The sequence below is a fragment of the Zosterops lateralis genome (genome assembly GCF_965231275.1).
Source record: "Zosterops lateralis genome assembly, chromosome: 3".
In the NCBI taxonomy this organism is placed as follows: domain Eukaryota; kingdom Metazoa; phylum Chordata; class Aves; order Passeriformes; family Zosteropidae; genus Zosterops; species Zosterops lateralis.
Window position 1 is genome coordinate 112,705,550 of NC_139764.1, and position 59,599 is coordinate 112,765,148.

General features: G+C 41.6%; 2 protein-coding genes across 2 annotated transcripts; one reads left to right on the forward strand and one right to left on the reverse strand.

Annotated features, from left to right (window-relative positions):
- Nucleotides 1-21,273: 21,273 nt before the first annotated feature.
- On the forward strand, nucleotides 21,274-22,271 carry POMC (proopiomelanocortin; the record flags this gene model as incomplete). Its single annotated transcript, XM_083857660.1, has 1 exon — nucleotides 21,274-22,271. A coding segment is annotated over one exon (624 nt), but the record flags the coding sequence as incomplete, so codon positions are not given.
- A 2,226-nt stretch (nucleotides 22,272-24,497) lies between these two features.
- Nucleotides 24,498-54,860, reverse strand: ADCY3 (adenylate cyclase 3; the record flags this gene model as incomplete). The annotated part of the gene is made up of 19 exons (XM_083857661.1): nucleotides 24,498-24,897; nucleotides 27,249-27,584; nucleotides 29,057-29,170; nucleotides 29,883-30,029; nucleotides 32,276-32,434; nucleotides 33,965-34,046; nucleotides 34,131-34,390; nucleotides 35,343-35,459; nucleotides 35,541-35,628; nucleotides 35,711-35,872; nucleotides 38,139-38,281; nucleotides 40,170-40,310; nucleotides 41,522-41,690; nucleotides 41,768-41,926; nucleotides 44,333-44,460; nucleotides 44,697-44,808; nucleotides 45,525-45,655; nucleotides 46,895-47,044; nucleotides 54,150-54,860. 19 exons carry the CDS (start codon nucleotides 54,858-54,860, stop codon nucleotides 24,718-24,720), a joined length of 3,489 nt encoding a protein of 1,162 aa, XP_083713787.1. The 3' UTR covers nucleotides 24,498-24,717.
- Between the last annotated feature and the right edge of the window lie 4,739 nt (nucleotides 54,861-59,599).

Genomic DNA, 59,599 nt, shown 5'->3' on the forward strand with positions numbered 1-59,599 from the left:
ATTTTAATTTTTTTTATTTTATTTTTTAAAAAATTTTATTTTCATTTCTATTTTTATTTGTATTTTTATTTGTATTTGTATTTCTATTTTTATTTTCATTTATATTTCTATTTCTATTTATTTTTATTTTCATTTCTATTTTCATTTTTATTTCTATTTCCATTTTATTTCTATTTTCATTTTTATTTCTATTTCTATTTCTACTTTTATCTTTATTTTTATTCTTATTTTTATTTTTATTTCTATTCTCATTTTTATTCTTATATTTTAATTTTAATTTCTATTTTTATTTTCATTTTATTTTTATTTTTATTTCTATTTCCATTTTATTTCTATTTTTATTTTTATTTCTATTTCTATTTTTATTTCTATTTCTACTTTATTTTTATTTTCATTTTCATTTTCATTTTCATTTTTAACTATTTTAATTTTAATTTTAATTTTTATTTTTATTTTAATTTTTATTACTTATTTCTCTTTTTATTTTTAATTTTATTTTTATTTCTATTTTTATTTTTATTATTTTTTCTGCAAACCGATGGATTTTCTGTCCCCTCTCCATCCCCATTTCCACTCTCTGTGTTCTGCCATTATTGACATTTCTATTTCCCATTTATTTCCATTTCTCCCCATTGATTTATTTCCCTTTTTTCTCCATTATTTTCCCATTTTTCCATCTCCATTGGGGTTTTTGTTCCGGAGGTTTTGATGTTTTTTTCCCGGGGCACAAATGGACCCGGCCTTGGATCCAAATGGGCATTTTTAGTATTTTTATTTTTTTAAATTCACTTTTGAGTGGTTTTTTTTTTTCTTCTAATGGGTTTTTTTGTTCTGGGAGATAATGGGAATTAAAGATAAAATCTGAGATATAGAATAGAAAATAGAAGATATAAGAGATGGAATATAAAATATAAAATGTAGAATGTAAAATGTAAAATATAAAATGTAAAATGTAAAATATAAAATATAAAATGTAAAATATAAAATGTAAAATATAAAATATAAAATATAAAATATAAAATATAAAATGTAAAATATAAAATGTAAAATATAAAATATAAAATGTAAAATATAAAATGTAAAATGTAAAATATAAAATGTAAAATATAGAATATAAAATATAAAATGTAAAATGTAAAATATAGAATGTAAAATATAAAATGTAAAATGTAAAATATAAAATGTAAAATGTAAAATATAAAATATAAAATGTAAAATATAAAATGTAAAATATAAAATATAAAATATAAAATGTAAAATGTAAAATATAAAATATAAAACGTGAAATGTAAAATATAAAATGTAAAATGTAAAATATAAAATGTAAAATATAGAATATAAAATGTAAAATGTAAAATGTAAAATGTAAAATGTAAAATATAAAATGTAAAATGTAAAATATAAAATATAGAATATAAAATGTAAAATATAAAATATAGAATATAAAATGTGAAATGTAAAATATAAAATATAAAATATAAAATGTAAAATATAAAATATAGAATATAAAATATAAAATATAAAATATAGAATGTAAAATGTAAAATATAAAATGTAAAATGTAAAATGTGAAACGTCAAAAATGAAAAATAAAATATAAATATAGAATATGAAATAGAAAATATAATAATATAAAATTAAAATAAAATATAGAATATAAGGATGTAAAATTTAAAATAAATATAAAATATAAAATATAAAATTTAAAATATAAAATATAGAATATAAGATATAGAATATAAATATAATAATATAGAATAGAAAATAGAAAATGTAATAATATAAAACAAAAAGAAAATATAAAATATTAAAAATATAAAAATATAAAATATAAAATATTAATATATAAAAATATAAAAAATTATAAAAAATAATAGAAAAAAACCCCCTAACATATAAAATAAAATATAGAATGCAAAATTTGAAATAGAAAATATATAAAGGTATAAAAATATAAAATGTAAAACATAAAATATAAAAGATGAAGCATAAAATATAAAACATGCAAAAATGTAGAATACAAAAAAAAATAAAAACCAAAAATATAAAAATATAAAATATATAAAAATAAATATAAAATAAATAAAATAAATAAAATAAATATAAAAAGTCAAATATTAAAATATAAAAATCTAAAAATATTAAAGTATAAAATACAAGAATATAAACTATAAAGTATAAAAATATAAAAATATAAAATATATAAAGTAAATATTAAAATATTAAAATATTAAAAATAAATATTAATAAACCCCCAAAATAGAATAAATATATAATATATAAAAGATATGAATTAAATATAGAAATATAAAAATAATAAAAATAAAATATATATAATATATAACATATAAAAAGTGAATATTAAAATATTAAAATCTGAAAATATAAATTTTAAAAATATGAAATATATTAAAAAATAAATATAAAAAATAAAGATAAGTAGTAAACATAAAATATAAAAAACATAACAAAATCTAAAAATCTATAAAAATATAGAATATAAAAAGAGAAAAACGTAAAAATATAAAAACCATAAAATGTAAAAATATAAAAGATATTAAAATGTAAAAATCTAAAAAATATAAAATGTGAAAATATAAAAAACATGAAATGTAAAAATATAAAAAATATAAAAATATAAAATATAAAATCCTCTCCAGGATCCATTTTGAGCTTCTTTTTTTTTTTTTTTTTTTTTTTTTTAATTTAATCCCTTTGATATTTTTATTTTCCGTTCCCCCTTTTCTTCTCAGGAACAATAAAACCAAATAAAAAATAAAAATATAAAAATCAAACTAAACCGGATCCATCTGGAGCTTTTGGCGTCACCGGCGGGAAACGGAGGAAAAATAAAAATCCATTAAAAATCAGAATAAAAATTGGGAAAATGGGAGTTTTTTGTGGATAAACAGAGTTGAGATTTGGGGGGGAAAAAGGGGGTTTTTGGGGGGAAAAAAAAGGAATTTTTTTTGGAAAAAAAGGGAATTTTGGGGGGATAAAAAAGGGAATTTTGGGGGAAAAAAGGGGGAAATTTGGGGGGGAAAAAAGGGAATTTTGGGGGGGGAAAAAAGGGAATTTTGGGGGAAAAAAGGGGGAAATTTGGGGGGGAAAAAGGGAATTTTGGGGGGGGATTTGTGGAGAAAATTTGGGGAATTTTGGGGGAAAAAAAGGGAATTTTTGGGGGGGAAAAAAGGGAATTTTGGGGGGGATTTGAGGGGGAAAAAAAGGGAATTTTGGGGGAAAAAAGGGAATTTTAGGGGGGATTTGAGTAGGAAATTTGGGAGAAATTCTGGGGTTTGGGGGGAAAAAGGGAATTTTTTGAGGGATTTGGGGGAAAAAAGAGAATTTTGGGGGGAATTTGGGGGGGAAAGAAAAGGGAGTTTTTGGGGAAAAAAAGGGAATTTTAGGAGGGAAAAAAAGGGAATTTTGGGGGGGAAAAAGGGAATTTTAGGGGGGGAAAAAAGGGAATTTTTGGGGGGGAAAAAGGGAATTTTAGGGGGGGAAAAAAGGGAATTTTTGGGGGGATTTGTGGGGAAAATTTGGGGAATTTTGTGGGAAAAAAAATGGAATTTTGGGGGGAAAAAGGGAATTTGGGGGATTTGAGGAAGAAAAAAGGGGGATTTGGGGGGAAAAAAGGGAAATTTGGAGGAATTGAGGAGAGAAAAAAAAGAGAATTTTGGGGGGATTTGGGGGGAAAGAAAAGGGAATTTTGGGGAAAAAAGAGAGGGAAATTTGGGGGGGGATAAAGGGAAATTTGGGGGGATTTGAGGAGGAAATTTGGGAGAAATTCTGGAGTTTGGGGGGAAAAAAAGGGGAATTTGGGGGGGGGAAAAAGGGAATTTTGGGGGGGATTTCAGGAAAGAAAAGGGAATTTTGGGGGGGAAAAAAAGGGGAGTTTGGGGGGATTTGGGGGGGAAAAAAAGGGAATTTGGGGGGAATTTGAGGAGAAAAATTGGGGAATTTTGGGGGAGATTTGGGGGAAAAAAAAGGGAATTTTGGGGTGATTTAAGGAGGAAATTTGGGAAAAATTCTGTGATTTTTGGGGTGGGTTTTTTTGGGAATATTTGGACAAAAAAAGGGATTTTCCAGGGGAAATTTTGGATGCTGGAGGAGATTTGGGATTTGGGAATGGAATTCCCAATGGGAAAAGGGGGGAGAATTTTTGGGAAGAAATTCCCTAAAATTGGGAGTGGCAAAGGAAAAGTTGGGAAATTCCAGAATTTTGGGGTTGGGATTAAATGGGATTTAAAATCCATTAACCCCGTCCCAAAGAATTCCAGGATTTTGGGATCGAGGACCCTTAGGATCCATCCTGAGAAATTTTTATGGAATTTGGGGATGGAAAACCCTTCCTGGAGTCCCCAATTCCCAGAGAATTCCCCAAATTCCTTCCCAGAGAAAAGTTGGGATGGGGCTGGATCCAATCCCGGGCTGGGAATGGAGAGAATTCCTTGGGAAAAATGGGAAAAAATGGGATTTGGGAAGGAATTCCTGGCTGGGCTGGAATTCCCAGAGAATTTCCTGGGAGTGGCCAAAGAAAAGTTGGGAAATTCCAGAATTTTGTTGGAATTAAATGGGATTTAAAATCCATGAATCCCATCCCAAAGAATTCTGGGATTTTGGGATCAAGGACACTCAGGATCCATCCCAAAATATTTTTATGGAATTCAGGGATGGAAAAGGGAAGGGAGACCCTTCCTGGAGTCCCAAATTCCCAGGGAATTCCCAAAATTCCTTCCTGGATGGGGCTGGATCCAATCCCAGGCTGGGAATGGAGGGAATTCCCTGGGAAATGGAAGAAAAAAATGGAATTTGGGAAGGAATTCCCAGAGAATTCCCAAGGGAGTGGCCAAGGAAAAGTTCGAAAATTCCAGAATTTTGGGATCGGGATGGGATGAGATTGAAGATCCAAAAAGAATTCCGGGATTTTGGGATCGAAGACACTCAGGATCCATCCAGAGAAATTTTTATGGGATTTGGGGATGGAAAACCCTTCCTGGAATCCTAAATTCCCAAGGAATTCCCAAAATTCCTTCCCAGAAAAGGGTTGGGATGGGGCTGGATCCAACCCCAGGCTGGGAATGGAGGGAATTCCTTGGGAAAAGAGGGAAAAAATGGGATTTGGGAAGGAATTTTGGGCTGGAATTCCCAGAGAATTCCCAGGGAGTGGCCAAGGAAAGGTTGGGAAATTCCAGAATTTTGTTGGAATTAAATGGGATTTAAAATCTGTGGATCCCAAAGAATTCCGGGATTTTGGGATCGAGGACACTCAGGATCCATCCCGAGGGGTTTTTATGGAATTTGGGGATGGAAAAGGGAATTTTTCCGTTCCTGGAGTCCCCAATTCCCCGGGAATTCCCAAAATTAATTTGTGGATTGATTAAAATTGGGAATTGATTAAAATTGGGAATTGTCAATTGATTAAAATCGGGAAATTGTGGATTAATTAAAATCGAGAATTGATTAAAATTGGAAATCAATTGATTAAAATTGGGAATTGATTAAAATTGGGAATTGATGAAAACTGGGAATTGTGGATTGATTGAAATTGGGAATTGATTGAAACTGGGAATTGCTTAAAACTGGAAATCATGGATTGATTGAAATTGGGAATTGATTGAAATTGGGAATTGATTAAAATTGAAATCATCAATTGATTAAAACTGGGAATTGTGGATTAATTAAAATTGGGAATTGATTAAAATTGGGAATCGTTAATTGATTAAAACTGGGAATTGTGAATTGATTAATATTGAGAATTGATTAAAATTGGGAATCATGGATTGATTGAAATTGGAAATCGATTAAAATTGAGAATTGTGGATTGAGTAAAATTGGGAATTGTGCATTGATTAGCATTGGGAATTGATTAAAATTTGGAATCATCAATTGATTAAAATTGGAAATTTAAAACTGAGATTCATCAATTGATTAAAACTGGGAATTGAGGTTTGATTGAAACTGGAAATTGATTAAAACTGGGAATTGAATAAAATTGGGAATTGTGGATTGATTAAAACTGGGAATTTATTAAAATTGGAAATTGTCAATTAATTAAAATTGGGAATCATGGATTGATTAAAACTGGGAATTGTGGATTAAAATTGGAAATTTAAAACTGAGAATCATCAATTGATTAAAATTGGGAATTGAGGGTTTGATTAAAATCAGGAATTGATGAAAACTGAGAATTGTCAATTAATTAAATCGGGAAATATGGATTGAATAAAATTGGGAATTGATGAAAATTTGGAATCGTTAATTGATTAAAACTGGGAATTGTGAATTGATTAAAAGTGAGATTTGATTAAAATTGCGTATTGTGGATTGATTAAAACTGGGAATTCTGGATTGATTAAAATTGGGAATTGATTAAAATTAGGAAATGGGAATTGATTAAAACTGGGAATTGATTAAACTTGGGAATCATCAATTGATAAAACTGGAAATTGGGAATTGATGAAAATTGGAAATTGATTAAAACTGGGAATCATCAATTGATTAAAACTGGGAATTGAATAAAATTGGGAATCGTCAATTGATTAAAATTGGGAAATCTGGATTGATTGAAATTGGGAATTGATTAAAATTGGGGATCATCAATTGATTAAAACTGGGAATTGAGGATTGATTGAAACTGGGAATTGATTGAAACTGGGAATTGTGGATTAAAATTGGAAATTTAAAACTGAGAATCATCAATTGATTAAAATTGGGAATTGATGAAAATTGGAAATCATGGATTGATTAAAATTGGGAATTGGATTGATTAAAACTGGGAATTGGGAATTGATTAAAACTGGGACTTGATTAAAATCGGGAATTGTGGATTGATTGAAACTGGGAATTGCTTAAAACTGGAATTCATGGATTGATTAAAATTGGGAATTGATTAAAACTGGGAATTATGGATTGATTGATTGATTGATTGATTGATTAAAATTGGGGATTGTTTAAAACTGGGAATCATCAATTGATTAAAATTGAGAATTAATTAAAACTGGGAATTGTGGATTGATTAAAATTGGGAATTGAGGTTTGATTGAAACTGGAAATTGATTAAAATTAGGAATTGATTAAAACTGGGAATTGGGAATTGATTAAAACTGGGAATCGTCAATTGATTAAAATTGGGAATTGATTAAAATTGGGAATTGGGAATTGATTAAAACCGGGAATTGTGGATTAATTAAAATTGGGAATTGATGAAAACTGGGAATTGATTAAAAATGGAAATTGTGGATTGATTAAAATTGGGAATCGTTAATTGATTAAAATTGGGAATTGATTAAATCTGGGAATCACCAATTGATTAAAATTGGGAATTGTGGATTGAATGAAACTGGAAATTGATTAAAACTGAGAATCATCAATTGATTAAAACTGTGAATTGTGAATTAATTAAAATTGTGAATTATTAAAATTGGGAATTAATTAAAATTGGGAAATATGGATTAAATAAAACTGAGAATTGATTAAAACTGAAAACCACCAATTAATTAAAACTGAGAATCGATTAAAACCTGAAATAATCAATTAACTAAAACCATAAATCAATTAAAACTGAAAATCACAAACTGATTAAAACCTCAAATCATAACTTTAAATCCATAAAAAAACCTTTTGTAAACCCTCAAATTTCACCTTTAAATCCCCCCCAAAAAACTCAATTTTTATTTTTATTTTGTCCTTTTCTTTTTTTCCAGGTGGGATTTGACCCTTTTTGTGATTTTTCCCCTCCAGGTGCCAATTTTCCAATTTCACAAAAACAAGGAAAGGTCAGAAATGACGCAGGAAAAAAAATAAGATCCAATTTCCAGGAGACGGAAACAAAAAATGGGGAAAAAATAATGAAAAAAATATTAAAATTCACTTTATTTTTCAACTGGAGGAGTTGGAAAAAAATCCGGTTTTTTTCCACCTGAAAAATCACTTTTTTTTTCCCCCCAAATTTGATTCCTTAAAAAAATAATTGATGGTTTGAGGGAAAAAAAAAATTCAATTTAATGGAACTTTATCCTGATTTTTAATATTTTTTTCACCATTTTTTCTCATTTTTTTCCCATTTTTTCACCATTTTTTCCTCTTTTTTTTCTGTATTTTCCCTGGTTTTTTCCCATTTTTTCTCATTTTCTCTGGTTTTTTTTTTCCATTTTCTCCTCCTTTTCCCCCCATTTTTTTTCTTCCATTTAATGGAACTTTGTCCTGATTTTTAATATTTTTTCCCAATTTTTTCTCATTTTTTCATAATTTTTCCCATTTTTCCCCCATTTTTTCCTCTTTTTTTCTGTATTTTTCTGTATTTTTCCCATTTTTTTCTCATTTTCTCTGTTTTTTGGTTTTTTTTTCCATTTTCTCCCCTTTTTCCCCCCATTTCTTTTCTTCCATTTAATGGAACTTTGTCCTGATTTTTAATATTTTTTTCACCATTTTTTCACAATTTTTTCCCATTTTTTCACCATTTTTTCCTCCTTTTTTTCTGTATTTTCCCTGTTTTTTTCCCATTTTTTTCTCATTTTCTCTGGTTTTTTTTTTTTCCATTTTCTCCTCCTTTTCCCCCCATTTTTTTTCTTCCATTTAATTGAACTTTGTCCTGATTTTTAATATTTTTTTCACCATTTTTTCTCATTCTTTTCACAATTTTTTCCCATTTTTTTCCCATTTTTTTCCTCTTTATTTCTGTATTTTCCCATTTTTTCCCATTTTTTTCTCATTTTCTCTGTTTTTTTTTTTCCATTTTCTCCCCCTTTTCCCCCCGTTTTTTTTCTTCCATTTAATGGAACTTTGTCCTGATTTTTAATATTTTTTCCCAATTTTTTCTCATTTTTTCACCATTTTTTCCTCTTTTTTTTCTGTATTTTTCCCATTTTTTCCCATTTTTTTCTCATTTTCTCTGGTTTTTTTTTTTTTTCCCATTTTCTCCCCTTTTTCCCCCCATTTTTTTTTTTTTCCATTTAATGGAACTTTGTCCTGATTTTTAATATTTTTTTCACCATTTTTTCTCATTTTTTCACAATTTTTTCCCATTTTTTCACCATTTTTTCCTCTTTTTTTTCTGTATTTTTCCCTTTTTTTCCCATTTTTTTCTCATTTTCTCTGTTTTTTTTTTTCCATTTTCTCCTCCTTTTCCCCCCATTTCTTTTCTTCCATTTAATGGAACTTTGTCCTGATTTTTAATATTTTTTTCCCCATTTTTTCTCATTTTTTCACAATTTTTTCTCATTTTTTCACCATTTTTTCCTCTTTATTTCTGTATTTTCCCTGTTTTTTCCCATTTTTTTCTCATTTTCTCTGTTGTTTTTTTTTTTTTTCCATTTTCTCCCCCTTTTCCCCCCATTTTTTTTCTTCCATTTAATGGAACTTTGTCCTGATTTTTAATATTTTTTTCACCATTTTTTCTCATTTTTTCACAATTTTTTCCCATTTTTTCACCATTTTTTCCTCTTTTTTTTCTGTATTTTTCCCTTTTTTTCCCATTTTTTTCTCATTTTCTCTGTTTTTTTTTTTCCATTTTCTCCTCCTTTTCCCCCCATTTCTTTTCTTCCATTTAATGGAACTTTGTCCTGATTTTTAATAATTTTTTTCACCATTTTTTCTCATTTTTTTCACAATTTTTTCCCATTTTTTCCCATTTTTTTCCTCTTTATTTCTGTATTTTCCCCATTTTTTCCTGGTTGTTTTCTCATTTTATATTTTTTCCCCATTTTCTCCTCTTTCCCCCATTTTTTCCCTTTTTTTTCTGGGTTTTCGGTTTTCCCCCCATTTCGCCCCATTTTTTACTAATTTTCCCCATTTCCCCCCATTTTTCCTGTTTATTTTCCCCATTTTTTCCCAAATTTTCCCCATTTTTTCCCCATTTTTCCGGTTTTTTTCCCATTTTTTTCCCCAAATTTTCCCTTTTTTTTCATTTTCCCCCCATTTTTCCTGTTTTTTTTTTCCCATTTTCTCCCATTTTTCTTCCATTTTTTCCATTTCCCCCATTTATTTCCTCTTTATTTCTGTATTTTCCCCATTTCCCCAGTTTTTCCCCAAATATTCCCATTTTTTCCCTATTTTTTCCCATTTTCTCCCCATTTTCCTGTTTTTTCCCCATTTTCTCCAAATTTTTCACATTTCCCCCCATCTTTTCCTGTTTTTTTCCCCCATTTTTCTCCAATCTTTTGCCATTTCCCCCATTTATTCCAAAATTTTTCCATTTTCCTGTTTTTTTCCCATTTTCTCCCAATTTTTCCCCATTTTTTTCCTGTTTTTCTCCATTTTATCCCATTAATTCCGGTATTTTTCCATATTTTCCCCATTTTTCCTGTTTTTTCCATTTTTTCTTTTTTTTAAACCCATTTCCTCCCATTTTTTTCTGTTTTCTCCCATTTTTTCCCTGTTTTTCCCATTTCCCCCCCTTTTTTTTTTCAATTTTCCTGGTTTTTTTTTTCCTTTTTTACTCTTTTTTATTCCCATTTTCTCCCATTTTCCCTCATTCTTTCCTGATTTTCCCTTTTTTTTTCTTCCCTCTTTTATTCCCATTTTTTCTCATTTTCCCCCTTTTCTCCTGTTGCATTTTTTCCCATTTTTTCCCATTTTTTCCTGTTTTTTCCCCATTTTTCCCTTTTTTTTTTTTTTTTTTTTTTTTTTTTTTTTTTTTTTTTTTTTTCCCAATTTTCTCCTGGTTTTCCATTTTTTTCCCATTTTCTTCCCATTTTTTCTTGGGGTTTTTTTTTTCTCATTTTCTCCTCTTTTTTTTTTTTTTTTCCATTTTTCCCTTTGTTTTTTGCCCATTTTTTTCCTCATTTTTCTTGGTTTTTTTTCCCTATTTTTTCTCATTTTTCCCCTTTTCTCCTGTTTTTCTCATTTTTTCCCATTTTTTCCTGTTTTTCTCCTGTTTTTCCTGGGGTTTTTTTCCCCCATTTTTCCCATTTTCTCCTATTTTTCCCCCCTTTTCCCTCCTTTTATTTTTTTCCCTGTTTTTCCTGCATTTTTTTCTTGTTTTCTTCCCCTTTTTCCTCATTTTTTCCCATTTTTTCCTGTTTTATCCCCATTTTTTCTTGGGTTTTTTCCCCCATTTTTCCCTTTTTTTTTTTTTTTTTTTTTTTTTTTTTTTTTTTTTTTTTTTTTTTTAATTTAATTTAATTTATTTTTATTTTATTTTATTTCCCATTTTGGGAATTTTTTTGGGGCGAGGATTCAACCCTTGGATTTCCCAAATCCCAAAGACTTTTCCCCAACCTTAAAAAAAACAAAACTCCCAAAAATTCCCAAATTTTCACCATTTTTTGAGATTAAAAAAAAAAAACCAAAAAAAACCCCAAAAAAATTCCAGAAAAAAAAAAAGGGTTGGAAAAATTTTGGGTTTTTCCTCATCCCTTTCCCTCCCTTATGGGATTTCCTGTGACCTCCATAAAATCCCAATAAATCCCAATAAAATCCAATAAAATCCCCATAAACCCCAATAAAATCCCAATAAAACCCCAATAAATCCCAATAAATTCCAATAAAATCAAATAAATCCCAATAAAATCCCAATAAAAGTCAGGATGAAGAAGGACGAGGGTTTGGATTGGGATTTATGGCCCCGGGAGGAGCCGTAAAAATCCTAAAAATAAAAATACGGGAACGGAAAAATCCCAAAATGGGAAAAAGGGGGAGAGAAAAAGGTTTGGGATTTTTGGGGTTTGGGGGATTTGGGGTTTGGGGGATTTGGGGGATTTGGGATTTGGGGTTTGGGGTTTGGGGGATTTGGGGTTTGGGGTTTGGGGGATTTGGGGTTTGGGGTTTGGGGTTTGGGGTTTGGGGGATTTGGGGTTTGGAGTTTGGGGTTTGGGGTTTGGGGTTTGGGGTTTGAGGTTTGGGGGATTTGGGGTTTGGGGTTTGGGGTTTGGGGTTTGGGGGATTTGGGGTTTGGGGTTTGGGGTTTGGGGGATTTGGGGTTTGGGGTTTGGGGGATTTGGGGTTTGGGGTTTGGGGGATTTGGGGTTTGGGGTTTGGGGGATTTGGGGTTTGGGGTTTGGGGTTTGGGGTTTGGGGTTTGGGGGATTTGGGGTTTGGGGGATTTGGGGTTTGGGGTTTGGGGGATTTGGGGTTTGGGATTTGGGGGATTTGGGGTTTGGGGTTTGGGATTTGGGGTTTGGGGGATTTGGGGGATTTGGGGTTTGGGGTTTGGGGGATTTGGGGTTTGGGGTTTGGGATTTGGGGTTTGGGGGATTTGGGGTTTGGGGGATTTGGGGTTTGGGGTTTGGGGGATTTGGGGTTTGGGGTTTGGGGTTTGGGGTTTGGGGGATTTGGGGTTTGGGGTTTGGGGGATTTGGGGGTTTGGGGGGTTTGGGGTTTGGGGGATTTGGGGTTTGGGGTTTGGGGTTTGGGGGATTTGGGGTTTGGGGTTTGGGGGATTTGGGGTTTGGGGTTTGGGATTTGGGGTTTGGGGGATTTGGGGTTTGGGGTTTGGGGTTTGGGGTTTGGGGGATTTGGGGTTTGGGGGATTTGGGGTTTGGGGTTTGGGGTTTGGGGTTTGGGGTTTGGGGTTTGGGGGATTTTGGGTTTGGGGTTTGGGGTTTGGGGTTTGGGATTTGGGGGATTTGGGATTTGGGGTTTGGGGGATTTGGGGTTTGGGGTTTGGGGGATTTGGGATTTGGGGTTTGGGGGATTTGGGGTTTGGGGGATTTTGGGTTTGGGGTTTGGGGTTTGGGATTTGGGGTTTGGGGGATTTGGGGTTTGGGGTTTGGGGTTTGGGGTTTGGGGTTTGGGGTTTGGGGTTTGGGGTTTGGGGTTTGGGGTGGGGATTTTGGGTTTGGGGTTTGGGGTTTGGGGGATTTGGGGTTTGGGGTTTGGGGTTTGGGGTTTGGGGTTTGGGGTTTGGGGTTTGGGGTTTGAGTTTAAAACACCCCAAAAATCCCCCTAAAAAACCCCCTTTAAATCCCAAAAACCCCTTTGAAATCCCCCCAATCCCTGGGAATATTTTCATTTTTATTTCTCTTTCTATTTTTAATTTTTATTTTTATATTTTCATATTTATATTTTTATTTTCATTTTCATTTCTATTTTAATTATACTTTTTATTTTCATTTTTTTCTTATTTTCATTTTTATTTATTATAATGATTTTAATTATTATTTTAATTATTATTTTTATTTTCATTCATATTTTTTATTATTATTTGATTTTTTATTTGATTTATTTTTATTCTTATATTTTTATTTTTATTTTATTTTTATATTTTTCTTTTTCCTTTATTTTTATTATCTTTTTATTATATATTTTTATTATTTTAATTTTAATGTTAATTTTTATCTGTTTTTATTTTAATTTTTCTTTTATTATTATTATAATTCTTATTTTACTTCTTATTTTATCTTTATTTTATTATCATTGTTACTATTATAATTCTTATTTTATTTTAATTCTTATATTTCTTTTTTATTCTTTTTTAAATCTTATAATTTTTATATTATTTTAATTTATTTTATTTAATCTTTTTTAATTTTTATTTCCATTTTTTCCCCATAAAAAACCCCCCTCAGGGGCCCCTTTTCCCATCTCAATCCCGGATTTATTTTTATTTTTATTTTATTTATTTATTTCTATTTTTATTTATTTATTTTTTGATTTATTTTTATATTTATTTCCCTTTTGGCTCCTCCTTTTCCTCGCGGGGATAAAAATCCCGGGACGCTCCAAACGGCGCCACAAAATCCCGGAAAAATCTCCGGGAAACCCCAAAAATCCCAAAAAAACCCCCAAAAAATCCCCAAAAATTCCCAAAAAAATCCTAAAAAAATTTACAAAAAATCCCAAAAAAATCCCCAAAAAAATCCTAAAAAAATTCCAAAAAAAATCCCTAAAAAAGCCAAAAAAAATCTTTAAAAATTCTCAAAAAATCCCCCCAAAAATCCCCCCAAAAATCCTTAAAAAAATTCCCAAAAATATCCTAAAAAATTCCCCAAAAATCCCCTAAAAAAAATTCCCTAAAAAATCCCAAAAAAATCTCAAAAAATCCCTAAAAAATTCCCAAAAAAATCCCAAAAAATCCCAAAAAAATCCCCCAAAATTCCCAAAAAAATCCCCAAAAAATCCCAAAAAATTCCTTAAAAAAATCCCAAAAAATTCCCAAAAAAATCCCCAAAAATCCCCAAAATCCAGGAAGGAAAAGTCGAGGGACCATCCTCAGGTAAGTAAAAAATAATTTAATTTTTTTTATCTTAAAATTCTGGGTTTTTTTTATAGTGGAGGGGAAAAAATTGGAGTTTTTTTAGAGTTTTTTTGTTAAGGAAATTGAATTTATTTTTTCTCTCTTTTTAATCCTTTTTTTAAAATTTTATTTATTTTATTTTATATTTTATTTTATTTTATTTCACTTTATTTGATTTGTTCTGTTTTATTTTTCATTTATTTTACTTAATTTAATTTAATTCATTTTAATTTAATTTTATTTCACTTTATTTTACTTTATTTTAATTCATTTATTCTATTTTATTTCTCATTTATTTTACTTTATTTTACTGAATTTCATTTCATTTTTATTTATTTAATTTCATTTTATTTCATACTTATTTTATTTTCATTGATTTTATTCTCTTAATTTTTATTTATTTTCTTTTATTTCATTTCCTTTCATTTAATTTTTATTCATTTTAATTTTTTTAATACTTATTTTATTTTATTTTAATTTATTCTGTTTTATTTATATTTTATTTTATTTTATTTTATTTTATTTTATTTTTATTTATTATTTTTTCCCATTTTTTCCCCTTTTTCCCGTTTGTGGTTTTTATTTTATTTTATTTTATTTTATTTTATTTTATTTTATTTTATATTACTTTATTTTATTTTATTTTTATTTTATTTTTAGGATTTCCCTTTCCTGTGCCTCAGTTTCCCCTCTGGAAAAATCCTCATTTTCCACAATTTTTAAATTATTTTTTCCATTAAAAATCCCATTTTTTTGCCCCCAAATTTGAGGATTTTCCTCCTTTATTTTATTTTATTTTATTTTATTTTATTTTATTTTATTTTATGGAAAATGAGGATTTTTCCAGAGGGAAACTGAGGCACAGGAAAGGAAAATCCTAAAAATAAAATAAAATAAATAAAATAAAATAAAATAAAGTAAAATAAAATAAAGTAAAATAAAATAAAATAAAGTAAAATAAAGTAAAATAAAATAAAATAAAATAAAATAAAATAAAATAAAATAAAGAGGAAAAAACACGAATTTGGGGGAAAAAATGGGATTTTTAATGGGAAAATAATGAAAAAATTGTGGAAAATGAGGATTTTTCTAGAGGGAAACTGAGGCACAGGAAAGGGAAACCCTAAAAATAAAATAAAATAAAATAAAATACAATAAAATAAAATAAAAATTAAATAAAATAAAATACAATAAAATAAAATAAAAATTAAATAAAATAAAGTAAAATAAAATAAAATGGAAAAATCTTCAAATTTGGGGGAAAAAATTGGAATTTTTAATGAGAATAATTTAAAAATTGTGGAAAATGAGGATTTTTCCAGAGGGGAAACTGAGATAAAATAAAATAAAATAAAATAAAATAAAATAAAATGGAAAATCCTCAAATTTGGGGGTAAAAATTGAGATTTTTAATGAGAAAATAATTAAAAAATTGTGGAAAATGAGGATTTTTCCAGAGGGGAAACTGAGGCACAAAAAATGGGAAAAATCTTAATTTTGGGGGCAAAAAATGGGATTTTTTATGGAAAAATAATGGAAAAATTATGGAAAATGAGGGAAACTGAGGCACAAACCCCCCCCCCCCCCCAAAAAAAAAAAAAAAAAAAAATTCCTGAATTTTCCATTTATTTTTTTGAATTTATTTTGGATTTTTTTCCCCCCAGGATGGGAATTTTTCCTGTTTTGCTCCTCCTGATGGTCTGGAAACTGAGACACAGAAAAAATCCTAAAAATAAAATAAAATAAAATAAAATGAAATGAAATAAAATAAAATAAAATAAGATAAAATAAAATAAAATAAGATAAAATAAAGTAAAATAAAATAAAATAAAATAAAATAAAATAAAAATAAAATAAAAATAAAATAAAAATAAAATAAAATTGAAAAATCCTCGAATTTTGGGGCAAAAAAAGGGATTTTTAATGGGAAAATAATGAAAAAATTGTGGAAAATGAGGATTTTTCCAGAGGGGAAACTGAGGCACAGGAAAGGGAAATACTAAAATAAAATAAAATAAAATAAAATAAAATAAAAATTAAATAAAATAAAGTAAAATAAATAAAATAAAATGAAGTAAAATAATATAAAATAAAATAAAATAAAATAAAATAAAATAAAATAAAATAAAATGGAAAAATTCTCAAATTTGGGGGCAAAAATTGGGATTTTTAATGTAAAAATAATGAAAAATTGTGGAAAATGAGGATTTTTCCAGAGGGGAAACTGAGATAAAATAAAATAAAATAAAACAAAATAAAATAAAATGGAAAAATCCTCAAATTTGGGGTAAAAATTGGGATTTTTAATGGGAAAATAAATAAAAAATTCTGGAAAATGAGGATTTTTCCAGAGGGGAAACTGAGGCACAAAAAATGGGAAAAATCTTAATTTTGGGGGCAAAAAATGGGATTTTTTATGGAAAAATAACGGAAAAATTATGGAAAATGAGGATTTTTCCAGAGGGGAAACTGAGGCACAGGAAAGGGAAATACTAAAATAAAATAAAATAAAATAAAATAAAATAAAATAAAACAAAATAAAATAAAACAAAATAAAATAAAGGGGAAAAATCCTCAAAATTTGAGGTAAAAAATGGGGTTTTAAATGAGAAAATAATAAAATAAAATATAAAATAAAATAAAATAAAATAAATGAAATGAAATGAAATGAAATAAAATAAAATGGAAAAATCCTCAAATTTGGGGGTAAAAAAATGGGATTTTTAATGGGAAAAAATAATTTTAAAAATTGTGGAAAATGAGGATTTTTCCAGAGGGGAAACTGAGGCACAGAAAAAAATCCTAAAAATAAAATAAAATAAAACAAAATAAAGGGAAAAATCCTCGAATTTGGGGCAAAAAAAGGGGATTTTTAATGGAAAAAAATTTAAAAATTATGGAAAATGGGGATTTTTCCAGAGGGAAACTGAGGCACAGATTGAAAAAAAAAAATTCCTGAATTTTCCATTTATTTTTTTGAATTTATTTTGTATTTTTTTCCCCCCAGGATGGGAATTTTTCGTGTTCTGCTCCTCCTGATCCTCTGGAAACTGAGACACAGAAAAAATCCTAAAAATAAAATAAAATAAAATAAAATAAAATGGAAAAATTCTCAAATTTGGGGGCAAAAATTGGGATTTTTAATGTAAAAATAATGAAAAATTGTGGAAAATGAGGATTTTTCCAGAGGGGAAACTGAGATAAAATAAAATAAAATAAAATAAAATAAAATAAAATAAAATAAAATAAAATAAAATGGAAAAATCCTCAAATTTGGGGTAAAAATTGGGATTTTTAATGGGAAAATAAATAAAAAATTCTGGAAAATGAGGATTTTTCCAGAGGGGAAACTGAGGCACAAAAAATGGGAAAAATCTTAATTTTGGGGGCAAAAAATGGGATTTTTAATGGAAAAATAATGGAAAAATTATGGAAAATGAGGGAAACTGAGGCACAAACCCCCCCCCCCCCCCAAAAAAAAAAAAAAAAAAAAAAAAAATCCTGAATTTTCCATTTATTTTTTTGAATTTATTTTGGATTTTTTTCCCCCAGGATGGGAATTTTTCCTGTTTTGCTCCTCCTGATGGTCTGGAAACTGAGACACAGAAAAAATCCTAAAAATAAAATAAAATAAAATAAAATGAAATAAAATAAAATAAAATAAAAATAAAATAAAAATAAAAAAAAATAAAATAAAATAAAATTGAAAAATCCTCGAATTTGGGGGCAAAGAAATGGGATTTTTAATGGAAAAATAATTTTAAAATTGTGGAAAATGAGGATTTTTCCAGAGGGGAAACTGAGGCACAAAAAATGGGAAAAATCTTCAAATTTTGGGGCAAAAAAAGGGATTTTTAATGGGAAAATAATGAAAAAATTGTGGAAAATGAGGATTTTTCCAGAGGGGAAACTGAGGCACAGGAAAGGGAAATACTAAAATAAAATAAAATAAAATAAAATAAAATAAAACAAAATAAAGGGGAAAAATCCTCAAAATTTGAGGTAAAAAATGGGGTTTTAAATGAGAAAATAATAAAATAAAATATAAAATAAAATAAAATAAAATAAAATAAAATAAAATGGAAAAATCCTCAAATTTGGGGGTAAAAAAATGGGATTTTTAATGGGAAAAAATAATTTTAAAAATTGTGGAAAATGAGGATTTTTCCAGAGGGGAAACTGAGGCACAGAAAAAAATCCTAAAAATAAAATAAAATAAAACAAAATAAAGGGAAAAATCCTCGAATTTGGGGCAAAAAAAGGGGATTTTTAATGGAAAAAAATTTAAAAATTATGGAAAATGAGGATTTTTTCCAGAGGGAAACTGAGGCACAGATTGAAAAAAAAAATTCCTGAATTTTCCATTTATTTTTTTGAATTTATTTTGTATTTTTTTCCCCCCAGGATGGGAATTTTTCGTGTTCTGCTCCTCCTGATCCTCTGGAAACTGAGACACAGAAAAAATCCTAAAAATAAAATAAAATAAAATAAAATAAAATGGAAAAATTCTCAAATTTGGGGGCAAAAATTGGGATTTTTAATGTAAAAATAATGAAAAATTGTGGAAAATGAGGATTTTTCCAGAGGGGAAACTGAGATAAAATAAAATAAAATAAAATAAAATAAAATAAAATAAAATAAAATGGAAAAATCCTCAAATTTGGGGTAAAAATTGGGATTTTTAATGGGAAAATAAATAAAAAATTGTGGAAAATGAGGATTTTTCCAGAGGGGAAACTGAGGCACAAAAAAGGGGAAAAATCTTAATTTTGGGGGCAAAAAATGGGATTTTTAATGGAAAAATAATGAAAAAATTCTGGAAAATGAGGGAAACTGAGGCACAACCCCCCCCCCAAAAAAAAAAAAAAAAAAAAAATCCTGAATTTTCCATTTATTTTTTTGAATTTATTTTGGATTTTTTTCCCCCAGGATGGGAATTTTTCCTGTTTTGCTCCTCCTGATGGTCTGGAAACTGAGACACAGAAAAAATCCTAAAAATAAAATAAAATAAAATAAAATGAAATAAAATAAAATAAAATAAAAAGATAAAATAAAATAAGATAAAATAATAAAATAAAATAAAATAAAATAAAGTAAAGTAAAATAAAATAAAATAAAATAAAAATAAAATAAAATAAAAATAAAATAAAATAAAATAAAATAAAAATAAAATAAAATAAAATTGAAAAATCCTCGAATTTGGGGGCAAAAAAATGGGATTTTTAATGGGAAAAATTTTCCAAATCTCAAAAAATGGGAGAGATTTTTCCAGAGGGGAAACTGAGGCACAAAAAATGGGAAAAATCTTAATTTTGGGGGCAAAAAATGGGATTTTTAATGGAAAAATAATGAAAAAATTCTGGAAAATGAGGGAAACTGAGGCACAAACCCCCCAAAAATTTTTTTTTGAATTTTCCATTTATTTTTTTTTAATTTTATTTGGATTTTTCCCCCCCAGGATGGGAATTTTTCGTGTTTTGCTCCTCCTGATCCTCTGGAATTCCTCGGGAGCGTCGGGTCCGTGTTGGGAGAATTCCCAGTGCCGGGAATTGGGAGGAGACACCGGAATTCTGGTAAAATCTGGGATTTTGGGGAGGAGGGAGGGGGTGATGGAAAATAAATAAAATAAAATAAAATTAAAATAAAATATAATTGAAGGGTTTGGGATTTTTGGGGGGATTTTTTGGGGGTGAAATTAAAAAAATCCCCAAAAAATCCCAAAAAAATCCCATCAAAAAATCCAAAAAAAATTCCAAAAATGTTCCTCCAATTCCTTTTTATTTTTGGGATTTGATTCCCAACTCCATTTTTTGAGATCTTTGGGATTTGATCACAAATAATCTCCGAGGAAAAATTCCATTCCCAAATCTGGGAATTTTTGGGATCTTTTTCTTCTATTATTTTTTGGGATCTGATCCCAAAAAATCTCCAGGAAAATTCCCGGTCTCAAATCCCCTGAATCCCTGAATTTCTGGGGGATGTTTGGGATTTAATTCCCAAATCCCTCCAATTTTTTTTGATTTTTTGGGATTTGATCCCAAAAAAATTTCCAGGAAAATTCCCATTCCCAAATCCCTCCATTATTTTTGGATCTTTGGAATTCCCATTCCCAAATCCCTCGATTTTTTAGGATTTTCTTGGATTTGATCCCAAATAATCTCCAAGGAAAAATCCCATTCCCAAATCTGGGAATTTTTGAGATCAATTTTTGGTTGATTTTTTGGGATCCAATCCCAAAAAAAACTTCTGGGAAAATTCCCATTCCCAAATCCCTGAATTTTCAGGATTCAATTCCCAAATCCCCATCCAATTTTTTTTTTAATTTTTTGGGATTTGATCCCAAAAAATCTTAGGGAAAATTCCCAAATCCCCCCTTTTTTTTGGAATTTTTTTTTATTCAATCCCAAAATATTTCCAGGAAAATTCTCATTCCCAAATCCCTGAATTTTTTGGGGATTTTTGGGACTTGATTCCCAAATCCTTCCAATTTTTTTTGATTTTTTGGGATTTGATCCCAAAAAAAATTCCAGGAAAATTCCCATTCCCAAATCCCTCCATTTTTTTGGGAATTTTTTTTTATTCAATCCCAAAACATCTTGGGGAAAAATCCCATTCCCAAATCCCTCCAATCCCTTTTTATTTTTGGGATTCGATCCCAAATCCCTCCAATTTTTTGGATTTTTTCGATTCGATCCCAAAAAATCTTAGGGAAAAATCCCATTCCCAAATCCCTCTATTTTTGGGGGATTTTTGAGATTTAATTCCCAAATCCCTCCAATTTTTTTGATTTTTTGGGATTCAATCCCAGAAAATCTCCAGGGAAATTCCCATTCCCGAATCTCTGAATTTCTGGAGGATCTTTGGGATTCGATTCCCAAATCCTTCTAATTTTGGGATTCGATTCCCAAATCCCTCCAATTTTTTTGGATTTTTTCGATTCGATCCCAAACGATCTTGGGGAAAATCCCCATTCTCAAATCCCTGAATTTTTGCCATTCAACCCCCAAACCCCCTCCAATTTTATTTTCTATTTTTTTTATTATTATTATTTTTTGGGGGATTTTATTCCTTAAAAAAAAAAAATAATTTTTTTGGGGGGAATTCCTCTTTTTTTTTCCCAGGCCTGCTCCGGCTCGTGCCGCGCCCGCCTTTCCCTGGAATCTCCAGTTTTCCCGGGAAACGGCCAATTCCAACCTCTCTCCGAGAGCCTCCGCAGGTACGTCATGAGCCACTTCCGATGGAACCAATTCGGCCGCAAGAACGGCACCGAACCCTCAACATCCACCAACACCATCGTCAAAAAACGGGATGAAATTCCCGAAAAAGACGCCGGAATTCCCGACTTTTCCCAACTTTTGGAAGAGGAAGGGAAGAGCGGGAAGCGCTCGTATTCCATGGAGCATTTCCGATGGGGAAAACCCGTCGGGCGCAAGAGGAGGCCGGTCAAGGTCTTCCCCAACGCGGCCGAGGACGAGTCGGCAGAGAATTCCCAGTTGGAATTCCGCAGGGAAGAACCTTTGGATGATGATGATGATGAAGAGGAGGAGGAGGAAGAAGAAGAAGAGGAGGAAGAGGAGGTGGAAGGGTTCCCGAAATTCCCGTGGAATTCCAGGAAGGAGAAGCGTTACGGGGGATTCATGAGCTCCGAGAGGATCCGGACGCCGCTGGTGACGCTCTTCAAAAACGCCATCGGGAAGAGTTTCATCAAGGACGGGCAGTGATGGGGGGGAAAAATCCCAGGGAAAATCCCAGGGAAAATCCCAGGAAAAATGGGAAAATCCCAGAAAAAATGGGAAAAAATTAAAAAAAAAAAAAACCAAAAATAGGGAAAATCCCAGGGGATTTACGCCCCCACCCTTGTAGTGTCTCCTTAGAGTTTTGTCCTTCCTAATAAAATAAAATAAAATTTAAAATAAAAAATAAAAATCATCCTTGGGAATTCTTGGAATGGGATGGGATCCCAAAATTGGGAATTCTTGGAATGGGATCCCAGAATTGGGAATTCTTGGAATGGGAAATTGGGAATTCTGGGAATGGGATCCCAAAATTGGGAATTCTTGGAAGGGGATGGGATCCTGAAATTGGGAATTCTTGGAATGGGAAATTGGGAATTCTTGGAATGGGAAATTGGGAATTCTTGGAATGGGATCCCAAAATTGGGAATTCTTGGAATGGGAAATTGGGAATTCTTGGAATGGGATGAGATCCCAGAATTGGGAATTCTTGGAATGGGGCAGGATCCTAAAACTGGGAATTCTTGGAATGGGAAATTGGGAATTCTTGGAACGGGATGGAATCCCAAAATTTGGAATTCTTGGAATGAGATCCCGGAATTGGGAATTCTGGGAATGGGATGGGATCCCGGAATTGGGAATTCTTGGAATGGGAAATTGGGAATTCTGGGAATGGGGCGGGATCCTGGGAAATGTTGGAAATTCCCAAAGAAATTTTAAAAAAAAGAAGAAAATAGTGGATTGAGAGTTGTTTGGGAATTGGGGATGAATCCCAAAGGTTGGGAATGGGGTTGGGAATATTTGGGATTGAGGGAATGAGGTTTTGGGAATTCCCAGAGAATTCCCAGGGAGTGGCCAAGGAAAGGTTGGGAAATTCCAGGATTGTGGGGTTGGAATTAAATGGGATTTAAAATCCGTGGATCCCATCCCAAAGAATTCCGGGATTTTGGGATCGAGGACACTCAGGATCCATCCCGAGGGGTTTTTATGGAATTTGGGGATGGAAAAGGGAATTTTCCCTTCCTGGAGTCCCAAATTCCCAGAGAATTCCCCAAATTCCTTCCTGGATGGGGCTGGATCCAACCCCAGGCTGGGAATGGAGGGATTTCCCTGGGAAAAGTGGGAGAAATTTGGGAAGGAATTCCTGAGGTATCCTGGAGTATCCCAATGATCCCAAAAACTCACCAAATCCCCAAAAAAGACCCTCAAATCCAAAAAAAACCTCCACCCCTCCCGAAAAAAAAACAACCCAAATCCCAAATAAAACATCAAATCCCCCAGAAAATCCAAAAAAATCCATCAAATCTGCGAGGAATTGGGGAAGGAATTCTCAGCCGGGCTGGAATTCCCAGAGAATCCTTGGGAGTGTCCAAGGAAAGGTTGGAATGTGCCCCCCCCGTCCATGGAATGGGATTTCCGGGATCCCTCCAATTCCCTTGGAAAAGCTCCGGAGCCCCTCCCGTTATCCCAGGAAAAAAATGAGGCTGAGAGTCAGGAATGAGGATTTGGAACATCCAGTGGTTCTATTGGAGTTGATCCCAAATCCGAGAATGCTCCCGGATCCCCAAATTCCGTGGGCGCCGTTCCCAGGGCTGCCGATCCCGATCCCGATCTTGATCTTGATCTCAATTCCAGTCCTGATTCGAATGTTGATTCCAATCCTGGTTCTGATCCCAATCCCGATCCCGATCCCCATTCCTGATCTCAATCCTGATCTTGATCCTGATCCCAATCCCCATTCTGATTTTGATCCTGATCCCGACCCCAATCCCAATCCCAAACCTGATCCTGATCCTTATCCTGATCCCCATTCTCATTCCCATCCCAATTCTGATCCCAATCCCAACCCCGATCCCAATCCAAATCCCAATCCCGATTTCAATCCCAATCCCAGCCTTGACCCTGATCCTGATCCTGATCCCAACCCTGATCACCATCCCAATCCTGATCTTGATCCTAATCCCAATCCCATTCCCAATCCTAATCCCAATCCTAATTCCAATCGCAATTCTGATCCCGATCCCAAACCTGATCCTCATCCCAATCCCGATTCTGAACCCAAATGCAATTTTAATCCCAATCCCAATCTCAATCTCCATCTTGATCCCAATCCCCATCCTGATCCTGACCCCAATCCTGGTCCTGATCCTGATCCTTAACCTGATCCCAGTCCCCAGCCCCATTCCCATTTCCATCCCAGTTCTGATCCCAATCCCAATTCTGATCTCAATCCCAATCCCAATCCCAATTCTGATCCCAATCCCAACCCTCATTCTGATCCCAATCCCAATTTCAATCTCAATCCCAACCTTCACCCTGATCCTGATCCCAACCCCGATCCCCATCCCCATCCCAATCCTGATCTTGATCCCAATCCCATTCCCAACCCTGATCCCATTCTCGATCCCAATCCTGATCCCATTCCCCATCCCAATCCCAATCCTGATCCCACTCCCAATCCCGCTCCCGCCTGCGGGGCACAGACAGAAATCCCGTTATTTCTCCGATGGAATTTATGGATCTGGAATTCCACACAACTCCCGTCCTTCCCCCGAGTCCCGGCCGGATCCGAGCTCCTCCAGCCCGGGCGGAATTCCCGACAAATCCCAGAAAAAAATCGACAGCGGAGTCTTCCCGACCATCCCTGAGTTTGGATCTCCTGGAATCATCTCCGACAGGAAAAAATTCCCGATGTGGTGGGTGGGGGAAAAACCCATAAATAAAAATCCACATTTTTCCCCCCAAAAAACCCCTCCGGGAACGGGGCCGGGTTTTTGGGGATCCTGCGGAAGTTCCGGAGGAGATTCCTCAGGAATTCTCCAGCACCTGGTGGGGCAGGGGCACGGCGGGGCCGAGGAGGGACCCGGCTTTGTCGCGGCCCTTGAGGAAGAAGGTGAGGAGCTCCCCTTTGCCCTTGACGAAGACGGCGCCGCGACGGACGAAGCGGAAACCGTACTCCTTCAGGATCTGCTGCGTCTCCTCCACCACCTGACACAGGGGGCAGAAATTTAAATTATAAATATATAGAATATAGTATATATAATATATAATATTATATATATATATATATAATATATTTATTATATTTATATATTATTATATATATTCATATAATTAGAAATCATTAATACATATATTAATAGTATATATCAATTATATATGTAATTAAATGTAATTATTAATATATAATATAATATATACTATTAATATATTTAATATGTAGCATTACTATTACTATATAATTTTATAACATATTATATATAATATATATAATTATTGATTATATATATTATATATATTATATTTTATTTTATATTATAATAGAAATATTATTATATCTATTATATAATGATATCATTTATTATTATAATATTAATAATAACATACAATACTATATATTATATAATTTTATTAAACATATTTTTAAAATAATTTAAAAATAATTTCTAAATTAATTTTAGAAATTAAATTTAATTTATTTTTTAGTCAAAATGACATCCAATAAACATATTAAAAAACTCTCTACTACTAATATGCCAATTATCAACATCTACCATCTAAAAAAAGTATAAAGCCCAACCAAAGTATAAAGCCCAAAAAGTATAAAAAAAGTATAAAATAAAAGTATAAAAATAAACAAAAAAAAAAATAAAATCCAAACCAAAGCCCAAACTAAAAGTAATAACAAAAACACAACGACAAAATGTTCGTACTCTAAAAAAACAAACCCCAAAAAAACCTGATACAAAGTAATTCCTAAAATATAAAAACTGATTTATAAAAAAATATAAATATTCAACAAACTAATACAATAAAAAAAGTGTTTAAAAATTTCTCTGATATATCAAAATGTAAATTTAACTACAAATCACCCAACCAATGATATTTTGCTTTTTATTATCTCCTAATTGTCTTAATTTTTTTAATGAAACCTAGTTCTTAAAATGTACCAAAAAAAATCCTATTTTTCACATATGGAAAAAAAAAGGGAATTTGGGAATATTCCCCTATCTCGGGAAGAATAAAATGGGATGTGGGGGAAAAAATGGAAAAAAAAAAAATGGTGGGATTGAGGCTCAGGGATGGGAGATTTTTTAGGAAGGAGGAGAAATTTCCTTGGATGTGGGGAAGGGGTGGGGTGGAATTCCCAGAGAATTCCCCGGGAGTGTCCCAAGGGTGGATTTGGGTCACCCCGGGATGGTGGGGAGTGTCCCTGGGATGGGATTGAAGGTCCATGGATTGATCCCACCCCAAACCATTCCAGGATTCCGGGATCGAGGACGCTCAGGATCCATCCCCAGGGGTTTTTATGGAATTTGGGGATGGAAAACCCTTCCTGGAGTCCCCAATTCCCAGGGAATTCCCAAAATTCCTTCCCAGAGAGGAGGAGCTGGGCTGGGGCTGGATCCAATCGCAGGCTGGGAGAGCTGGGAATGTCCAGCTGGATCAGGGAAGGATCCAGGGAATCCTGGGAGCCTTTTCCAGAGGGAAAAGGAGTTTGATCCCAGTTGGATATTTATTTCCTGTGACTCCCACTTGGATAATCCTGATTATTCCCAGTGTGATCTCATTGAATATTTATTCCCTGTGACTCCCAGTTGGATATTCCCAATTATTCCCAGTGCGATCCCAGTTGGATATTTATTTCCTGTGACCCCCAGTTGGATATTCCTGATTACTCCCAGCCTGATCCCATTGGATATTCTCAATTATTCCCAGTGTGATCCCACCTGGATATTTATTACCCATGACTCCCAGTTGGATATTCCAAATTATTCCCAGTGTGATCTCATTGGATATTCCCACAATTCCCAGTGTGATCTCATTGGATATTCCCAATTATTCCCAGTTTGATCCCACCTGGATATTTATCCCCCATGACTCTCAGTTGGATATTCCCAATTATTCCCAGTGTGATCCCATTGGATATTCCCAATTATTCCCAGTGTGATCCCACTGGATATTCCCAATTATTCCCAGTGTGATCCCACTGGATATTCCCAATTATTCCCAGTGTGATCCCATTGGATATTCCCAATTATTCCCACTGTGATCCCACTGGATATTCCCAATAATTCCCAGTTTGATCCCACCTGGATATTTATCCCCCATGACTCCCAGTTGGATATTCCCAATTATTCTCAGCGTGATCTCACTTGGATATTTATTCCCTGTTGACTCCCAGTTGGACATTCCCAATAATTCCCAGTGTGATCTCACTGGATATTTATCCCCCCAATAATTCCCGCCGCAACCTCACCCGAACATTCCCAAACTCCTCCTGATGGGACATTCCCGACAATTCCCGCCAATCCCCGGCTCTTCCCGGCGATCCCCACCTGGATGTTGCCCATGACGCCGGTGGACTCCATCCTGCTGGCCACGTTGACCGTGTTCCCCCAGATGTCGTAGTGCGGCTTCCGCGCCCCGATCACCCCGGCCAGCACCGCACCCTTGTTCATCCCTGCCCGGAGAGAAAACACCGCCGGAATTCCCGGAATTCCTGGGATTTCCTGGGAGATTTCCCGGCGTTTTATCCCGGACTTGCCGATGCGCAGCATGAAGTTGTTGAAGGACTGGTAGTTGATGTTCATCAGCGTCACCTTCATGGCCAGGGCGAAGTCGGCCAGGTCGGCCAAGTGCTGCCAGCGCTCCCGGTCCGACCGCGGGTCCGCCTGGAAAACGGGAATTGGGAATGGGAATGGGGAATGGGGAATGGGGAATGGGAATGGGGAATGGGGAATGGGGATGGGAATGGGGAATGGGAATGGGGAATGGGAATGGGGAATGGGGAATGGGAATGGGGAATGGGGAATGGGGATGGGAATGGGGAATGGGAATGGGGAATGGGAATGGGGAATGGGGAATGGGAATGGGAATGGGAATGGGAATGGGAATGGGGAATGGGGAATGGGGAATGGGAATGGGAATGGGGAATGGGAATGGGGAATGGGAATGGGAATATGGAATGGGAATGGGGATAGGAATGGGAATGGGGAATGGGAATGGGGAATGGGGAATGGGGAATGGGGAATGGGAATGGGAATGGGGAATGGGGAATGGGAATGGGAATGGGAATGGGGAATGGGAATGGGGAATGGGGAATGGGAATGGGAATGGGAATGGGGAATGGGGACGGGAATGGGAAAAGGACAGGAATGGGAACAGGAACAGGAACATGAACTGGTCCCGGGATTCCAGGAGGGCCCGGGAACATGGCAGGAACGGGAATGGGAACGGTCCCAAGGAACATGTCAGGAACAGGAATAGGAACGCGAATGGGAATGGGAATGGTCCCAGGGATTCCCGGAGAGCCTGGAAACACGGTGGGAATGGGAACAGGAATGGGAATGGGAATGGAAACAGTTCCAGGGATTCCTGGAGATCCCAGGAACAGGGCAGGAATGTAGGGGAGAGGGGACAGGGAGGTGGGATATGGAGATGGGAGATGGAAATGGGACATGGAGATGGGAGATGGGGATGGAATATAGAGATGGGAGATGGAGATTGGATGTGGAGATGGAGTCGGGAAATGGAAATGGGATATGGAGATGGGACATGAAGATAGGACACGGAGATGGAGATAGGACATGGAGGTGGGACTAGGAGGTGGGACATGGAGATGGGGATGCAGATGGGACATGGAAATGGGATATGGGGATGGAGATGGGACATGGAGATGTGACACAGGGAAGGGACGGGGAGATGGGACATAGATTTGGGGACATGGAGATGGGACACAAGGATGGGATATGGCGATGGGACACGGAGCTGGGATATAAAGATGAGACGATGAGATGTGACACGGAGATGTGACACAGGGATGGGGACAAGGAGGAAGGGCTGGATCCCAAAACCCCCGGGGTGTCCCAGGGCCGGATCCCAAAACCCCCAGGGTGTCCCAGGGCCGGATCCCAAAACCCCTGGGGTGTCCCAGGCTGGATCCCAAAATCCCCGGGGTCTCCCAGGGCTGGATCCCAAAACCCCCGGGGTGTCCCAGGGCCAGATCCCAAAACCCCCGGGGTGTCCCAGGGCTGGATCCCAAAACCCCCAGGGGTGTCCCAGGGCTGGATCCCAAAACCCCCGGGGTGTCCCAGGGCCGGATCCCAAAACCCCCGGGGTGTCCCAGGCCGGATCCCGGGCTGACCTTGGCCCCGAAGCCGTTGGTGCCGGCGTCGGGCGTGACCCCGGAGGCGGCCATGTAGGTGCTGCCGATGGTCTTGATCTTGGTGATGCAGCGGAACTGGGGCTCATCCAGGAGCTGGGCACGGACACAAACCCGGGATGGGAACGGCCGGGGGGACCCCAGGGATCCCACATGGATATTACCAGTGTGATCCCACCTGGATGTTCCCCATCACACCTGGATATTCCCAATTATTCCTGGTGTGACCCCACCTGGATGTTCCCCATTATTCCCAGTGTGATCCCACCTGGATATTTATTCCCCATCATTCCCAGTCTGACCCCACCTGGATATTACCTGTTATTCCCAGAGTGATCCCACCTGGATATTCCCATCATTCCCAGTCTGTTCCCACCTGGATATTTATTCCCCATCATTCCCAGTGTGATCCCACCTGGATATTTGTTCCCTGTGATTCCCAGTCCGATCCCACCTGGATATTCCCCATCATTCCCAGTCTGATCCCACCTGGATATTCCCTGTGATTCCCAACAGGACATTCCCATAGTTCCCAATGTGATCACACCTGGACATTCCCTGTGATTCCCAGTGTGATCCCACCTGGATATTCCCCATCCCACCTGGATATTCCTGTTATTCCCAGTCCAATCCCACCTGGATATTCCCATTATTCCCAGTCCAATCCCACCTGGATATTCCCAATTATTCCCAGTCCAATCCCACCTGGATATTCCCACAGTTCCCAATCTGATCCCACCAGGCTATTCCCCTGGCACTCCCCGCCCCGGCCCGGAAATTTGGGAATTCCGTCATTCCGGCGTCTCACCGCGTCGAAGTCGGAGATGATCTCATTGAGGAAGCGCAGGCACTCGATGCCGCCGTTGTTGATGCTCTCCTCGGTGTAGAAGTCGGCGAAGTTGGGCAGGGAGGCGAACATCACCCCGATCTCCTCGTACGATTGGCTGTACAGCTCCTGGGAATGCCGGGAACGCCGGAGCATTGATTATCGGTTATTGGCTATTGGGTATTGATTGGTGGTTATTGGTTGGTGGTTATCGGTTGTTGGGGATTGGTTATTGGGTATTGGGTATTGGTTGTTGGTTGTTGGGTATCAGTTGTTGGTTATTGGGTATTGGTTGTTTGGTATTGGTTATTGGTTGTTGGTTATTGATTGTTCATTATTGGGTATTGGTTATTGGTTGTTCATTATTGGGTATTGGTTGATGGGTATTGGTTATTGGTTGTTCATTATTGGGTATTGGGTATTGGCTGTTGGGTATTGGTTGTTGATTATTGATTGTTCATTATTGGTTATTGGGTATTGGTTGTTGGGTATTGGTTGATGGGTATTGGTTATTGGTTGTTGGTTATTGATGGTTCATTACTGGTTATTGGGTATTGGTTGTTGGTTATTGATTGTTCATTATTGGTTATTGGGTATTGGTTGAAGGGTATTGGTTATTGATTGTTCATTATTGGTTAATGGGTATTGGTTGATGGTTATTGATTGTTCATTATTGGCCATTGGCTGTTGGTTGTTGGTTATTGATTATCAGTTGTTGGCTGTTGGTTCTTGGCTCTTGGATGTCAGTTATTCATTATTGGTTATTTATTGTTGGTTATTGGAAATTGGTAATTGGCTATTGGGTATTGGTTGGTTATTGGTTGGGGGTTATCAGTTATTGGTGGTGGTTATCGGTTGTTGGGTTTTGGTTATTGGGTATTGGGTATTGGTTGTTGATTGTTGGGTATCGGTTATTGGTTGTTGGTCATTGGGGATTGGTTATTGGTTGTTGGTTATTGATTGTTCATTATTGGTTATTGGGTATTGGTTGTTGGGTATTGGTTGTTCATTATTGGTTAATGGGTATTGGTTGTTGGGTATTGGTTGATGGGTATTGGTTATTGATTGTTCATTATTGGTTAATGGGTATTGGCTGTTGGGTATTGGTTGTTGGTTGTTGATTGTTCATTATTGGCCATTGGCTGTCAGTTGTTATTGGTTACCAGTTGTTGGCTGTTGGTTATTGGTTGTCAGTTATTCATTATTGGTTGTTGGTTATTGGAAATTGGTAATTGGCTGTTGGGTATTGGTTGCTGGGCATTGGATGTTGGGTATTGGTTGTTGGTTATTAGTTGGTGGTTATCGGTTATTAGTTGGTGGTTATCAGTTATTGGTGGTGGTTATCAGTTGTTGGAGATCGGGTATTGGTTATTGGGTATCGTTTGTTGGTTGTTGGGTATTGGCTATTAGTTGTTAGTTGTTGGGTATCGTTTGTTGGTTGTTGGGGATTGGGTATTGGTTGTTGGGTATTGGTTGTTGGTTATTGATTGTTCATTATTGGCTATTGGCTGTCAGTTGTTGTTATTGGTTAGCAGTTGTTGGCTGTTGGTTCTTGGTCGTCAGTTATTCAATATTCGTTGGTTTTGGTTATTGGAAATTAGTAATTGGTTATTGGGTATTGGTCGTTGGGCATTGGATGTGGGTTATTGGGTATTGGTTGTTGGTTATTGGGTATTGATTGTTGGTTATTGGGTATTGGTTGCTGGTTATTGATTGTTGGCTATTGGTTGTTGCTTGTCGGATATTGGTTATTGGTTATTAGTTGTTGGTTATTGGTTGGGTGTTGGTTACTGGGTATTGGTTGTTGGTTATTCATTATTGGTTGTTGGGCATTGATTGCTGGTTATTAGTTGTTGGGTATTGGATATTGGACATTGAGTATTGGCCCTTGGATCCCAAAATTCCCTCCTGGAGAGGAGTCAGGCTGGGGCTGGATTCAATCCCAGGCTGGGAGAGCTGGGAATGTCCAGCTGGATCAGGGAAGGATCCAGGGAATCCTGGGAGCCTTTTCCAGAGGGAAAGGAGAGCTGGGATTGGGGATCAAGGGCTGAAGGAACCGGGGAATGGAATTCCCACTGGGAAAGGGGAGATTGGGGGGGATCTTGGGCAGGAATTCCCAGAAATTCCCTGGGAGTGCCCAAGGAAAAGTTGGATGGGACTTTGAGAGTCCTGGGACAGCAGGAGGTGTTGGGAATTCTGGGATCGAGGACACTCGGGATCCACCCCGAGGGAACCAGCCCTGGGGGAAATTTGGGAATATCAACCTCATCCCTCCCCAGGGGGAAATTCGGGAACACCGACCTCATCCCACCCTTGGGGGAAATTCGGGAACACCGACCTCATCCCGCCCCAGGGGGAAATTTGGGAATACCGACCTCATCCCGTTTTTTGGAGCCCAGGAAGTGCCGGGCCACGTGCTCGGGCAGCATGTTGGCCACCAGGGCCTCGTTCCAGCGGCGCATCTCGGAGACGCGCTCCTTCTGCTCGTGGACGTCCACCTTCCACAGGAACAGCGTCCGCGCCAGCTTCTCCACCTGGGAATGATGGGATTCCAGGAATTTGGGAATGGGGAATGGGGAATGGGGAATGGGAATGGGAATGGGGAATGGGGAATGGGAATGGGAATGGGGAATGGGGAATGGGAATGGGAATGGGAATGGGGAATGGGGAATGGGGAATGGGAATGGGGAATGAGAATGGGAATGGGAATGGGGAATGGGGAATGAGGAATGGGAATGGGAATGGGGAATGGGAATGGGAATGGGGAATGGGGAATGGGGAATGAGGAATGGGGAATGGGAATGGGGAATGGGAATGGGGAATGGGAATGGGAATGGGGAATGGGGAATGGGGAATGGGGAATGGGAATGGGGAATGGGGAATGGGGAATGGGAATGGGAATGGGGAATGGGGAATGGGGAATGGGAATGGGGAATGGGAATGGGGAATGGGAATGGGGAATGGGGAATGGGGAATGGGGAATGGGGAATGGGAATGGGAATGGGGAATGGGGAATGGGAATGGGAATGGGGAATGGGAATGGGAATGGGAATGGGAATTGTGGGAATGGGGAATGGGGAATGGGGAATGGGGAATGGGAATGGGAATGGGGAATGGGAATGGGGAATGGGAATGGGAATGGGGAATGGGAATGGGAATGGGGAATGGGGAATAAGGAATGGGGAATGGGAATGGGAATGGGAATGGGGAATGGGAATGGGGATTGGGGAAATGGGGGAATTCCTGGTCAGTGGTGGGAAGGTGAGAAGGGTTTGGGGTGAAGTGGGAATGGGTCTGTGGTGGAGATGTTGGGAATGGGATGGGATTGTGGGTTAATGGGATAATGGGATAGTGGGACAGTGGGATAATGGGAAAATGAGAAAATGGGACTGGAGTTGGGATTGGGAGGGACGGGATGAAGCAGGATTGGGACTGGGATTTGGAACTGGGATTGGGATTGGAAATGGGATTATGGCTGAGATTGGATGGAGCAGGATTGGGATTGGTATGGGATTGGTATAGGATTATGGGATACTGGAATAGTGGGATCATCAGATTGGGATTGGGATTGGGTTTGGGATTGGGTTGAGATGGGGTTGAGGTTGGGATTGGGATGGGATGGAGTGGGATTGGGGTTGGGATGCGATAATGGGGTGATGGGATGGGATGGGGATGCGTATTGGGATTGGGATGGGAGTGTTCCCGATCTTGGTGGGGCTGGAAAATCCTTTTGGGGATTTCCTTGGAAAAGCTGTGGGTGCTGTGGACGGGCCTGGGATAAAAATCCCGGTGTCTTGGAACTTCCAAGAAATCGGGGAAGGGAATTTGGGAATTTGGGAATAAGGGAAGGGAAGAGATTTAGGGAATTTGGGATTTAGGGAAGGGAAGATGAGGAAAAGGAGGAAAGGGGAGGAAGGAGCAGGAAAAGGGAGGAAAAACTGGGAAAAGACAGGAAAATGCAGGAAAAGGAAGGAAAAACCAGGAAAAGAAAGAAAGGACAGAAAAAGGGAAGGAAAAAGCAGAAAAAGGGATGGAAAGAAGGACATCCCACCCCGCCCACTCACGTGCCGCGAGAAGTAGTAGAAGCTGAGCATCACCACGAAGATCATGGCGGTCATGGAGTACTTGGAGGGCACCAGCACCGACCTGCCCCAAAAGGGATTCTCGGGGTGGAATTCCCGTCCCTGTCCCCTGTCCCTGTCCCATCCCTGTCCCCGTCCCCGTCCTCACGAGCCGTGCTGGCCGCGGCGCCGGTCGTAGCGGTCGAAGATGGGCTCCCAGGAGGAGAAGTTGAGGGCGGCGGTGGCGGCGGCGATGAGCGCCATGAGGGTCAGCTTGACCATGTGGCTGACCTGCACCAGCATGACGGTGGCCACCAGGGCCAGCAGGGCGATGTAGCTGTAGTACTTGGGGTGGTCCGCGCAGCCGCCGCCCCGCGGTGGCCCCCAGGTGACGTTGGTGGCCGGCCAGCGGTGGCGGCGGCAGCCGAGCTGGGGACACCAGGGTGGGGTCAGCTTGGGGACATGGGGACACCATGGGGTGGAACTGCAATATCTGGGCTGCTCCTCAAAGCCACCACACAGTGACCCCAATGTCCCATTGGCCACCACCCCATGGTCCTCATGGTGGCCACACTGCGGACACAGTGGCCACCATAGGGACAGAGCTGCAATATCTGGGCTACTCCTCAAAGCCACCACCCTATGGTGGCCCTTGATGTCCTATTGGCCACCACCCCGTTGTCCCTGTGGCAGCAGAGCTGGGGACACGGTGGCCACCATGGGCTTCTCCTCAAAGCCACCAACTCATGCTGGCCCTGATGTCCTGTTGACCACCACACCATGGTCCCCATGGCCGCCAATCTGGGGACACGAGGCCACCAAGGCCACCATGGGGTGGAGCTGCCATATCTGGGCTGGTCCTCAAAGTCACCACCCCATGGTGGCCCTGATGTCCCATTGGCCACCACCCTGTGGTCCCCATGGTGGCCAAGTTGGGGACATGGGTACACTGTGGCCACCATGGGGTGGAGCTGCCATATCTGGGCTGGTCCTCAAAGTCACCTCCCCATGGTGGCCATGATGCCCTGTTGGCCACCACCCCATGGTCCCCATGGCAGCCAAGTTGGGGACATGGGGACACTGTGGCCACCATGGAGATGGAGCTGCAATATCTGGGCTGCTCCTCAAAGCCACCAACCCATGGTGGCCATGATGTCCCATTGGCCACCACCCCGTGGTCCCCATGGCAGCCAAGTTGGGGACATGGGGACACTGTGGCCACCATGACCACCATGGAGATGGAGCTGCAATATCTGGGCTGCTCCTCAAAGCCACCAACCCACGGTGGCCATGATGTCTCATTTGTCACCACCCCGTGGTCCCCATGGCCGCCCAGCCGGGGACACGAGGCCACCCCGTCCCCCCACGCGTGTCCCCTCACCATGTCCACGATGTCGGCGGCGGTGACGATGGCGATGGCCGCCATGGCCCATGTGTTGCGCGCCCAGCGCGTCCGGTCGATCCAGGTGGAGAAGGCCACCAGCTTCTTGGGGAAAGCCTATGAGGGGACACCTCACTCGTCACCTGAGTGCCACCACCACCACGATGTCCCCAAGCCGCCATCGCGGTGTCCCCTCACCCTCGGGAAGACGGCGGCCAAGGAGCAGAGCGTCAGCACCAGCAGCAGCACCTCGCCCACCACGAACGTCACGTAGTTTGTCACCAACCTGCCCGGAGAGACCCGCCACGGTGACAAGGTGCCACCACCAGAGGTGTCCCCAAGTGTCCCCTCCCTCATGTGGGACGTACCAGGGGTCGATGAGGGCCTCCACCAGGGCGGTGAAGAGCAGGACGACACAGGAGCAGCTGAAGGCGGCGCCGCTCTGTTTCTCCTTCTCCACCGAGTAACGCGTCTCCATGTCGGGGTCGATGAACCGGAGGGAAAGGCGGAAGGTGCTCTTGCCCTTCAGGCTGAAAAGGAATTTTAAATAGGAAGTTTTTAGGGATTTTTTTGGATTTATTTCTAGGAAATTCTGGGATTTTTTTGGAATTTTTTCTAGGAATTTTTTTGTAATTTTTTCTAGGAATTTTGGGGATTTTTTTGGAATTTTTTCCTAGGAATTTTAGGGATTTTTTTTTTGGAGTTTTTTCTAGGAATTTTTTGGGATTTTTTTTTTATTTTTTCTAGGAATTTTGGGGATTTTTTTTTTCTAGGATTTTTTTGGATTTTTTTTTTAATTTTTTCTAGGAATTTTGGGGATTTTTTTTTTCTAGGATTTTTTTGGATTTTTTTTTTAATTTTTTCTAGGAATTTTGGGGATTTTTTTTGGAATTTTTTCTAGGAATTTTGGGGATTTTTTTTGGGGAATTATTTCTAGGAATTTTTGGGGATTTTTTTGGATTTTTTTCTAGGAATTTTGGGGATTTTTTTTTTGATTTTTTTTCTAGGAATTTTGGGGATTTTTTGGGTTTTTTTTCTAGGAATTTTGGGGATTTTTTTGGAATTTTTTTTCTAGGAATTTTTGGGATTTTTTTGGAATTTTTTTTCTAGGAATTTTTGGGGATATTTTTTGGATTTTTTTCTAGGATTTTTTGGGAATTTTTTTTTTAATTTTTTCTAGAATTTCTGGGATTTTTTTTGGATTTTTTTCCAGGAATTTTTGGGATTTTTTTTGATTTTTTCTAGGAATTTTGGGGATTTTTTTTGAATTTTTCTAGGAATTTTGGGGATTTTTTTGGATTTTTTCTAGGAATTTTTTGGGATTTTTTTGGATTTTTTCTAGGATTTTTTTTTTTTTTTCTAGGAATTTTGGGGATTTTTTTTTAATTTTTTTCTAGGAATTTTGGGGATTTTTTTTGATTTTTTCTAGGAATTTTTGGGGATTTTTTTGGAATTTTTTCTAGGAATTTTGGGGATTTTTTTGGATTTTCTTCTAGGAATTTTGGGGATTTTTTTGGATTTTCTTCTAGGAATTTTGGGGATTTTTTTGGAATTTTTTCTAGGAATTTTGGGGATTTTTTTCTAGGAATTTTGGGGATTTTTTTGGATTTTCTTCTAGGAATTTTGGGGATTTTTTTTTTTTTTTCTGGGAATTTTTGGGGATTTTTTTGGAATTTTTTCTAGGAATTTTGGGGATTTTTTGGGGGGAATTTTTTCTAGGAATTTTTGGGGATTTTTTTGGATTTTTTTCTAGGGATTTTGGGGATTTTTTTGGAATTTTTTCTAGGAATTTTTGGGATTTTTTCCGGGAATTTCGCCCGGCTGGCCCTGGTGGCCAATGTGTCCCCGTGTCCCCAAATTGGCCGCCATGGGACAATGGTGGCCAATGGGACAATGGCGCCACCGTGTGGTGGCTTTGAGGAACAGCCCATTTTTTTTGGATTTCTTTCTAGGAATTTTTAGGATTTTTTTCCGGGAATTTTCAGGAATTTGGGGATTTTTTTTTTTCCATCAATTTTGGGGAGTTTTTTGGAGAATTTCCAGGAATTTTGGGGAATTTTAGGGAAGAATTTCCAGGAATATTTTCCAGGATTTTTTTTTTCCGTGAATTTTTTTGGAATTTTTTTTCCAAGAATTTTTTTGGAATTTTTCCCAGGGTTTTTTGGGAATTTTTTGGATTTTTTTTTTTTCTGGGAACTTATGAGAATATTGGGGAATTTCTGGGAATTTTTTCCAGGACTTTATTTTAATTTCTAAGAATTTTTGGATTTTTTTTTCTGGGGATTTCCAGGAATTTTGGGGATATTTGGGGAATTTTTTAAAGAAAAATTTTTAGGAATTTTTGGGAATTTTTTTCTAGGAATTTTTTCTGGGAATTTTTTTCCCCAGGAATTTTTGGAATTTTTTTTTCTAGGAATGTTTGGGAAATTTTTTCCAGGAATTTTTGGGTAACTTTTTCCAGATTTTTTTTAATTTTTTCTGGAATTTCAGGGAATCTTTGGGGAATTTCTTCCCCAAATTTTTTTTATTTTTTTTCCATGATTTTTTTTTTTAATTTCTTTGGGTAAATTTAATTTCTTTGGGTGAACTTTGGGTAAATTTTTCTATGAATTTTTTCCCACTAATTTTTTAATTTTCCCTGTGAATTTCTGCAAATTTTACTAATTTTTCCGCAGGAATTTCCGCGAATCATTTCCCACGAATTTCCGGATAATTTTTGGATGTAATTTTTTTTGTGGGAGTGTAATTTTTTTGTGGAAGAAATATTTTTTTGTGCTATTTTTCCTCCCCACTCACGCCTGGATGGACTCGCGCTCCAGCAGGGCCTCGTTGAGCAGCTGGTTCAGCTCCTGCTCGTTCTGCGCCGCCCCCACCACGCGCTCCGCCAGGTCCCGCAGACGCAAACGACGACGTGGGTTCGGGAACGACGGGTTTGGGGCCTGCAGGGACAGGTGACATCCATGTGACAGCCATGTGACAGCCATGTGACAGCCATGTGACAGCCGTGTGACAGCCATGTGACAGCCATGTGACAGCCATGTGACAGCCATGTGACAGCCGTGTGACAGCCATGTGACAGCCATGTGACAGCCATGTGACAGCCATGTGACAGCCGTGTGACAGCCGTGTGATAGCCGTGTGACAATCGGCCCCGCCCACACAGGGAATTCTGGGAAGGAATGGGTGGTACCTCCCCGTCATTGTCATGGAGGGGTGGGGAATGATGGGTTTGGGGCCTGACAGGGATGGGTGACATCGTGGGGACATCCGTGTGACAGCCATGTGACAGCCGTGTGATAGCCGTGTGACAATCGGCCCCGCCCCACACAGGGAATTGTGGGAAGGAATGGGCGGTACCTCCCCGTCATTGTCATGGAGGGGTGGGGAATGATGGGTTTGGGGCCTGACAGGGATGGGTGACATCCATGTGACAGCCATGTGACAGCCGTGTGACAGTCGTGTGATAGTCGTGTGACAGCCATGTGACAGCCATGTGATAGTCGTGTGACATCCATGTGACAGCCATGTGATAGTCGTGTGACAGCCATGTGACAGCCATGTGATAGTCATGTGACAGCCATGTGACAGCCATGTGACAGCCATGTGACAGCCATGTGACAGTCGTGTGACAATCAGCCCCGCCCCACACAGGGAATTGTGGGAAGGAATGGGCGGTACCTCCACGTCATTGTCATGGAGGGTTGGGGAATGATGGGTTTGGGGCCTGCAGGACACCCATGGGGACACCAGGATGTTATAATATATAATATAATGTAATATAATATAATATAATATAATATAATATAATATAATATAATATAATATATATAATATAATATAATATGTAGTTACAATATATTATATTATATTATATGATACATAATACATAACATATAACGTATAACGTACAATATATAATATATAACTATATATATAGTTATAGATTATAATTACATATATAATATTGTATATTATATGTTATTATATTATTATATTATTAGATATTATTATATATTATTATATATTAATATCTTATGTATTATAGCATGTATTATTATATATTATTATTATATTATATGTATAATATAATATAATAATATACTATATTATTTACAATATATTATATACAGTATATTATATATAATATATATAATATATTATATAATATGATACATAATATATAACATATAACATATAATGTACAGTGTGTGATATATAACATATAATATATAATATATAACTTTATATTATATTATATTATATTATATTATATTATATTATATTATATCATACTACATTACATTGCATTACATTATATTACATGATATTATACTATATTATATTACATTATACATTATATATTACATTATATATTATATACTATATGCTATATTATATACTATATACTCTATACTAATATATATAATATTTAAAATATATATAATTATATATTTAAAATATTTATATATATAATTTTAATTTAACATATATAATATATATAATATGTATAATAGATATAATATAATATAATATAATATAATATAATATAATATAATATAATATAATATAATATAATATAATATTTTTTTTTAAATTAAAATTATAAATTTCTCTGAGAAAGTTTTTCACAGTGGGGACACTGTGTGACACCCATGTGACAGCCCACACAGGGAATTCTGGGAATGAATGGGCGGTACCTCCCCATTGTCATCAAGAGTTGGAGAATGATGGGTTGGGAGCCTGACAGGGACAAGTGACACCCCTGTGACACTGCGGGGACACCGTGGGGACACCCAGAGAGGGAATTCTGGGAATTCTGGGTGGTACCTCCCCGTCTTCGTCGTCCTCGTCCTCATCGAGGTCCTCGGAACGTTCCGGAAGCTCCGGGGGCTCTGGGGTGAGGCTCCCATTGGGCTCGGGGACACAGGGAGGAGGGGACACGCCGTGGGACGAGGTCAGGGACAGCTTCTGCACAAGGGGGACACGGTGGGGACATGGGGGGTGGCAGCGGTGGATGGGTGGCACTGGTGTGTCACCGGTGTTCCCAGTGCCACCAGTGTCACCAGTGTCCCTAGGGCCACCACTGCCACCAGTGCCACTGGTGTCATTCACCATGCCATGGGACAGGGTCAGTGACAGTGGTGGGACAGTCACCATGGGTGTCCACAGTGCCAGTGCCCCCAGTGTCCCCAGTGCCACCAATGCCACCACTGCCATCGGTATTACCAGTGTCCCCAGTGTCCCCAGTGTCCCCAGTGCCACCAATGCCACCATTGCCACTGGTGTCCCCAGTGTCCCCAGAGCCACCACTGTCCTCACTGCCACCTGTTCCCAGTGCCACCAGTGTCCCCAGAGCCGCCACTGCCACCAGTGTCACTCACCAAGCAATGGGATGTCAGTGACTGTCTGTGATGGGACACGGTCACTCTGAGTGTCCCCAGTGTCCCCACTGCCACCACTGTCCCCGGTGTCCCTGACATCTCCAGCGTCCCCATTGTCCCCATTGTCCCCGGTGTCCCCGGTGTTCCCAGTGTCCTCAGCATCCCCAGTGTCCCTGCTGTCCCCAACATCCCCAGTGTCCCCAGCATCCCGTGTCCCCAGTGTCCCTGGTGCCCCTGACATCCTCAGTGTCCCCAGTGTCCCTGACATCCCCAGCATCCCCATTGTCCCCAATGTCCCCAGTGTCCCTGGTGTTCCTGGTGTCCACAGTGTCCCCAACATCCCCAAGTGTCCCCAACATCTCCAAGTGTCCCCATCATTCCATGTCCCCATCATGCCCAGTGTCCCCATCATCCACACTGTCGCCATCATCCCGTGTCCCCATCATTCTCAGTGTCCCCAGCATCCCCAGTGTCCCCAACATTCCCAAGTGTCCCCAACATCCCCATTGTCCCTGCTTGTTGGAATCTTAGATGTGTCCCTGGTGTCCCCAAAATCCTGTGTCCCCATCATCCCCAGTGTCCCCAACATGTGCGTTGTCCCCATCTCCAGTGTCCCCATCATCCCCATTGTCCCCAACATCTCCAGTGTCCCCATCATCCCCAGTGTCCCCATCATCCCCACTGCCTCCATCATCTGCAGTGTCCCCATCATCCCCACTGTCCCCAACATCCCCAGTGTCCTCATCATCCCCAAGTGTCCCCATTGTCCCCTCTGTCCCCGCTGTGTGTGTCACTCACCACGCCGTTGACGCCGTGCCGCAGGTGTCCCCCCTGCTTGGGGACCACCACCAGGTAGGTGACGATGCCCTTGTCCCTCAGGTACTCGCAGCGGGACCCGCCCTCGCCCGGCTCCACCTCGAACTCGCCCTTGAGGCAATCCACGGTGCTCTGCGAGATGTGCACCCGCCTGGGGCCACCCCAATGTCACCTCACTGTCCCCTCCTTGTCACCCGCCCCGCTCCACCCCCGGGTGGGGACGCTCACCCGGGGATGCCGCCGGCCTCCATCTTGTTGGCCACGGTGACGTCGGTGGACCAGACGTCGAACTGCCACCGCTTCTGTCCCAGGACGCCGCCCAGCACGGCCCCGCTGTGCACGCCCACGCGCATGTCCACCGACGTGGATGTCCGAGCACGGACAGAGCTGGGAAAATGGGAATGTGGGATTGGGATTGGGAATGGGGAGTGGGAATGGAGAATGTCCACGGCCCCGCTGTGCACGCCCACGCGCATGTCCACGGACGTGGATGTCCGAGCACGGACAGAGCTGGGAAAATGGGAATGTGGGATTGGGAATGTCCACAGCCCCGCTGTGCACACCCACACGCATGTCCACGGATGTGGATGTCCGAGCACGGACAGAGCTGGAAAAATGAGATTGGGATTGGGGAATGTCCACGGCCCCGCTGTGCACGCCCACGCGCATGTCCACGGACGTGGATGTCCGAGCACGGACAGAGCTGGAAAAATGGGAATTTGGGAATATGGGAATGTCCACGGCCCCGCTGTGCACGCCCACACGCATGTCCACGGATGTGGATGTTCGAGCATGGACAGAGCTGGGAAAATGAGAATTTGGGATTGGGAATGTCCACTGAGGTGGACGTCTGAGCACGGACAGAGCTGGAAAAATGAGATTGGGATTGGGGAATGTCCACGGCCCCGCTGTGCACGCCCACCCGCATGTCCAAGGATGTGGCTGTCCGTGCACGGGCAGAGCTGGAAAAATGGAAATATGGGATTGGGATTGGGGAATGGCCATGGCTGTGCAAGCCCACCCACATGTCCACTGAGGTGGATGTCTGAGCACGGACAGAGCTACAGAGAATATGGGATTGGGAATATGAGATTGGGAATGTCCACCGCCATGCCTGTGCGCGTCCAGACAGAACTGGGAAAATGGGATTGAGGTTGGGGAACATGGGATTGGGGAACATGGGAATGGCCGTGGCTGTGCACGCCCACACGCATGTCCACTGAGGTGGCGAGCATGGACAGAGCTGGGGGAATGGGGAATATCCACAGGGAACGGGAAATGTCCATGGGAACTGTCTGTGGGGAATGTAGAGTATCTGCGGGGAGCACGGACAATCCAGAGGGAATGCAGCCATTCTCCAGCCTCAGCACAGCCCGGCCTCCATCGTCAACAATCATCCCCCAGATTCCCATTCCCATTCCAACCCCCATTGCCATAGCCATTGCCCATTCCCATTCCCACTCCTATCCCCATCCCCATTCCCATCCCATTTCCCATCCCACCCCATTCTGTTTCCAATCCCATTCCCATTCCCCATCCCCATTCCCATTCCCCATTCCCCATTCCCATTCCCATTCCCCATTCCCATTCCCCATTCCCATTCCCCATTTCCCCATTCCCCATTCCCCATTCCCATTCCCCATTCCCATTCCCATTCCCCATTCCCCATTCCCATTCCCCATTTCCCATTCCCCATTTCCCATTCCCCATTCCCATTCCCCATTCCCATTCCCATTCCCATTTCCATTCCCCATTCCCCATTCCCATTCCCCATTCCCCATTCCCATTCCCCATTCCCATTCCCCATTCCCCATTCCCATTCCCATTCCCCATTCCCATTCCCCATTCCCCATTCCCATTCCCATTCCCCATTCCCATTCCCCATTCCCCATTCCCATTCCCATTCCCCATTCCCATTCCCATTCCCCATTCCCATTCCCCATTCCCCATTCCCATTCCCCATTCCCATTCCCATTCCCCATTCCCATTCCCATTCCCATTTCCATTCCCCATTCCCCATTCCCATTCCCATTCCCATTCCCCATTCCCATTCCCATTCCCATTTCCATTCCCCATTCCCCATTCCCATTCCCCATTCCCCATTCCCATTCCCCATTCCCATTCCCCATTCCCCATTCCCATTCCCATTCCCCATTCCCATTCCCCATTCCCCATTCCCATTCCCCATTCCCATTCCCCATTCCCCATTCCCATTCCCCATTCCCATTCCCATTCCCCATTCCCATTCCCATTCCCCATTCCCATTCCCCATTCCCATTCCCATTCCCCATTCCCATTCCCATTCCCCATTCCCATTCCCCATTCCCATTCCCATTCCCATTCCCCATTCCCATTCCCCATTCCCCATTCCCATTCCCATTCCCATTCCCATTCCCCATTCCCCATTCCCATTCCCCATTCCCCATTCCCCATTCCCCATTCCCATTCCCCATTCCCATTCCCCATTCCCATTCCCCATTCCCCATTCCCCATTCCCATTCCCATTCCCCATTCCCCATTCCCATTCCCCATTCCCATTCCCCATTCCCATTCCCCATTCCCCATTCCCATTCCCATTCCCATTCCCCATTCCCATTCCCATTCCCATTCCCCATTCCCATTTCCATTCCCATTCCCCATTCCCATTCCCATTCCCATTCCCCATTCCCCTTCCCCATTCCCCATTCCCCATCCCCATTCCCCATCCCCATTCCCCATTCCCCATCCCCATTCCCCATCCCCATTCCCCATTCCCCATTCCCATTCCCCATTCCCATTCCCGCTGTCCCTTACGCGATGGCCTCCACCATGGCGAGCCCCATGCGGATGGAACAGGCCGCGTGGTCCTCCCGGAATTCCGGCAGCCCACAGATGCAGTAATAACAATCCCCCAGGATCTTGATCCGCAGCTGGTGATGCCTCTGCCAACGACAACCCCCGGAATTCCCGACGGGAATTCCCGCCGGGATTCCCAACACCTCAACCACACCGCCAAAACCCCCTCACGGATTTTCCTCCAATTCCCAAAATCCATTTTTTCCCCAGGGCAGAGTGGGCACTTTTGTCATCCCACACACTCCAAACATCCCCATCCCAGTTTTTGGGGTTTTTTTTGGGAATTCTGGTGGGAATTCTGGGAATTCCAGGCATCACTCACGGCGGCCAGTTTGTCGAAGCGGGCGAAGAGCTCGTTGAGGAGCTTGACCAGCTCCTGGGCGCTGCAGGACGACGAGAGCTGCGTGAAGCCCACGATGTCGGCGAACAGGATGCTGTGGGAACACCAAGCCCAAATTTTCCCTCAGCCCCTTATCCCAAAAAAAAAAAAAAAAAAATCTCAATCTAAACTTCTCCATTCCCGTTTTCCCAAAAAAATAAAAAATCCAGGATGCGACCAAACCATCACTCCCCAAACTCAATCCCAACTTTCTCGTTCCCATTTTCTCCACCCAAAATAAAATCTCGATTCCCAACTTCTCCATTCTCATTCCCCCCCCCCCAAAAAAAAACCCAGAACAAAAAAATCTCAATTCCAACTTCTCTATTCCCGTTTTCCCAAAAATATAAAAAACCTCCATCCCAATTTCTCCATTCCCGTTTTCCCAAAAAATAAAAAAATCTGGGATGTAACCAAACTGACACTCCCCAAACTCAATCCCAACTTTCTCATTCCCATTTTTCCCCAAAAAATTTTGATCCCAATTTCCTCATTCCTGTTTTTCCAAAAAAACCCTTCAATTCCAACTTTTCCATTCCCATTTTCCCAAAAAATTAAAAAACCTCCATCCCAATTTCTCCATTCCCGTTTTCCCAAAAATAAAAAATCCGGGATGTGACCAAACCCAACCCTGACCTGCTCCTCCCTCATCTCAACCACCACCAACTCCTGGATTTTTTTTTTTTTTTTAATTTCCCTGATCCAGGATTTGAAAATCCGGGAATTCCGGGCATTTTTCCATGGTTTTTTGGGAATGTTTTGGGTGTTTACCTGACGTTCTCGTGGCGGTACATGTACATGGTGTTGAACTGCTGCAGCTCCTTCTGGCTCGGGTCCTTCTTCATGTCCTTCAGCATCTCGTCTGCCACGTGCTTGGGCAGGATGGACAGCATCAGCCGCTCCTGCCGGGAATTCCGGGGGAAAAATAATGGGAATTCCAGGGGAAAATAACGGGAATTCCATGGGAAAAATAATGGTGGGCAGGATGGACAGCATCAGCCGCTCCTGCCGGGAATTCCGGGGGAAAAATAATGGGAATTCCAGGGGAAAAATAATGGGAATTCCAGGGGAAAATAATGGTGGGCAGGATGGACAGCATCAGGCGCTCCTGGAGGGAATTCCGAGGGAAAAATAATGGGAATTCCACGGGAAAAATAACGGGAATTCCAGGGGAAAAATAACGGGAATTCCACGGGAAAAATAATGGGAATTCCAGGGGAAAAATAATGGGAATTCCAGGGGAAAATAACGGGAATTCCAGGGGAAAAATGGGAAAAGTGACGGTGGGCAAGATGGACAGCATCAGCCACTCCTAAAGGGAATTCCAGGGAAAAAATAATGGGAATTCCACGGGAAATTAATGGGAATTTCACAGGAAAATAAGGGGAATTCCAGGGGAAAAATAACGGAAATTCCAGGGGAGAAATAATGGGAATTCCATGGGAAAAATAAAGGGAATTCCAGGGGAAAAATAACGGGAATTTCACAGGAAAAATAATGGGAATTCCAGGGGAAAATAACGGGAATTCCAGGGGAAAAGTAATGGGAATTGCACGGGAAAAATGGGAAAAGTGACGGTGGGCAGGATGGACAGCATCAGCCTCTCCTGCCGGGAATTCCAGGGGAAAAATTATCCCAATTCCCAATTTCCAATCCCCCAAATTCCCGAATTCCTGTGTTTTCCCCCCACCTGCTGCTGGCTCTGCTCCTCCATGTCGAGTTTGACCTCCAGGGATTTCTCATTATCGCAATCCCCAAATCCCCAATAATCCCAATTCCCAAATCCCATTCCCCAATTCCCAGATCCCAGATCCCAAATCCCAAATCCCAGATCAAATCCCAAATCCCAGATCCCATTCCTCAAATCCCAGATCTCATTCTCCTATTCCCAATTCCCAAATTCCAAATCCCAGATCCCATTCCCCAAACCCAGTTCCCAATCCTCCCATATTCCAAAATTCCCATTTTTTTTTTCCCCACCTGCTGCTGGCTCTGCTCCTCCATGTCGAGTTTGACCTCCAGGGATTTCCCATTATCCCAATTCCCAAATCCCAATTCCCAAATTCCAAATCTCTGATCCCATTTCCCAAATCCCAATTCCCGATCCCCCAAATTCCAAAATTCCCGTTTTTTTTCCCCACCTGCTGCTGGCTCTGCTCCTCCAGGTTGAGTTTGACCTCGAGGGACTGCCGGGCCTCCAGGAAGGCCTTGCGGTGTTTGCGGTCGGCCATGACGTAGGACATGGCGCCCACCGCCATGGCGCAGGCGTAGATCGCCACGTTGGACAGAACCTTCCGGAAACGGGCCGGGAAAACAACGGGAATTCATTGGGATCGTGGGGGGAACAATGGGAATTCATCGGGGGAAAACAACGGGAATTCATTGGGATCATGGAGGGAACAATGGAAATCCATTGGGATTGTGGGGGGGAAAACAACAGGGAATTCATTTGGATTGTGGGGGGAACATCGGGAATCCATCAGGATCATGGAGGGAACAACGGGAATTCATTGGGATTGTGGGGGGAAAACAACGGGGAATCCATCGGGATCGAGGTGGGAACAATGGGAATCCACTGGGATCGTGGGGGAAAAAAAATGGGAATTCATTGGGATTGTGGGGGAAAAATAATGGGAATTCATTGGGATTGTGGGGGAAAAATAATGGGAATTCATTGGGATTGTGGGGGAACATTGGGAATTCATTGGGATTGTGGGGGAACAATGGGAATTCATTGGGATTGTGGGGGGAAAACAACGGGAATTCATTGGGATTGTGGGGGAAAACACCAGGAATTCATTGGGATTGTGGGGGGAACCACTGGGAATTCATTGGGATCGTGGGGGGAAAACCACGGGGAATTCATTGGGATCGTGGCGGGAAAAACAATGGGAATCCACTGGGATTGTGGGGGGAAAACGCTGGGAATTCATTGGGATTGATGGGGGAACATTGGGAATTCATTGGGATCGTGGGGGAAAAAACGGGAATCCATTGGGATCAAGGGATATTTGGGGAAAAATGGTGGGAATTTGGGATTGTGGGATATTCAAGAAGAGCAGGAATTTGGGATCACAGGATTTTTGGGAAGAGTCAGCAGGAATTTGGGATTGTGGCCAATTTGGGGAAAAAAGAGCAGGAATTTGGGATCACGGGATATTCAAGAAGAAGAGCGGGAATTTGGCATTGTGGGATATTTGGGAAGAGTCAGCAGGAATTTGGGATCGTGGGATATTTGGGGGAAAAAGAGCAGGAATTTGGGATCACGGGATTTTTGGGAACAGTGGGAATTTGGGATCACGGGATATTCAGGAAGAAGAGCGGGAATTTGGGATTGTGGAATAATTTGGGATGAAACAGACAGAATTTGGGATCACAGGATTTTTGGGAATCCCATCAGGATGAGCCAATTTTGCCGCAACCCCAGAGAACAACCTCAAATCCCACTTTGGGGTAAATCCTGGGATTTCAGGGAGGAAAAACGGGAATCCCAGTGCTCAGAGCACCGGAGATGTTTTGGAAAAATGCAGCAGCTGGGCCAGGAGCCAGGAGATCCCAAAGGATTCCAGAAGATCCCGAGGGATCCCGAGGAATTCCAGAGGGAAAGGAGCAGCTCCGAGCAAATCAGGCGGTGCCGTTCCCTGGGAATTGCAGCCCCGGGAATGAGAAAGTTCCGGAAAAACCCGGCCAGGCTCCGGATCCGGGGGTTTGTTGGAGTCCCGGAATTGCCTGGAATGGCTGAAAATTCCTGCTGGGAATATCCTGGGTTGGATCTTGATCCCAGGGATGGATCCGGATCCCATCACAGATCCTAAATTCTGTGGGATAGAGAATTTCAAATCCCAGATCCCAAATTCGGCAGGAAAATTTCCCATCCCAAACCCCAAATTCTGCAGGAAAAATTCCCATCCCAGATCCCAAAATTTGTGGAAAAATCTCCAACCTGGGGGAGATCCCAAACCCCAAATTCTGTGGGAAAAGCTCCAACCCCAGATCCCAAATCCTGTGGGAAAAACCAGCACAGAGGCAAATCCCAAATCCCAAATTCTGTAGGGAAAATTCCCATCCTGGATCCCAAATTCTGTGGGAAAAGCTTCGATCCCAGACCCCAAATTTTATGGGAAAAGCTCCAGCACAGAGGAGATCCCAGATCCCAAATTCTGTGGAAAAAATTCTGATCCCAGATCCCAAATTTTATGGGAAAATTTCCCATCCCAGATCCCAAATTCAGTGGGAAAAACTCTCATCCCAAACCCCAAATTCTGCAGGAAAAATTCCGATCCCAGATCCCAAAATTTGTGGAAAAATCTCCAACATGGGGGAGATCCCAAACCCCAAATTCTGCAGGAAAATTCCCATCCCGGATCCCAAATCCTGTGGAAAAAATTCTGATCCCAGATCCCAAATTTTATGGGAAAATTTCCCATCCCAGATCCAAAATTCAGTGGGAAAAACTCTCATCCCAAACCCCAAATTCTGCAGGAAAAATTCCGATCCCAGATCCCAAAATTTGTGGAAAAATCTCCAACCTGGGGGAGATCCCAAACCCCAAATTCTGTGGGAAAAGCTCCAACCCCAGATCCCAAATCCTGTGGGAAAAACCAGCACAGAGGCAAATCCCAAATCCCAAATTCTGTACGGAAAATTCCCACCCCGGATCCCAAATTTTGTGGAAAAAGCTTCGATCCCGGACCCCAAATTTTATGGGAAAAGCTCCAGCACAGAGGAGATCCCAGATCCCAAATTCTGAGGGAAAAATTCCCATCCTGGATCCCAAATCCTGCAGGAGAAACTCCAACATGGGGGAGATGACAAACCCTAAATTCTGCAGGAAAAATTCCCATCCCAAACCCCAAATTCTGCAGGAAAAATTCCGATCCCAGATGCCAAAATTTGTGGAAAAATCTCCAACACGGGGGAGATCCCAAACCCCAAATTCTGTGGGAAAATCTTCGATCTCAGACCCCAAATCCTGTGGGAAAAACCAGCAGAGAGGCAAATCCCAAACCCCAAATTCTGTGGGGAAAATTCCCATCCCGGATCCCAAATTCTGTGGGAAAAACTCCGATCCCGGATCCCAAATCCTGCAGGAAAAATTCCAGCACAGAGGAGATCCCAAATCCCAAATTCGGTGGAAAAAATTCCGATCCCAGATCCCAAATTTTATGGGAAAATTTCCCATCCCAGATCCAAAATTCAGTGGGAAAAACTCTCATCCCAAACCCCAAATTCTGCAGGAAAAATTTCCATCCCAGATCCCAAAATTTGTGGAAAAATCTCCAACATGGGGGAGATCCCAAACCCCAAATTCTGTCGGGAAAATTCCCATCCCGGATCCCAAATTCTGTGGAAAAAATTCCAATCCCAGATTCCAAATTCTGCAGGAAAATCTCCATGTTTTCCTCCCTGGATCCCACAAATGTCCCCCCCAAAAAAAAGGGAAAAATTGGGATTTCCGGGCGTTTTTCCAGCTGCGTTTTCCAAACTCTTGGTGTGACCATCACATTCCCAAAAAAATGATTAAATTCCCATTTTTTATCCTTCTCATTTAGGCCTGGAGCTTTCCCAGGAGCTGATCCAGAAAATTCTGAATTCCCAATGGAGATTCCCGTGGGATTTTCCCGGAAATTTTCCATCTCCAGCTTTTTTTTTTTCCCATCCCAGTCTCGGAAAATCTCAGGAACATCCTCAGGGGGTAAAAAAAAAAAAAGGGATTTTTGGCCAAGCCACGGAATTCCTGGATTTTTGTGGAATAAACCTGGATTTTGAGGATTTCGGGGACAAAGTTCCATACTAAAAAAACATCCCTGAAAAAATGGGAACAGCCCAGGAAATCTGGGAATAAATCCTGATTTTTTTTTCCCTCCTGGGAATGATCCCGGGAATTTTTTTTTTGGGAATTTTGGTCATTCTAAGGGGTGGGAATGGGGAAAAATCTGGGAATTGTGCCTCAGTTTTCCTGGATTCCAACCCCATTCCAATGGATAATTCATGGATAATTCATGGATAACTCATGGATAACCCTTGGCTGACCAATTCATAACCTCTGGAAAATTTCATGGAAAATTTCATGGAAAACTCCTGGAAAAGTGGTGGAAACCCCTTGAAAACCCCAATAGAATCTGCTCCTCCTCCCTTCCTGCTTTTCCCATCCCATTCCCGATCCTGCCTGGCCAACACCTCCTGATCCATGGAATTCCCACCATTCCCAGCCCATTCCGTGCCCATTCCCTTTCCATTCCTGTCCATTCCCTGTTCATCCCCACCCCATTCCTGCTATTCCCACCCCATTCCCAGCCCATTCCCGCACCTGCCTGGTCAGAAGCTCCCTCTGATCCATGGAATTCCCACCATTCCCAGTCCATTCCTGTCCATTCTGATTCCATTCCCTGTCGGTTCCCACCATCCCCAGCCCATCCCTGTCCATTCCCGGTCCGTTCCTGGTCCATTCCCTGTCCATTCCTTTTATTCCCACTCCATTTCCTGCTCCATTCCCGCTCCTGCCTGGCCACCACCGCTCCATCCATGGAATTCCCTGTCCATTCCCAGTCCATTCCCTGTCCATTCCCATCCCCATTCTGATCCCATTCCCTTTCCATCCCTGTCCATTCCCTGCCCATTCCCACCCCGTCCTCAGTCCATTGCTGGTCCATTCCCACCCCATTCCCACCTCAATTCCCACCCCATTCCCACCACTCCTGCCCTATTCCCACTCCATTCCCACCCTCATTCCCAACCCATTCCCTGTCCACTCCCTTTCCATTCCCACTCCATCCTGATCCCATTCCCTGTCCATTCCCACCGTCATTCCCACTCCATTCCCATCTCCATCCCCACCCCATTCCCAGCCCCATTCCCACCCCATCCCCACCCTCATTCCCACCCCATTCCTGCTCCAGTCCCTGTCCCATTCCTTGTCCATTCCCACTCCATTCTGATCCCATTTCTTGTCCCATTCCCAGCCCCATTCCCACTCCATCCCCACCCAATTCCCACCATTCCCATCCCCATTCCCGCACCTGCCTGGCCACCACGGCTCCACCATCTCCTCCATCCTCTCCATCCCCATCCAGGCCGTGTCCCGCCCTCCTGAAGGCCGCGATCCCCAGCACCTCCCGATCCATGGGATTCCCACCATCCCCACCCCATTCCTGGTCCATTCCCTGTCCATTCCCTGTCCATCCCTGTCCATTCCCATCATTCCCACCCCATTTCCTGCTCCATTCCTGCACCTGCCTGGCCATCACTGCTCCATCCATGGAATTCCCTGTCCATTCCCAGTCCATTCCCATCCCATCCTCAGTCCATTGCTGGTCCATTCCCGCTCCATTCCCACTCTGATTCCCACCCCGTTCTGATCCCATTCCCGCTCCATTCCCACCCCGTTCTGATCCCATTCCCTGTCCATTCGTGGTCCATTCCTGGTCCATTCCCACCCTATTTCCTACTCCATTCCCAGTCCATCTCTGTCCATTCCTTGTCCATTCCCACCCTATTCTCACCCCATTCCCGCTCCATTCCCAGACCATCCCTTGTCCATTCCCACCCCATTCTGATCCCATTCCTGCTCCACCCCCACCCCATTCCCAGCCCAATTCCCACCCCATTCCCACCCTCATCCCCGCCCCATTCCCATCCCCATTCCCGCACCTGCCTGGCCACCACGGCTCCATCATCTCCTCCATCCTCTCCATCCCCATCCAGGCCGTGTCCCGCCCTCCTGAAGGCCGCGATCCCCACCATCCCCAGCCCATTCCTGTCTATTCCCAGCCCATTCTGATCCCATTCCCACCCCATTCCTGCTCCATTCCCAGACCATCCCTGCCCATTCCCACCCCATTCCTTGTCCATTCCCACCCCATTCTGATCCCATTCCTTGTCCAATTCTTGTCCATTCCCACCCTCATTCCCACCCTCATCCCCACCATCCCCACCCTCATTCCCACCCCATTCCCACCCCCATTCCTGCTCCATTCCCAGCCCATTCCCTGTCCATTCCAGTCCATTCCCACCCCATTCTGATCCCATTCCCCGTCCCATTCCCTGTCCATTCCCACCCTCATCCCCACCCTCATTCTCATCCCCATTCCCACTCCATTCCTGCTCCTGCCTGGCCACCACTGCTCCATTCCCACCCCATTCCCTGTCCATCCCTGTCCATTCCCTGCTCCATTCCCTGTCCCATTCCCTGTCCATTCCCAGCTCAATTCCCACCCCATTCCTGCCCTATTTCCGCTCCATTCCCACGCAGTTCCCACCCCATTCCCACCCCTCATTCCCAGCCCATTCCCTGTCCCATTCCCACCTCAATTCCCACCCCATTCCCACCACTCCTGCCCTATTCCTGCTCCATTCCCTGTCCCATTCCTTGTCCATCCCCACCCTCATTCTGATCCCATTCCCTGCCCCATTCTGATCCCATATCTTGTCCCATTCCCATCCCCATCCCCACCCCATCCCCATTCCCATCCCCATTCCTGTACCTGCCTGGCCACCACGGCTCCATCTCCTCCTCCATCCTCTCCATCCCCATCCAGGCCGTGTCCCGCCCTCCTGAAGGCCGTGGTCCCGAGCACCTCCCGATCCATGGGATTCCCACCATCCCCACCCCATTCCTGTCCATGCCTACCCCATTCCTGTCCATCCCTGTCCATTCTCTGTCCCATTCCCAGTCCATCCCTGTCCATTCCCATCATTCCCACCCCATTTCCTGCTCCATTCCTGCACCTGCCTGGCCATCACCGCTCCATCCATGGAATTCCCTGTCCATTCCCTGTCCATTCCCAGTCCATTCCCACCCCATTCCTGCTCCATTCCCAGACCATCCCTGTCCATTCCCACCCTCATTCCCACCCCATCCTCACCCCATTTCCTGCTCCATTCCTGCACCTGCCTGGCCATCACCACTCCATCCATGGAATTCCCTGTCCATTCCCTGTCCATTCCCTGTCCATTCCCAGTCCATTCCCAGTCCATTCCTGCTCCATTCCCTGTCCATTCCCACCCTCATTCCCACCCTCATTCCCACCCCATCCCACCCCATTCCTGCTCCATTCTCAGCCCATTTCCAGCCCCATTCCTGGTCCATTCCCAGCCCATTCTGATCCCATTCCCTGTCCAATCCTTGTCCATTCCCACCCTCATTCCCACCCCATTTCCTGCTCCATTCCTGCACCTGCCTGGCCACCACGGCTCCATCCATGGAATTCCCTGTCCATTCCCAGTCCATTCCCACCCCATTCCTGCTCCATTCCCACCCTCATTCCCACCCCATTCCTTGTCCATTCTTTGTCCATTCCCACCCCATTCTTATCCCATTCCCACCCCATTCCTTGTCCATTCCCACCCCATTCTCCCCCCATTCCCCCCCCATTCCCATTATCCCCATTCCCGCACCTGCCTGGCCACCACGGCTCCATCATCTCCTCCATCCTCTCCATCCCCATCCAGGCCGCGTCCCGCCCTCCTGAAGGCCGCGATCCCGAGCAGCAGCGCGTGTCCCCCGCAGGAGGCCCCGGTCAACAACAAAATCCTGGCCAGTCTCAGGGGCAGAGTCAGGAAACAAGAAAAAGCAAAGAAGGCCTGCCACCCCACCGTGTCCTCGGGAAAACTCCTCTGGAACTCCAAGCCCAGCACTCCCCAGAGCTGCGCCGCCAGCAGAGCCCACAACCCGCACGGCAGGAACTTTTGAGAGATTTTTTCCGGGATTTGACGGGATTTTAAGAGGAGAAAAAGGGACCCGTGAGCCAAAAGCGCCGCCAGAGCCGCCAGGGCCGGGAGGAGTTTTTCCCTGCGGGAAAAAGCCGCGCACATCCCGAGGATGTAACAATCGAACAGGGCGGCGAAAACAACCAAAACCAACAAAGTTTCGTGGCGCTGGCGGCGGAAATAAGTCTGGTAGAGTTTTTCCAAAGATTCCGGGGAAAAAGAGGAAAAACGGGGGGAACTGGGGAGGCAGAAACAGGAGAACCAGGAGGAGGGGGCGGCGGGAGGAGCGCTGTCCCCCGAGCGCCGGATCCCGTCCGCCTCCGACGGGAAACTCCAGGAATAATCCGCGGAATATTCCGCCGAGAATTCCGGCTCCGAGAAGGCGCGGCTCCTGCGCATCCTGGAGGGAGGGGAATCCCGGATTTGGGGGGTTTTTGGGGGGTTTTTGGGGGGGTTTTTGGGGGGGATGCTCAGCGCGGTGGCAGCGCCGCCCCGGCCGGGCCCGCCCGTTCTGCCGGCGGCATCGAGATCCCGGAGAGATCGGGGGTTCCTCGGGCCGGGATTGCTGCTGGTTCCTGGGGTTATTCCTGCTTTATTCCCGGCTTTATTCCTGCCTGAATCCCGGTTTCTTCCCGGCTGATTCCCGGCTTTATTCCCGGCTGATTCCTGGGTTTATTCCCGGTTTTTACTCGCGGTTTCTTCCCGGCTGATTCACGGTTTTATTCTGGGGTTTTTTTCCGCCTGAATCCCGGTTTTATTCCCGGCTGATTCCTGGGTTTATTCCCGGTTTTACTCGCGGTTTCTTCCCGGCTGATTCACGGTTTTATTCTGGGTTTTTTTTCCGCCTGAATCCCGGTTTTATTCCCGGCTGATTCCTGGGTTTATTCCTGGTTTTATTCCCAGTTTCTTCCTGGCTGATTCCCGGCTGATTCCTGGGTTTATTCCTGGCCGATTCCCGGTTTTATTCCTGGCTGATTCCCGGTTTTATTCCCGGCTGAATCCCGGTTTTATTCCCAGGTTTATTCCCGGCTGATTCCCGGGTTTATTCCCGGCTGATTCCTGGGTTTATTCCCGGTTTTATTCCCAGTTTCTTCCTGGCTGATTCCCGGCTGATTCCCGGGTTTATTCCCGGGTTTATTCCCAGTTCTTTCTCCTCTGATTCCCGGTTGATTCCCGGATTTATTCCCGGCTGATTCCCGGGTTTATTCCCGGGTTTATTCCCAGTTCTTTCTCCTCTGATTCCCGGTTGATTCCCGGATTTATTCCCGGTTTCTTCCCAGCCGATGCGCGATTCCTGGTTTTATTTCCGGCTGATTCCCGATTTATTCCTGGTTTCTTTCCGGCCGATTCCGGGTTTTCTTTCCGGCTGAATCCTGATTTTCTTCCTGGTCGATTCCCGATTTATTCTCTGTTTATTCCCGGTTTATTCCCGGTGTTTTCCCCCCGCGGTTCCTCTCCCGGCGCTGGGGGCGGTGCCGCCCCCGCTCCTCCTCCCCGAGAGCCCCGGCCTTTCCTTTCCTTTCCTTTCCTTTCCTTTCCTTTCCTTTCCTTTCCTTTCCTTTCCTTTCCTTTCCTTTCCTTTCCTTTCCTTTCCTTTCCTTTCCTTTCCTTTCCTTTCCTTTCCTTTCCTTTCCTTTCCTTTCCTTTCCTTTCCTTTCCTTTCCTTTCCTTTCCTTTCCTTTCCTTCCCTTCCCTTCCCTTCCCTTCCCTTCCCTTCCCTTCCCTTCCCTTCCCTTCCCTTCCCTTCCCTTCCCTTCCCTTCCCTTCCCTTCCCTTCCCTTCCCTTCCCTTCCCTTCCCTTCCCTTCCCTTCCCTTCCCTTCCTTCCCTTCCCTTCCTCCTTTCCTTTTTCCTTCCCTTTTCCCTTCCCCGGGATAAGGCTGAACATCCCCCATTTCTGCCCCCAAATCCCAGGAATGTTCCCAAGCTCTTTGGGAAAAAGAGCAAATCCATCACCCAGGGGAGAGGGAAACCTCCGGGAATCCTGGAATTCAAACCTGGAATTCTTTGGGGCTGGAAAAGCCTCCGGAGTCCAGTAGCTCCTGCCAAGGCCGCTGGATTTTCCCAGGTTTTTGGGCTGGAATTTTCCGAGTTTAGGTTGGATTTTCCATCATTTTTTTTTTTAGTTGGATTTTCCCTCTTTTCCAGGCTGGATTTTCCCTCCTTTTTTTAGGTTGGATTTTCCCAGATTTGGGGTTGGATTTTCCCTCTTTGGAGTTTTCATCTCTTTGCTTGGATTTCCCCTTGTATTTTAGTCGGATTTTCCCTCCTTTTTTTACGTCTGATTTTCCCAAATTTGGGGTTGTATTTTCCCAAGTTTAAGTTCGATTTTCCCTTTTTATTTAGGTTGGAATTTCCTTAGTTTAGGTTAGATTTTCCCTCTTTTTTAGGTCAGAATCTCCCAAATTCAGGGTTGGATTTTCCCAAGTTTTCAGGTTGAATTTTTTCCTACTTTTTTGGGGCTGGAATTTTCCAACTTTAGGTTGGATTTTCTCTCTTCTTTTAGTTGGATTTTCCCTCTTTTCCAGGGTGGATTTTCCTCATTTCTTATGTTGGATTTTCCCAAATTTGGGGTTGGATTTTCCCTCTTTGGATTTGGAATTTCTCTCATTATTTTAGTTGGATTTTCCCCTCTTTTTCAAGTGGAATTCCCCCAAGTTTGGGATTGGATTTTCCCTCTTTTTGGGTTTGGATTTTCCCAATTTTTTTCGCTGGATTCTCTCTCTTTTTTTTTGGGCTGGATTTCCCCCCTTTAGGTCAGATTTACCCTCCTTTTTCACTTGGAATTTATTTTCTTTTTTTTTTTTTTTTTTTTTTTTTTTTTTTTTTTTTTTGGGATGGAATTTCCCGAGTTTTCCCATTGGATTTTCCCTCAGGAATGTTGCCAATAAATGGATTTATTCCTCTCCCTGGGATTGGGGGATTTTTCTTTGGGATTTTGGAGCTTGGATGGGACTGGGGCGCTTTGAGAGGGGAAAATCCTGAAAAAAACCTGGAATATTTCCATAAATCTTTGGAATATCCTCTAAAAATCCTGGAATATTGCCACAAACCCCTGGAACATCCTCAGAAAAACCCCTGGAATATCATCACGAATTCATGACCATAAAACCTTGGAATCTTGTCAGAAAACCTTGGAATATTCCCAGAAACGGCCCAAAAATCACAAAACCTCGGAATATTGTCATAAATTTATGGAAGAACATCCAAAAAAACCTTCAAATATTTCCACAAAGCCTCAAAATATTGACATAAACTTACAGAATATCAACATAAAACCTTGGAATATTGACACGAATTTATGGAATATCATCAGAAAACCTCGGAACATTTCCATGAAACTTCAGAATATTGACATGAAATTATGGAATATCATCAGAAAACCTTGGAATATTCTCATAAAACCTTTGGAATTTCCTGCCTGGGAGGGCCCCAGGGAAGGAATTCCCAGCACAATTCCAAGGGAACGGGAAAAATAAAGTTTTATTAACAAACCCCTGAGCCCAACAAAGCGAAATCCCAAAAAAACCCAGCCTGGAAAACCTGGAATTCTGAACTGAGATCCCAAAAAAACCCCCCAGGAATTCCAGGGCAATCCTGGCAGAATTCCCACATTTCCAGTGGAATCAGCAACAGCACAGGAAAGGATTCCTGAGGGAGATTCCCAAGGGGAGGGATTTAGGGAAAAAATCCCAAGGGAATGAAGAATTCCCATGGAAAAGGATTTAGGGAAAAAATTCCCTCAGGAACGAAGGATTCCCATGGGAAGGGAAAAGATTTAGGGAAGGATTCTCAAGGGAATGAGGGATTTGGGAAAGGAAGAATTCCAAGGGAAGGGAAAGATTCCCAAAGAAAAGAAGGGAATGAAGGATTTGGAAGGGAAGGGATTGAGGGATTTGGGGCAGGATTCCCAAAGGGAATGAAGGATTCCCAAGGGAAGATTCCCAAAGAAAGAGAAGGATTCCCAAGGGAGGGAAAAATTCCCGAAGAAAGGGAATGAAGGATTCACACAAGAAGGGATTTAGGGAAGGATTCCCAAGGGAATGAGAGATTGCCATGGGAAGGGAAGAATTCCCAAAGAAAGGAAGGGAGTGAAGGATCCCAAGGGAGCTCAAAGGGAAGGGAAGAATTCCCAAAGAAAGGAAGGGAGTGAAGGATCCCAAGGGAGCTCAGCATTCCCAAGGGAATGAGGATTCCCACAGGGAGTTAGGGATTTAGGGCAGGATTCCCTTGGGATCTCAGCAGGAGCCCCTGGATCCATCCTGGCTTTTCCAACCCCTCAGGAATTCAGGCTGGGCCTGGGGAGCCCCACCCCAATGATCCCAAGGATCCCAATGATCCCAATCCTGATGATCTGACCCTGCCTGACCCCGATCCCAATCCTTATCCCATGGATCCCAATGATCCTGATGATCCTAAATCCTGATCCCAATGATTCTGATCCCGCAGATCCCAATGATCATCTCAATGCTGATCCCAATGATCCTGATCTCCCGGCCCCTGATCCAAATCCCAATGATCCCGATTATCCCAATCCCGACCCCAATGATCAATCCCAATGATTCCAATCACTATGATGGCAATCTCAATCCCAATCCCAATCCCGATGATGATCCTGATCCTGCTGATCTCAATCCCGATCCTGAGTATCCCAATCCCAATCCTGATGGTCAAATCCCAATGATTCCAATCATGATGATCCCAGTCTTGATCCTGATCCCATAGATCCTGATTATCCCAATCCCGACCCCAACGATCAAATCGTAATTCCAATCACGATGATTCCAATCCCGATCCCAATCCTGATGATGATCCCGATGATCCCAATCCTTATCCCCATGACTCAAATCCCAATCCCAGTCCTGCTGATCCCAATCCCACTGACCCCAGTTCCGATGAACCTGATCCCGATGATCCTGATAACCCCCATTCCAATGACCCCAATCCCGATGATTCAAATCCCAATCCCGATGATCCCGATCCCACTGATGATCCTGACCCTGATTATCCCAATGATCAAACCACAATGATCCCAATATTGATCCCAATCCTGCTGATCCTGATCCTGCTGGTCCCAATCTTGATCCCAATTATCCCAATGCTGATCCTGATGGTCAAATCCCAATGATTCGAATCCCA